Source organism: Neltuma alba, unplaced genomic scaffold (assembly GCF_004799145.2).
Source record: "Neltuma alba isolate B1F8T4 unplaced genomic scaffold, ASM479914v2 tig00013253_pilon, whole genome shotgun sequence".
NCBI lineage: Eukaryota > Viridiplantae > Streptophyta > Magnoliopsida > Fabales > Fabaceae > Neltuma > Neltuma alba.
The window spans coordinates 1-68,277 of NW_021637547.1; the positions used below are offsets into that span (position 1 = coordinate 1).

Sequence of the window (68,277 nt, forward strand, 5' to 3'; positions counted from 1 at the left end):
GAATGTTGAAACCAATCAGCCAGCTTCAATGGAGTGTTGGGATCCACGTAGGAAATCCCATTCACAGCATATCTCAATTTTCCATTTATAATGGCCTTAGAATTCTCTAACACGATTGTCCTCACTGCTGGTATAGTTCCGTAGTGGAATGACCCCTGAGGATTCGGCCTGGCTGCATTTGCTGTTAAATTCAACCTTTCCCCAAGCCAAAAAAAAAAAAAAACAGAGTCACTAATAAAAACATGATCGACTGTAGCGGAGTCCTCATCTTTTTTGTTTTTTTTTGTTTTTAATGTTAAAAAGAGAAGGGTTCTCCTACCTGATGGTCCTGGCTTGCTTGCTCAGGGACCAATGAAGTTGGTAAGTAGGGCCAGGGGGTAGAGATCCAGGGGCCTTTTTGTTAGATCCCACGTAACGAAGAGTGGCTATGGCGGTGAGCATTGTCTTAGTGAAACGACTTGATGCGACGATGTAGTAATCCTGAGGTGGCCCATCAAGTGTAACCAAGACTGCTAGTGACTGGCCCACATGAACATCCAGTGATTCGTAACTTCCTGCAGTGTGTGAGCTCCTTCAACTTCGATGAGCTTCATCTTATGCCCCTGAATCCTCAAGTTAATTGAGGTTGCTATTCCCACGTTGGACACTCTGATCTTGTAAGTTTTCCCTGATCGAATATATTTTATTCTCAACCTCGGATTTAATCTTGAACTTGTGGTTTCTTGAATGTAAGGAATAATGGGGATGGTTACCATTTTCACCGGTAAATACGGCTGAATTCTTTTGGCCATTTATGAGAAGAGCATCGGGAAAAGGAAGAGGTTTGTTAGCGTCCAGTTGTCGCCTCAGTGACTGCAATTCAGATGGTTTTACTTGGGTTAATTCCATCACAGCGGTTGCCTAATATTTTATTGATGGGAATGACAAGGAATACCTTGTGGTCGGTCTTGAACCAATCATGAACGAGCAAGGTGAAATCTGCTGCGGGTTCAGGATACGGCTTGGATATCACAGACCTTTGGTCAATATTGAAAGCACCAAAACCGCCAGCAACTCTGTGAAGTTTGGTAGATGGGAAATAATTGTAGGTTCCAATTTGATCCTTGAGTTGGAACTTGTATGTCCAATTTGAGTTTGGAGGGATTGGGCAGTTGGTTCCCATAGCTCCATCTTGCCATGAAGTTCTTCTCTGTTTGATGCCATTCCTGTTTTACACCACAGTCCACAGATAATACTTGTTACATAACGATATCACCCGAAATCCTAGTTTAATTTACGGTGAGAGAAACCTAAACTATACATATGGAAAAGAACCGCTGATCACCATGTGATAAGGAAGGTTCATCTAGCTTGTTAATGACATTTACAAGGATATTGTCATTAGTGACAGCATCTACGGTTGGACCTGGAAATTGGCCATTGATAAGAACACCCTGACAAGGCATATAAATAGAGATGATTTATCAGACCATTCTGCAGGTACGAAATAAAGACAAGGGTTAAAGATTTGACCAACCTGTTGAGGAAAACCAAGGGGTCTTATTGTTCCATATCTCACTTCCCACGTAAAATACCTATATGGATCTTCCGCATTCACCAACGCAGCACCCCAAGCAAGCCAAAATTCCAAGAATAATATGCATCAGTGTGGCTTGCTTCATCTTCTTTTGTGCTACTTCTGTCCGTCCGGTTGCCAAAGAACCAAGAGACTTTTCAACAATACATTCAGTAACCTTTGGAGGAAGATCTTTGATAGATATGCTCAATGACGTACATCGATAACGAAGAGACGTTTCAACAAGGTATTCGGAAAACTTGGGACGAATATCTTACATTCGTGCGTCTGTGTTAGTGAAGTTAGTGAAGTCAAAGTCAGACTGTGCTGGATGGGTAAAACTTATCATGTGATAAATTGGAGTTATCAATTTTAATAAACCGAGAAGAGCGCAGAAAGGAGAAAGAGATCAAGAATTCATGAAATCTTGTTCTTTCTTTAACCCAAAAAGCTACCTTAACTGAGACAGGAATGCATATTTTCAAAACCAATATGCGTAGCAAATTAAAGAAATGAAAGAAAAAGGAAAGAAATGCACGAACCAGAAACTCAAGGGGAGAGAGCTGACTAGGTCCCAGATTTACGAGGGCCTATATATATATATAGAGAGAGAGAGAGAGAGAGAGAGAGAGAGAGAGAGAGCAAAGTACGCGGACCGCGGGCTAGAACTCAGCTCAAGCTTAGCTCAATCGTTTGCTTTATAAAGTATAACTCTAATTAATTAGCACGTTCTGCTCGTCCCAAGAAACCTTATTCGTCAAGCCAGCAACCTGGTTATATATTCAGAGTTCCATTTAAATATGACTGCGTCGCAATTTAATAAGAGAATGATTACTCAGTAGTTTGTTCGTGAGAATGTGAACCCATATGAAGCTGCGGATAGGGAAGCTACGAATGCTTCTTCCCCATTTATGATCTCAATAATTCATTTAAAAAAATTCAAATTCTTATACCTTGAAATACTAAAAAAAGAAGCAAAACTGAATACTGCTACTTTGCCTTCAACGAAAGCACTCAAATCAGGAGCAACGAGTTTGGGGATTTGGACTCAGCTGAAATTCTTGGCAGGTGGCACGAGGTGGGGATCTAAGAGGGCGGTTGTGCCGGAGCTGAGAGCGGATCGATCTCGTTGTTATTATTTTTTGCTGTGAATTTGACGATCTAGTTTTATGTCCATTAACATCTTTTCAGACAGATCCGAAATTGTTTCTCAATCAAACTGATAGCTTTTCCCCATATATATGATCCAATGATCAGATTGATCTTGTAGGCATAACGATCGATTCCCTCCTTCATTACGTCTAATTTATATAGTACCGTGTATTAAAATTTTTAGTGCTTTTTAATGAAATAGAGAGATAGCATTGACCACTAATAGACTATTGCTTTCTTCTTCTTCTCCTCCCCACTGAATGTATAAATAATATCTGAGGGCGGCTTTTTCATTTTTCTTAAAGATTTTTGTTTTTTAAATGAAAATTTTGTAAAAATCAAGCTGATTAATTCTTATAATTTTTTTTATGTCGTCAACTTTTCGTTCTTTTTATAAATAAATTTAATTTACAAACAGACAGAGGCCTGGAAATAGTGAAGGCCAATAAAGGACGAGAAAGTAAAGAAATTTCGAACGGGTGCATGCAATGCCACACGGAGGTTGGGGGGGGGGGGGAATCCCAGATGGAGAACAATAAAGGAAAAAAACAATATTTTAAAGAATGATTGTTGCATAAGCCAACTGTGGATTCAGTGGATGGTAGCCTAGATAGACAGGATTCGGAAGTGAATGAGATAGATCCCAAGAACTCCATTCTGGAAATAGAAACAGATCAACAAGGGGGATCACACATGGTTGTGTTTCATTGGGAACTCCTAAAAGGTATTTGCATTAAATTTTGTCACGTGGCCCACTTCCTGCACTCCTTTCTTCCAAATAGAATCGCACATGCAATCACAAATCTTCGTCCACAATGGAGTGGAGCGACATTTGTTAGAGTTCTCATATGTGCGTGTGTATTCCCTTATTCGTACAAAACACGTCAAAGGTTCTCGTCCTATTTTTTGTTTTTTTTTTCCAAGTTCAATTGTTTCTAGCCCAACGAAATGACTGTAACCCAAATACCGACAGGATGCCTGTGGCCCAAAAGCAATAACGATCTTGACCCAATGCATAACAGATCATGGGAATCTTGGAAGCCATTGATAACAGAACCCAAGATTGTACCAAAAAAAAAAAACAAGATTCAGCAGGAGAAACAAAGATCGTTATATCATACTTGTATATAATTATAATCATATATCAAGAGAGATTTAATTGAAATTCCCTTTTGGATTTCCTAGTCAAACTGTCATGAGTAGAATTAAGGACGATGGCCAAGGGCTTTGCCGCAAAGCAGGACGTTGCTGGGGATATCATACTCACTGGTAAAACTGCGTTGAGCACTCCACACCCTCAAATACAACTGTGTCCCAGGTACTGTCTTCCCCACATCGCTGACCTCATGTTCCACATTCCTTGGTTGTCCAACGACACCAATATGCTTGTCCATGACTTCGGATACACCTACGTACATGTCCACCACCGCATTCTCTCTTACATCAACATTCGTATTCCACTCATCTAAACTTGTATATTAATTCTTTAGGACCTAATTGCGTACCTGTGCTGTGTGCCTGGTCAAGGCATCCACTAGATTATAGGTACTTCTCTTGGCTGGCGTCCACTGCCCCTTGCCGTACCTGCGTTTGTTGCATTCAACAATTTAATCATCTGTTCTCTTGAGGTCATATAATTCAAAGCAAATACAGACCCAACTGCCAAAGCTGACGTACCCGACGACCCAAAAGTCATATCCATCCAGATGCCAAGACTGCATGGCGTTTTCGTCGTTCTGGAAAACAACCTCGATGAAGTCATGCAGAGAAGATGGGATTACAGAGGTGGCTATGGTTGCTGCGCCGTTATTATTACTGGGGACGCTTTGGATTGAATCCACGCTGTAGATTCCTGGGATGTTGTAGAAATCAGCAAGCTTGAGAGGAGTATCAGGGTTAACATAGGACACCTTGTTCACAGCGTAACGCAGTTTCCCATTAATCAGAGCTTCAGAATTGACCAACACTAATGTCTTTGTCGGAGTTATCTTCCCATAATGGAATGATCCTGTGGGTTAGGCCTAGCGGCGTTCGCTGTCAAATTCCATCTGCGCATATACAGACACAAAAGTCAAAATCTATGGGAACTTTGAAAGCATACATATCTCCAAATCCAAGGCTATATATATTCTGAATAACAACCTGAAGGTTCTAGCTTGTTTCATAGACCAGTGATATTGGTAGGCAGGAGCAGCGGGCAAAGGTCCAGAAGCTGGGGAACGGGAGTTCGTGTAGTGTAAAACTGCTGTTGCTGCGAGAACTTTCCTGGTAAATCTGGTGGAGGCAACAATGTAGTAGTCTTTTGGAGGCTGATTTAAGGTTACTAAAACGGTGACGGATTGGCCCACATGCACATCAAGAGAGTCGTAAAGGTTTTGGATGGTATGTGATCCCTCGACCTCCACTAATTTGAGGTTATGACCCTGTATCCTGAAGTTAATCGAGGTTGACAAGCCCACATTTGAGATCCTGAACATGTATGTTTTTCCTGAAGCAAGAATAAACTTTATCGGTAAATGCAGCTTTGACGGGGAACAAAATAGAAATGGAAACAAAAAGCGAATTTCTTGAAAAATGGCAAAACACGATCTGACCTTGGTCACCGTTGAAGGTAGTATGGGCCTGACCATTGATAAGGAGGCCATCTGGAAAGGCAAGAGATCTTCCTGAATCCAAACTTTGCCTTAATTTCTACAGATTTGAGAAAGAGAGGAAGTAGGGGTTTAGCTGGATGAAGTGACAAGATTTCACAGGCATAAAAGCTTGTGAAATGTTTTTAAAAATATAATAACCTATCTTACCTTGTGGTCGGAGTTGTACCAGTCGCCGATGAGCAAAGTAAAATCGTCATCAGGGTTTGGATAAGGGATTGGGATGACGGATCTGTGATAGACATTGAGTCCACCGAAGCCTCCCGATGCTTTGTGGAGTTGAGTTGATGGGAAGTATGAGTAGGCTCCAATTTGATCCTTGACCTGAAACTTATATGTGTAATTTGAGTTTGGAGGAATGGGACAGTTCGTTCCCAGTACTCCGTCTTGCCATGAATTTTTCCTTTGTTTAATACCGTTCCTGTTTCATCAAAACGTCGTCAAAACATGTCCTCCATTCAAATGCCACACGATACATGGAAAACAGGGCAGAGAGATACAGAGAAACTCACCAAGTCAGAAGAAACGGTTCGTCCAGCTTGTTCACAAGGTTGAGAATTATATTGTCATTAGTCACTACATCAAGCCTAGGCCCAGGAAACTGACCGTTGATGAGGATTACCTTAAAACCAAAGCAGTTAAAGACCGAAATATCAGAAATGCATATAGATTAATCGCTTGCTAGGCAAATGAAAAGTTATGAGAAGCAAGAATGTAGATATATGACCCACTTGCTGGGGAATGCCAAGAGGAGAACGAGTCCCATAAGTGACAGTCCCATGTATAGTACTTATATGCGTCTTCTGCTTTCACCAGACACACACTCAGCAAGGCCAGAACAGAAGACACCAGAGGGAGCAAGCTTGTTCTTCCCATTGTATATATCGGAAAACCAGAGTCCACTCAAACCTCACTGAGAAGAGCAATTAGGAGTAAAGCATCCCAATCCACTTTCTAAATTGGAAACGAAATCAAAGTATTAGATTTCCCTTGTCTTGGAGAGTGACTGGCCGCAGGAGCTGGGAGCGGTATATAACAACCTCACAGGAAGGTGTGATTGGAGTGATAAGAAAAATAGTTTATTGAGGTTTGTTAGTTTTTAAGGTAGCAAAATTGATGGGATTGGGCAGGGGCCAGGGGGTGACGCGTTTTCAAATGGTTATTTGCTTCCAACTAAAGTGACGAACAATTCACTCATGAATTATCATTAAAGTGAAAGCTATGGCTTTAGCCCATCATTTTGACTATAACCCCCTGAAATCACGCCACTCATCTCCCCTTTCTCTCTTCTTCGTCAACTTTTCTGATTCCGCTGGTTGTTAATATTAATCCATACCATTCACCAGTTTCGTTTCAGTGTTCTTTCCTCTAATACTCCTCCGGTCATTATATAAGACCCCGTTTAACTTTTTATTTGGTCCTAATTAAGACCTCATCCATTTTGTCTCTTATATTTATGCATTTTTCCAAGATATCCTTCTAATATAGTTTTAGCCAATATACTTATTAGCAAAGATATTTTAGGAATGACACACTTATTATTATAATAACCAAATTAACTTACTTCCTTAATCTCCTCATAAATCATTGGGTCTATATTAGGACCGAGGAGTAATATATATATATATTCATCAGTAAATATTCAGATTGGAGGAGAACTAGGATGGTAAATATGAGAGACCCCATTTTCATTTCTGGGTTATGTAGTCCTCTCATTCTGTCATCAAGATCAACATATAAGCAAATAACGTTCCCAGAAAAGGGAATCGCGGATTTTCTTGGCATCGTCTAGTGCATTTGATCGTTAAGGGCTAGGTCAAGCACAACATAAATGAGGAAAAAGAAATATTGGTACAGTGTTCAAGTCAACTAGCGGCTGTAGAAATCTTTAAGGAATAAAGATTTTTTTTTTGAAATAAAAGATTAAACAACATCAAATAAAGTTATTCATCGATATGTTGGAATGCTTAAGAAATTATCTATTAACAAAATGGAAATCATGAATCCAAGGCATTACCTTCAATACAGATGCAGCGGAGGTATCTGATTGTTTTAAAGCCTATACTGGGAAGTGTGAATGCTGTGTCTGTATGTTGTTTGCGCGCGAGGAAGGTAAAATGATTGACATTAATTAACTGCTATTAAGAAAAAGGAAAGAGACGGATGTGGGGCGCCAAATTATGGGCACTCATGGGAGTTGCAGATGATGGCCACGACAAACTTTATTTAAACTTGACCAGTGAAACGGAAAGAAAGAAATGAAAAAAAAAAAAAGAAAAAAAGAAGGAAGGCCCACAAACAAAGACGGTTCCGGTGATCTGTACATCAGGCCGAAAAAATAAAGATGAAGTTTGGTGAGTGAAAAATCTGCCTTGCATGCATCTTTACATAATTGGCGTCAATTTCGGTCAAAGCATGTGAAATCACTGTGTTGTGTGTACAAAGTCCCACTTCCATCTGTACGTGCAAGGATAATACCATTGTCTGTGAATTGCAATGTTTTTCTTTTGCCACACATTATTATGGAAGAATGGAAAGAGCATACTAGGGAAAAGGAGAAGAGCATTCAGTTGGTATCCGCGAATTGAAGCAAGATGTTTAAATTCAACTTGATATGCTCCTGCTGTTTTATGCTTTGGCTCAACTAAGTCATAGATTTTCACCCCTCTGTTCTTAATATAGAACTTAATTAGAGAGTTGATGTTGATTTTATATATAAGACTTAGTTTACATGTTTATTAATTTTTTTCCCCAAAATTTACCTTATTGATATTCTCCCAATAATAATAAAGTAGGGGAAGAAGGGAAGTAACTAAGAAAATGCTTAAGGTGTTTTAGAAAGAATATACCATATCATATTAACTAATTTAACTAACATATTTAATTTACTCAAACTAGTTAATTAGGTCTTACATTAAGAACTGAAGGAATATTAATTATCTATGATGATTATCTTTTTGCCAAGCTTTTGCATCCAAATTTAACTACTTTTAGTTGTCCTCTGAATCATAATTAAATATGACGTTGATTGCTTCTGTATCTGAGAATTGAGATGAAATTAATGCCATATTTTTTTTACTGTTTTTAATTTCCTCAGGATTTATCAATTTTATCATGATTATAATGTACTCCTCTAGTCCTTAATATAATATCTATTTAACTAATTTGATTAGATAAAAGAAATTAGGTAAGTTAGTTAATTACAAGAAATATGACTTTTTTTTTTCTAAAACACATAATCATCCTTCTTAATATTTTTCCCAGCTCACTTACTTGATTATGATTGAGGGAGTATCCACAAGGATAATTTAGAAGAAATTGATAAATATGAAAAATAGGTATGATATTTATTACGAAAATTAACTTAATGATTAGGTTATATATTAAGGATTGGATGAGTAATTATATTTGGATTTGATATGACATCATTAACATTGACAAGTACTTGGCGTGTTTGGAGGATGAAGAGGCCCAGGAGCGTCTGAGTATTCTGAGACTCAACTTTGGGCAACTGTGCCATCTGCAATTTTATGTTGATGTGAATGATGTTCCCATAATTCAAAGCTGATTACTCCAAAGCCATCAAAAAATGAGAAAAATCAGAAGAAAAAACGAATGTCTGATTAATGAAGCGAAATCAATTGGCTTACTCGAATTCCTACTCCAAGACTTTCTGCTGCAAAGCCTACAACAAGAAAAATTTTATTGATGCATCATCCAGCTGCAGTCTTAAATTTCTATTTTGACCATGAACTGTTTAATGTGTTATCTTTTGAACAAACTGCAAATTTGCCCCTTTATCATATACGGTAATAGGAGGAAAGTTGAAACTCAAAATGTTACAAACTCTTCAGTATCTTCATCGAACTTATTCCATCCAAGCTGGAGAGAATTACATCATTGTCCACCATGAAATTTCACAAGAAAAGTCCATGTTGTGTTTGGATTCATTCTGAAAACACTCAACCTTTTACCTCATTCGACCCCTCGAAAGCCTAAGCTCGTGTTTTTTTTCCTTAACCGCCTTTAGCTTTAAGTAAATGATCAATCCAAGTAGAATGATTAGAAATCTTTTTGCAACAAAAAATTCAAATAAATAGGAGTGTGGCGAGTTGTCATGGGGGGCCGCCATTTAAACTTGTGGAGCTGGGCTGTCAAAGTTTTAAACAGAGAGAAACGTTAAGTGAGATATCAAGTCTTATTGGGAGCCCAATTGAAGAACCAGCGCAGTTCGCTACTTTGGATCCAATAGGTGAATCCCATGCCCGAAAACTGGTCATTAAATTCAATTCCTTTTATGACCTTTTGAAATCATGAGATGGAACAAACTTTACGTGCAAATGCCACGACTCCTGCAAGGTTTCACACGTCACCTTGGATCGCTGCACGTGTCGGCTCTAAACTCAACGACCGTCTTGGTGACCACCTCCGCCGAATGACCCATATTTGAAACTATATAATACTAGTATACAGGATGAAACCGAACAAGGCAAGCATCTCCACCTCGACAGCAACATCATCGATTCACCTCGTCTTCTTCATCATGTCGGCCCAAACACACTCTCTAGCTCCTTCTCCTTCATCTTCTCCTTCCTCGGGTAGTTCGACTCTGCTCTTTTAGACATACCAAAAGCATTCTTTATTTGTTTATAATTTCACCCAGATGATGTGTTTTCACATTGAACTTGGCTTTGTGTGGCCTGTAGTGAAGGACGTAGCTCTGTGGAGAAGAAAGTCGCTAACTGCAACAATTCTCATCGGGGCAACAGCAACGTGGACGTTGTTGCAAGTGTATCAATTCCATTTCGTCGCTGTTTTCTCGTGGCTGGTCATGCTTCTTCTTCTTGCTTCTGCCTTCCTCTGGGCCAATATGATTAGGCTTTTTGGCAAGTAAGTGCCTCCCTTTTCCTGTACAAATTTCTACATACTGAGGACAATGACTTCTTTGTTTTTTCCCCCCAATTGGGTCAATCAATTATGTTGAATACAGGGCCCCCCGAACGTGTCGGATTTGGAGTTGACTGAAGAATCAGCTCTGCAAATGGCGTACGTGGTTCGAGCATGGATCGAAGAAGGAATAAGGTTTCTTTTCGGGTGAGCGCACAAGAAGACTGGTCCCTGTTTTTTAGGAGCCGTTGCGGGATTGTTGTTACTTTCTTACGTTGGGAGCAAAATGGATCTGTTAACATTGCTTTATATAGGTACGTCATCATCATTTCTAGAATATTTATGTTACTGATCTTTCTCTTGGATAACGATTTTCAATGTCCGATTTGACTGTTAATTAAATAGGTACACTGACGAGCACGACAGTTCCTGTAATTTATAACAAGAACCAGAATAGGATTAAGAGTTCGTTGGAGTGGTCGAGAGTGAAATGCAAGAGGGCGTATGAGACATTTGATGAGAGGGCCATTCAGAAGATCAAAAGCAGAGTAATCAACGAGAATGAGATGAAGAGAGCGAATGAAAAGAAAGTGGAGTAACTTGCCTTTGCTGCAATGTTGCAATATTGCATATAATCCACGAGTTGAAAATGTAATGTAAATATCACCCTATGTGTCAAACAGATAGTGACGGGTGAATCTTTGACGAGTTCCATTTGGGAATGGTGATAGCTTTGACTCTTCTCTCTTCTCTCTCTATCTCTCTCCTTTTCCTTTCTCCGAATGATGGGTTTAGCTTACGATTAAGGATTCTTCCCCCGCTGACATTGACTTAGACGTATAGTACTAACGTTGTGTTAAGCTAACGACATAACAGTGTGTCTAAAATCGTGGAACGTTTTAGAGCCTTTTTGGGGTAGCTTTTACTAACACCTAAAAGCAAGGTACAAAACTCTTATCAGGCAAATTACTATTGAAAAACTAGCTTTCAATCTATACGATTAAACGACATCAACTTCATCATAGAGATTTTTTTAGGCTACATCTATGAGAAAATTGCAAGAGAAGCAATAATTTAAGGATTATTTATTTGGACTCAAGTAAAAGTCGAAATTAGATTGAGGTTGGCTGCAGTCAATTGGAAGAATCTTTAACAACACTTGGCTGCATTCTAAAATATTACGCAATGGGATTATTCTTCCCTATACTTTAGAATGTATTCTAAGAAAATTAGTGTGCACCCAAGTTGGGGCCGGCGCGATCAATGTTTACTCGTGTTTTTGTGCTTGTCATTGTGAAGACGACTTCCAATGGAGAAATGTCGGCTCGAGCAATCAACTCCTCTATCCTAAGGTGCCAAGAAGGATCATAGAAGCTACCGCCAATCAGTTAACTTATATATAATCCCATGCAAAATTGGCAATTCTAGGATTAAAATCTCAATCCCAAGCGGAGCTCTATTCTAGATTATTGCGTGTCAGTTTGGTTTGGGTTTTTTGTTTGAATTGAGCTTCACGTAATCTATCGTTTTCTTTTGCCCGCGCACTGAGCTCCGCTTTCTGTCGGGAATTTCTCTATAATATTTCCTAGGCAAAGAGAAGATTTTACACCGGCTGTGATTTTGCGAATCGGGTGAACTCATGGCAGAAACGGTCATAGAATTTCTACTCGACGAACTGCTGAGCAAGGTTTTGGAGGCGAAGGACAGGGCAATTCAGTTCAGACCCACCCTTGAACGCATGGCCACCACCCTCAGGTCAATAAAACCAGTGATCGAAGAGACAAAACAATACAACAGGCAACTAGATCGGTCAGAGGATGAAACAAAGAAGTTAATTGAAGATGTGAAGAATGGGGAAAAGCTTGTTCTCAAGTGCTCAAAAATCCAGTGGTGGGAGTGCTGCTATAGGCCCCAATACCAGGAGCAACTTGAAGATTTGGATCAGTCACTTGTCAGGTTCTTTCAAGTTGATATGCCAGTTCAGACGGCGAGGGATGTGAAGGAGACGCTGGTAGAGGTGAGAGGCATTCATATGGAGATTAAGAAACTGAATGCGGTTGCGAGAAATGAAAGGGGCCTGTGCTCGGCTCCCGAGCCCCCAACATTCACAGTTGGATTGGATGTTCATGTTGGGGAATTGAAGGTGCGGCTACTCCAGGATGACGTGTCAGCGATCGTGGTCACCGGCTCGCCCGGTTCTGGGAAGACCACATTGGCCAAAAAGTTCTGTTGGGATGCTAATGTCAGAGGTATGAATGGAGTCCCATTTCCATTCCTTCTTTCTCTTTCTGCATTTCCATTCGCTTCTCGTCCTTCACTTATGCAGGGACTTCTAAACAGACTAATGAAAACGTTCATTTTAAATTAACGGTAGTGGTGGACACTTAAAAGAAACAACTTTTTAAACGAAAAAAAAAAAAATCTATGGCACTACTTCACATGCTATGATTCAGAAATTAGAGTCTATTAAGTTTGGATTCTAAATGTGGAAGGCTTGGCCAGGTAAATTCAAGGACAATATCTTCTTTGTCAAATTCTCGGAGACGCCAAATTTGAACGCTATCGTACAGAAACTTTATCAACACAATGGTCGCTCAGTGTCCGAGCCTCAAAATGATGAAGAAGCGATTGACCTATTGAAACTTTTGCTAAAGCAAATTGGGGAAAATCCTACACTGTTGGTTCTGGACGATGTTTGGGATAGATCGGAATCTCTTGTTGATAATTTTCGCATGCAGCTGCCGGAATATAAGATTTTAGTGACTTCCAGATTCGCAATTCGAAGATTCGGCACCCCCTATTGCTTGAGACCCCTTGGTAATGAGGATGCTGTGAAGCTTTTCCGCCACTCCGCAGAACTGAAGGAGAGCCGTTTTGATGTTCCTGATCATATTGTGAGAGAGGTACTTTATGTTGCTTTCTGCCACTAGTACTTCTCATGCCGAGTTCAAATAAAAAAGAAGTGCCACTTGCAGCTTTATTTTGCTCTTTCTTAAATTGCAGATAGTCCAAGGCTGCAGTGGTTCTCCAATGGTGCTAAATGCGATTGGCAGGTCACTCTGTGGGCAGGATGCTGTGGTATGGCAAAGCAGGGCAACAGAATTGTCGAAGGGTCGCCCGATTTTTGAATCTAATGAAAATCTGCTCGCTTTTCTCCAAAAAAGCTTCGATGTCTTGGACACTAAGTCAGTAATTAAGGAGCGTTTCATGGACCTAGCTTTATTTCCTGAAGGCCAGAAGATTCCTGCAGCTTCTCTTGTTGATATGTGGGTGGAATTGTATGGAGAAGATGGCGTAAATGCAATGGAGAAAATTTATGAACTGGCCACCCGTAACATGGTTGAAATTGTCGTAAGGTACGCTTGCTGGCTCTTTTTATCTGGGCTGAAATGCCTGGAGTCTCTTAAATATTCTGTTATCCTCTAGAACATGCTAGTAATGCCATTGAGTGCGCCCTTAACTTTAAGCTGAAAAGAGTTGTTTTGTAAATCCTTTGGGAAGAGAGGGCAATTCACAGGTCCGCCACAATCCAGGATCAAGTTTTGTCAATAACAGCAAGATTCTTTTCATAAAAATGTATAGATGATGATGATGATGCAACCAGAACATTAGAAGACCTTACGATATAGGAGTAAAATTTAGAGGGAGGCCATTCACCTAAACAAAAGCTAGTAGTAGTGAGGGAGACTAATCATCACAGTGAATGTCACTTTATATAGCTTTTTGAAACTTTTATTTATGATTGAGCAATAAGTCCTTATTGTCGAGCAGGAAATTTCCAAGTGGCACAGGTAACTTCAGTAGCCACTTTGTCAATCGGCATGATCTTTTTCAGGAGCTAGCTATCCATCAAAGGCAAATTAGCCAGGAGCCACTGGAAAAGAGGAAAACACTGATTATTGACATAACTGCAAACGAACTTCCCCAGTGGTGGACTGACCAAAAAGAGTATCATATAGCTGCCCGCGTATTATCTATATCAACTGGTTTGTTCCTCCTTCGCTGACTCTCTTGATGCACTAGCATGTCCTGGGAACTGCACTAAATTACCTATCGCTGATGCTTATCCCTCACTTGACTTATTGAATCTTTTTTGCAGATGAATTATTCTCTTCTGATTGGTGTAACTTGATACCAACTGAAGTTGAGGTTCTAGTTTTGAACTTTCGAGGGAAGAAGTACACCATACCAAGGTTCATAGAGAAAATGAATAAACTAAAAGTTCTGTTAATCACAAATTATGGTTTCCACCCTGCTGCTGAGTTAGAGAATTTAGAACTGCTTAATTTGTTGCCCAATGTTAAAAGAATTAGACTGGAGCGTGTATTGATCCCCTCCCTCGTTGAGAAAAGAGTGCACTTGAAGAATCTTCAGAAACTGTCTCTGTTTATGTGCAATGTGAATGAAGCTTTCGAAAATTGTTCCATCCCAGTTTCAGATATGATGCCAAACTTGGTGGAACTGAACATTGACTACTGTAATATGATGGAATTGCCAGTTGGGTTGTGTGGTTTTGTGTTCTTAAAGAAGCTTAGTATTACCAGTTGCCACAAGCTTTCCGCACTTCCTGAAGAAATTGGAAAGTTGGTCAATTTGGAATTGCTAAGGGTTAGTTCTTGTTCTGATTTAACAGAGTTTCCGGACTCAGTTTCCAGCCTTCAAAAGCTAAAATTTCTTGATATGTCTTACTGCATAAGCCTCAGTAGATTACCAGATCATATGGGTAAGTTACTTAATTTGAAAGAGCTCTACATCACGCGTTGCTCGAGATTATGTGAGCTGCCACCCACAATCATTAACCTTACGGGGCTAAGAGTTGTGGTGTGCGATGAAGATGTGGCTGCTTTATGGGAACCTTGCAAAACCATCTTTACTGATCTGCATGTAGAGGTGAACCAAGCTGATTTAGCCTGGAATGGCTTTGAAATTTCATTGCCAATAAATGCGCTTTCTGGCCAGGGGCAACATATTGGAGCGGGAATGAAGATATGGAATGAAAATGAGAAGATATGTGCAACGTAACTTATGCTTCTGTGGTTTAACTATCAGGGGACATAAAGAAATAGATGCTGCCTACTTGTATGGCTATTGTGCAATTGAAAATGGACATGAAGAGAAAGTCATAAAATTTTGGGCTTGATGATAAATTTGTATTGAGATAGTGTTTGTGAAGAAAGATGGCGTGGTTGAAAGTTGTTACAATTAAGTTTGGAGAGATTGATTTCTTTTGTAATTTGAAGGTAAATGGTTTCTATCTTCATCCGTTCTAATCTCCTTTATTCTTCGTTGAAAGTTGTTACAATTAAGTTTGGAGAGATTGATTTCTTTTGTGTAATTTGACGGTAAATGGTTTCTATCTTCATCGGTTCTCATCTCCTTTATTCTTCGTGTCGTCCACGACAAGGTGGACAAGTTCCGTTCCCTAATATAAGCGAAATTCCCGTGCATTTCTTATGACTTTTATTAACACTCGGAATTTTTCCATGGACTATCGCCAGGGTCTTCGATGGGAAGCAAGATGAAAAGAAGAAGCTTTATCCGGATTCGTCTGTCGTGAATCATGACTTTGATATCCTGAATTTTTCCATTGATCTTATGTTTTTAATTATGTAATTTACTCGGTTATATTTTTTGGTGGTCAGAGCAGAACTCAGACTTTCCGTAACACTCTGAAGCATTTTCATATTATAATCTCAGTAGCCGCTGTTTTTCATTTGTTTGTTTATTTTTGGAGTCAAGACTCGAGAATTGAGATATCTGTGGCTTGTGAAACCAGGTCCTTGGACTCTCTCAGCCATTTTGTTGTTAGTATTTTGGAAAACCGTAAATGTATATGCACGCAGGCGCGCAGCATTTGCGACGTTGACATGTTGCCATTTTCCTTTGATCGTCTCCGACGGGGAGATGGAAATAGAAAACGCGATATTTCCGGGGTTCTTTCCTCGATCTCTCTATTTAATCCGATCCAACGTCTGGACAGAGGCAGATTCTTCTTTGCCAATCAGAGCAAGGTTAAAGGCCCGTATTTTGATTCTTCTGCCTAACTACACGGAAATTTCCAGGACTTTACCAGCCCGCTGTATGTCAAATCAACGTTAAAAAGTCAGTCAAGGCCCTTAAAAAAAAAGAGTCTGTGTTACAGGCAGAATTTCCCGGAAATAAATAAATAACTTGAAAAAGATATAAAGAAAGTAAATGCGCGTCCACTATATGGTTAAAATATATAAGGGAAGTAGGAAAGTAATTCTGGCCTTTAGCTGGTTGTCGCATGGGAAGCAGCGAGGCAAGCGCAAGGCCGAGGAAATAGCGAGCTTCTTTTCGTCCTGACTGCGGGTTCCGCGAAGGAGTCCGTCTTCATGTATATATGTGCGTGCGTGTGGCACTAACAACGGAAAAATCCTGTTCGGCTGAAGTTTGATTCCTCACAGAATTGAAAAGGGAAAATATTTCAAAGATCTGATTTGCTCTTGTTGTTAGCCATGGCAGAGGGCAAACCTAATTGGAGGAGATGATGTGGCAGCGGTGTTTCGAGAGTTATTGAAGAAGGTAAAGGACTTGATCGAGAAGGCTCACCACAGTAGATCCAACGCCAAATATTGAGGTCAACTCTGAAGGATTCCACGTCGTTGGTGGAGGAGATCAAAAAATTGAACATCACTTGGATTCCCCAAGACAAGAAATAGAAGAGCTGATCCAGGAAAAGGAAGCAGGAGATGAGCTCGCTGGCAAGTCCCCGAGAATCTCTTTTTGGAATTTGCTCTTTTCAAAATCCTACCAGGACAAGCTCGGACAAAGGCACGGTTCAATCGTCAAGTGCCTGTCTTTTAATTCGAGAAGTGAAAACAAGATGGCAAGGGATGTGAAGGAAACTCTGAAGCAGGTGAGAGAAATTCTCGAAACGATGAGCAAAGAGAACTCCGAGCACGGAATTATGTGCTTGCCTACTCAGAACCCCGAATTCGTCATCGGCATGGAGGAGCCCTTGGTGAGGTTGAAGATGGAGCTCCTCAAGGACGGTGCCTCCATTCTTGGGTTGACGGGTCTACCAGGATCCGGCAAGACCACGTTGGCCAGGAAGCTCTGCAGGGATGACCAAGTCAAAGGTAACACTGCTCTCTCTGTTTTTTTTTTAATAGGCCCTGCTATTTTAGGCTCAAATGAGGTCCAATATTTGTTACTGGTCCTCATTTCTGTATTCGGCCCAACTGACGCCCAATACTAGTTAACGGAAGTCCGGAGGAATTTTACTTTTCTCATTTCTATTTTTACCGAGAGGAACTTTTGCAAAAATGTGTTTGGTCAAAGTTTTTACCTTTTTTAAAGAGGACTCCTCACCTTATAGATTTTTTTTTTTTTTTTGGAGGGAAGAGCGGCATATCAAGTTTGATTGGGTAAATTACCCTTACAAAAATTTTAGCTACTCAAAATTTCTCTTGTCAAAAAATATGTTCATAAAAAAATTATAATAAATAAAATTTGTAAAATGAGAGTTTTAATATTTTTAAGGTGAAACTTTTAACATTTCAAACACAAAATTTAATAAATTAAATTGTAATATACTACCTTCAGATCCTAATATGAGAGTCTTATATTTATAATTTTCATCCCAATTATCCTTATTAATTGCATATGTTATGAGAGTTTAATTTCAATGCAAATGATTTAAAATTATATCTTAGGTCAATACATATTTTTAACAAATAATTAATTAATTAATTTTCTTAATTAAAAGCATGAAGCAGCTTTAACTTAGTAAAAATATAATATAATATTCAATTACCCCCCCCCCCCCAAAAAAAACCCCAAAAATCCCAAACAAAGAATCGTTTAAATTTCATTCCCTGCACTGAACCGGACATGCTAGTGATGCCTTTTGCCCATCAATTATTTGTTATAAACTCACGGCAAACCAACGGAGTAAAGAAAAAATGAAGAGGTGTAGAAAAGTGCCTTGCAAGATCATTTCCTGGCTAAATAAGCACCAGTCTGTATCCAAGTATGGGAAAGTTTAATCAACAAATCAAAAGAATATGGGATATATGAAATTTCTGGATTAAATTAAGAAGCATGTTATTTTACCTATATTCAGCTGCTACGAGGCTTCAAATGTTCCTTGATTCATTAGATCGATCTCTTTGGTTTTATTAGGTAAGTTCAGGGACCATATCTTGTTTGTGACCTTCTCAAAAACACCCAACTTCAAGGTCATTGTGGAGGCTCTATTTCAACGCTGTGGCAAGGTTCCTGAGTTTCATAGTGACGAAGAAGCAGCTAAAGAATTGGCACTTCTGTTGAGTAAAATTTCGGGAAGTCCGATATTGTTGGTGCTGGATGACGTTTGGCCCGGCTCAGAATCACTTGTTCAGAACTTCAAGCTCCAGATTCCCGATTATAAGATTTTGATCACTTCAAGAGTCACATTTCCAACAGCTAACCCTCGTATCCACTTAGAACCACTTCCTTATGAAGAAGCACTAACACTTTTCCGTCACTTTGCTCTCGTAAAAGACAATTGCTCGTACATTCCCGATGAATTTCTTGTCCAAGAGGTGCTTTTTCTTACTGTTTGATGCGTGGAAATTATCCCTTTTTCTCTTTCTACGCTCGATACATAGTTCATAATGACTTTTAAGTCATTATTTTCACTAACTATTTGTTTGCAATGAGATGCAGGCTGTGAGAAGTTGTAAGGGCCTACCTATCGCCATTAAAGTAATCGCTAGATCACTGTGTCAGCAGCCTCGTGAAACGTGGCAAAAGATGATAAAGGAATGGTCGCAAGGCCATTCTATTCTTGATTCCAATTCAAATTTGCTTAATTTCCTCCAAAGAAGCTTGTGTGTTTTGGAAGATGAGCCCATCATCAAGGAGTGCTTCATGGACTTAGGGTTATTTCCCGAAGACCAAAGAATTCCTGCTACGGCTCTCATTGATATGTGGGCGGAACTTTATAAACTAGATGATAACGGCAAAGAAGCCATGGCCATAATCAATAAATTAGTCTCCCTGAATTTGGCAAATCTCCTTGTTACAAGGTACATTGACTTCTCTTTCTTTTTTCCACGGTCTCTTAATGCTTAGTTGCTATATATATTATCGAAGATAGCTGATACAGCTTTGTATGATCACGTGAGTACTGTTCTATTGAACATCAAATAGAGAACATAAGTTGAAGACTTACGTAATGTCAGACGGAGGGCACATGCTTTTTTCTTGTCTGGAATTTTCTCTTAGCTGGGACGCTAAACTCTGCTCGTTTACCAGGAAAGTCGAAAGTGATCCAGACAGTTACTACAACAACCACTTCATCATGCAGCATGACCTTCTAAGAGATCTTGCAATTCATCAAAGCAACCAAGAACCTGTTGAACGGAGAAGAAGATTGATGGTTGACATAAACGAAAATAATCGACAATGGTGTGTACAGGAGCACCAGCGAGGCATTATTGCCCGCATGTTGTCGATATTCCTTAAATGGTGCGTTAGACAAAAGCAGCAACCTGCCATTGCACGGACATTGTCTATATCAACTGGTTAGTTTTATCACTTTCTTAAAAACATGTGTTTGCAAATTACAAAAAAAAAAAAAAAAAAAAGTTCAATTAGAAAGCTGCTCAGCACTCTAAATTGACGCCAATCGGACTGTTTCTGCAGATGAAGCATTCACTTCAGATTGGGGCAATGCGCAGTTAACCGAAACTGAGGTTCTAATATTGAACGTTCGTACTAAGCATTATTCCTTCCAAAAGTTCATTGAGAAAATGAGAAATCTAAAGGTTCTAATATGCACTAATTTTGGTTTTCATGCTTCCGGATTGGAAAACTTTGAGCTACTTGATTCTTTACCTGCCCTGAAAAGAATGAGACTGGAGAAGGTTTCCATTCCTCCCCTCGGCAAATTGGAGAACCTGCAAAAATTATCCCTTTATATGTGTGATACAAGTCAAGCTTTTGGAAGCTGTAAGATACCAATTTCACGTGCATTGCCTAATCTAATAGAATTGAACATTGACTATTCCAAAGATATGGTGGAATTGCCTCCGGATATCTGTGATATTAAAACCCTCAGAAAGCTTAGTATTTCTAACTGCCACAAGTTTTCTAATTTGCCCCAAGAAATAGGCAGGCTGGAGAATTTGGAACTACTGAGGCTTAATTCCTGTACTGATTTAGGAGGTATACCAGAATCAATTGGTTGGCTTTCAAGGTTACGTTTCCTTGACATATCAAACTGCATAAGCCTAAGAAATTTACCTGAAAGCATTGGTGAGTTACAAAAGATAGAGAAGTTGTACATGACAGGTTGCTCAAGGTGTGAACTGCCAGATTCGGTAAAGAATCTTGGACATTTAAAAAGTGTAACATGTGATGAGGAGACGGCTGCTTCCTGGGAGGTTTTCAAACTAATGCTTACCGATCTAAGGATTGAGGTGCCGCATGTAGATGTCAACTTAAATTGGCTTATTGGGACTGGCTTATAAGCAAGGTCGCCAAGAAGCTGGATCTGGGGATGGGGTGCTGTATGGAGGAGCAGGGGGATGAAGACCGAATGTGAAGATCCGAGACGGTCTAGAGATTTAACATCTTCATCTTTGGATCAATTCAATGGTTGGCATTCCAACCGCAGCACCGTGTTTCAGCTTTTATTCTGATGCAGATGTACCGAATGCTTTCCCCCTCTGTTACTTTTCTGCCAATTTGAGAGGAGAGAGACTTTCTTTTAAGGGAGGAGGAAATGGAAAGGTTCTGCTTTCACAATAACGCATGAATAATTAGAACAAGAAGCCATGGTCAATGCATGTCAGACACTTGAAAGTCAAATATATGTAGGCACCAGGAATTCAAATTAATCATGTCCTGTGTATGTTGATGTACTTTATGGATCCTAAGACAGCTTTTGTGATTGTAGTTTAGAATTTGAAATATTACTGAGTTCATGCTTGTGTGTGTAATTTGATTTTCTCGTTTCTTCACTCGTGTACAGGATGGGTATGGAGTCATAAAAGGGATTTTTTTTTTTGGTACAATAAAAAGGAATTGAGAGAAAAACATTCGTCCCCTGAAAATTCCGTGCCTTACAGATATCATTAAGGGCATTAATCTTAATCACACCTCCTGCTTCCTATATTTCGTTGTTTAGAGTCATTATATTGTATTGATTAAAAAAAAAAATCATTACTCCTCTATTGTTATTTTATTTAATATTTTTATTTATTTGATTATCTCGCTGACAAATAACATTTTTGCATATAAAGAATTCGAAGAGGATCCGAAGCTATTTGCGACAATCAACCTTGAATTGCAAAATTAAACGGACAATTTCGAACAACGCCAAGCACGAGCAGGTAACATTTGGGAATATTGACACCAGCACAAATCCATACTTTCATATCCATACGCGATTTTGAATAACTGAAGAGGAAGAGACTTTGAGTCCCCTCCTCTCCCTCAGACACCAAACTAAACGAAACGTTCTATGGAGATGGAATATGAATATGACGAAGATTTGATTACTTAACAAGTGAAGCAATAGATCCTCAATAGGTTTAACAATAAAATTCCAAACTATGGGAAGTCATGAGATGAAGATCTAATATAATGTTAATCGCCCTTCTCCCATGTAGAGACATCCTCCTAACAGACAGACACAATCAATAACCTTCTATGAATTTAATTTCTCTAAGAAAAACAGTTAAGAGCAGGGAGTGGCCTGCCTGAAAAAGCCATTTGAGAGTTTGGGTAAAAGCGGAGACAGGCTAACAGTTGCCACGCACTCCTTCCACTAAGTTCTAAACAACAAACCAGATGAGGATTTTCCATCAAATATTTATTTCTTAAAAAGTGAAAACTTCACTTAAGCTGTCCTCTTCGAGGTCGAGCTAGCTGTTTCCACAAATATCAAGCTTTTATGTGTGCAAAGCTAGACTATGGGCTTTAATGGTTCAGGAATAATGAAACTTTCATTGATCGATTTTCCACAATAAGTAAATATCTCCCGGTAAATTACTTTAGAAGGTCACCCCTCAAGCAATCATGGATCCACTTTAAGTGAAATAATTAAAACAAAAAACAAAATATCTCATTTTAAACGGTGAATTAAGATGTAAAATGCGATGTAGGAAGATCAATTTATGGACTGTCATGATAAAATTCTCTATGATCTAATAACTTCAAAAGCCCGTGTCCGTTTTTCAAAAAAGAAAAACATTTATGTGTAACATTGACTTGAAAAGTTGTCGAGCTCTCCTCTTCTGCAGGGAAAAGTAGCTCTCGCCTCTGGGAGTATGGTGTGGTGGTGATTTAGTTAATGCAAATGACATGAAGAGTACAAGAAAGTGGTGGGTGAAGGCAAATGATGTGAAGAGTGAAAGAAAGCGGTGTGGAGTAGGAAAATTTGGGCAAATTTCCATCACCTTTCAGAACAACATAAAATGCAAGTGACAAAATTTCATTTGTTTGTGACTGTGATACTTAACATTCTAAAATACGCCCATATAACATTGATGTTTTGAGCAATTATATATCTCCATTGAGCAAACATTTTTAGCCAAGTGCCAAACAACCCTCCCCTTGAGACGAGGAGCGATTGTTGCAGAATGATATTTGAATATTTGTAACGAAATCAATAAGTGCTTTAAACTAGCTAACAAAGAAATAGTAACGAAAATAAAGCCAATATTTCACCTTTATATAGAACAAAAGCAGCAAAATTCTAAATTTCATACCTAGAAATAAAATCAGATCATTGTTATTTTAAAAGGTTCTTTGTCTTCTATCTTCTTTTACGTATACATACATATATATAATCACTTATATATATCCTTATATGCAAAGAAAAGACAATTAATTTAGAAATTATATTAATACAATTAAATATCTAAAAAAATGACAATTAATATTACATATAAGGAAACAGTTATTCTTTTCTTTTTTTTAAGTGATGCTGGCAGGCTAGCCCTGTTTTTTTTTTAATCAAACAGGTCTTTAATTATAAAAAAATTCAACTTATAAATGAATAGCATAAAGTTATCATTATTTATTATACTAAAACTTATCATTACATGCTCCCTAATTGTTATCAGATTTTTGAGTGATTAAATTCCTTTATTATATCATAGTAATTTCACTGTGTAAATATATTTATTATATATACTATTTTTTTGCCAACTATTACCTATAGTGTTGTATTTATAATATTATTATAAATAGATAAATTGGTTTTACATTTTTACATTAAATAAAATAAATAAGTATCTCTTTTTTGGTATGAGTATCTCTTTTATAGTTTTATTAATTACCTCTTTTTAAATAAGTATCTCTTAAATATACTTTAAGATTACAAATAATAATATAAATCAAAATTGTAAAATGCAGGTTGCATGTGTGTGTAGAAAAGTCAAAGAGTGAGTGGTTAAGAAAGTTATAAAACGCGTCCTTTCGTTAAGCTTCTCTTATTTCCGGCCTTTTCACTTGAATTCCACACCATTCACCAGGGACTTGGATTCTCTCCACTTCCTTCCCATCCTCTTCCCCTCCACTACCCTTCTTTTCTCTTCACAACCATTGGATTAAAATTCCAATGGTCCAGATTTAACATCTTATAAAAATAATATTATTAAAAAAATAAATAAATAAATTTAAACTGTTAAAATCTGGTCTGAACAGTTTACAATTGTAATAAAAAAATTAAAAAAATTTGCTCTATAATAACAGTATGTAGTTATGAACTGTTCAGATTAGATTTTAACAGTTTAAATTTATTTATCTATTTTTTATCATAATATTTATCTTTATAAAATGTTATAAAATATTAAATTTGGACTATTGGAGTTTTGATCCAATGGTTGTGAAGAGAAAAAGATGGTAGTGGAGGGGAAGAGGATGGGAAGGGTAGTGGAGAGAATCTGATTCCATTCACCAGAGGGTAGTGAGGTGTAGCAGATCAATTATCTTCCCCCTGCTAAGCTTGAAATTGAGGGAGTCAAATTCTCTCGGCATGGAACTATCCGCGCAGCAACTATACCTTGCGAGCCATTTGTACTGTTGAATAATAAAACGACGAAGTTTACCAAAAATAAATAAATAAATAAATAAAACGACGAAAGTTCCTTGCATCTTCCAGGCGGCTTCGCCAAACTCGGAAGAACATAAATAAATTGAACTCTGGCTGGAGTTTGGGAGCCCATTCTTCTCTCAGAAACATCTACCCTTGCTCAGAGAGAAAGAGCTGTTGAAGGAGGAAAGCCAACAACAGAGCGAAATTGTGATCAGAGAGAATTCTAAGAAATTTGTTGTTTGCGATGGCAGGTGGGGTGATAGGAGAAGCTGCTTTGGGAGCTCTACTTGAGGAAGGGCTGAGAAGCGGGTTAGATTTGGTGGACAAGGCTATCAAGTTCCCAACCAAACGTGAGGACCTCCGAGACACCGTTCAGCGGTTGACTCCACTGATCCGGCAGATGAAGGCATATGACGAGACATGGGATCGCCCTCTGGATCAAATGGAACGAGTGTTGAGGGAATTGGAAGAGGCAGATAAGCTTGTTCATAAGTACTCCAAGTTCCATTGGTGGAGATCTCTGTCTCTTCCTTTTTATCATGATAGGCTTGAGGAAAGGAACAAAAAGCTTGAGAGGGCCATCACTGTTGATATGCAAGTTTACATGGCGAGAGACGTGAAGGAGATTTTGTCGACCCTGAAAGAAATTATGTCGAATCTTGTCAATAAGCCTCTTTTTGGGCTAACAAGTAGCGGCACTGTCGTTAAGGGCCTGTGCGGGGCTCCTGAGAGACCAAAGTATACAGTGGGATTGGAAGGGGCCTTGAAGAGGTCCAAGAATGAGCTGCTGAACGGTGATGAACCTGTTCTTGTATTGACTGGCTTGCCGGGATCGGGCAAGACAACCATGGCTAAAGAACTTTGCTGGGACCCCGACGTTAAAGGTAAGCAGCCCCTGAAACATCTACTTCGACTTCTCTTCTTGTTTATGACTTCTATCTTTCATTAATGGGCTAATTCACCACGAGATGACCCAAATTTTACAACATCTGAATCCATTGCCTTTCAGTTTCAATATTTCCACTCTACTGAGCAGCTTGTAGTAGAGCTAATGCTTGCTGACACATTTAAAGAATTTCCCTCTATATAGTCGTTTGAGAGTTCGTTAACGTATGACTAGTAGCTTCCCTGGTTATTTGACCTTATGCAGTGAAGGAGTACTATGGGCGCCTCAGCCTTTGATGAGTAGAAATCAAACCTTTTATTATCATTTACTCTCGTGTAAATGCAAATTAGTGAAATGACTAACTTATATATGAGCATTCTGCAATGTAAAAAAACATCACATGCTTATTACTTACATCTCCTTTTGATTTGAACAGACAAGTTCGGGGAAAACATCTTCTTTGTGATCTTTTCAAAAACGCCCAACTTGAAGAATATTGTGCAGACAATATTTGGACACTGTGGGCTCCCAGCGCCTGAGTTTTCGAGCGATGAAGACGCAATTAATCGACTTGGTGTTTTGCTAAGGCAATTCGGGGGAAGGCCGATATTGTTGGTCCTGGATGATGTTTGGCAGGGCTCAGAAGCTATTGTTGAGAAATTTAAATTCGACATTTCTAAAGTTTTGGTCACTTCAAGATTTGTATTCCCTAGATTTGCCACTTCATGCCACTTGGAACCACTTGGTCATGATGATGCGATACGGCTTTTTCATCACTTTTCTCCATTAGATGACAGGTGCCCATACAAACCCGATGAGAAACTTGTGCGCGAGGTGCTTTCTCTTACCTTATGAGGGAATTATTTATATTGTTTGAGTCACATTTCTTGAAAATCATTGGCAGCAACAATCTTAGGACCTGACCAGTAGAATATTTTATTTTACTATCTGTTTTTCGTGTTTGTTCTTTTACATTGGGATATTTATTGTCAATGAATAAATACCGCATGCTTGATATAGCCACGATAACCTTGAAAACTATGACTAGAATGCGTGCAGCCAGGCTTCTTATTACTGATTTTCTTTGCTTTCACTGGAACTCAGGTAGTAAGAGGTTGCAAGGGTTCACCATTGGCAATTGAAGTTATTGGCGGATTGCTCTGTAAGCAGCCCTTTGAGGTGTGGCAAAAGATGAAGGAGCTTTTGCTAAGCCAGTCTATATTTAATGCTAATACTGACTTGCTCCATCGCCTCCAAACTAGCTTAGAAGTAATGGGAGATAAGTTCCCCATCAAGAAGGAGTGCTTTATGGACCTAGGCTTATTTCCTGAAGACAAAATGATCCCTGTTGATGCCCTCATTGACATGTGGGCGGAACAGTATAACCTAGATGAGGGTGGCATAGAAGCAATGGCCACGATCCATGAATTAACTAACAGTAATTTGGCCAAGACTGTCATTAGAAGGTACACAGATTATTTTTTCTTGTTGACCATTTAATGCTTCATCGTAATATTAGATAGCTGAAATATTTTATACGATGACTTTAGTCTTTCAAGGCAAAACAAAGTTGAAAATTAATTTACACTTGCCTCAATCATTTGTCATATTAGGTTCTGGTTTCTCCTTGGGTAATTAATCTCTGCTTAATTATCAGGAAAGTAGCAAGGGACACAGACAAGTACTACAATAATCACTTTGTCATGCTGCATGATCTTCTCAGAGAACTAGCCATTCATCAAAGCAGCCTAGAACCCTTTGAAGAGAGGAAAAGGTTAATTATTGACTTGGGTGAAAATAATCATCCCAAATGGTGGCCAGAACAGAAGCAGCAAGGGGTCATTGCCCGCATCTCCTCATTATTATTTGGATGGTGGATGGAACAGAAGCAGCAGCAAGTTACTGCCCACTCATTATCTATATATGCAGGTCTGTCTCTCCCTCCCTCCCTCTGTGTGTATGTAAATAATATTGAGTGCACATACAGAAAACGAAAATTTCTGATGAGATGTTGCTCCCGCGCCAATGCTTGCCATTCATCCTCTTCCGTAGCTGATGCTGCATATGCTTTTGCAGATGACACGTCTACTGCAGAATGGTGCAACATAGAATCTGATGAAACCAAGGTTTTGATTTTAAATCTTCAAAGTAGCAATTATGCGATACCAAATTTCGTGAAGCAAATGAGAAAACTTAAGGTTCTGGTAGTCACGAATTACGGTTTCCATATTTCCAAATTGAACAAATTTGAGTTGCTTGGTTCTCTATCTGCCCTGAAAAGAATTAGATTGGAGAAGATTACAGTACCTTCCCTGTGCAAATTGATGAATCTGCAAAAATTATCGCTTCATATGTGTACTACATGGCCAGCTTTTGAAAGTTGTTCCATGGACATTTCAGAGGCGCTGCCAAATCTAGTGGAGTTGAATATTGATTACTGTAAAGATCTGGTGAAATTGCCTGTTGATATTTGCAAAATTAACCCCTTGAAGAAGCTTAGTATCACTAATTGTCACAAGTTTTCTGAACTGCCAAAAGAAATAGGAAGCCTGGAGAATCTGGAAGTGCTGAGGCTCAGTTCCTGTTCTAATTTGGAAGAGATGCCAGTCTCCATCAAAAGGCTTCAGAAGCTAAGCCATCTTGACATCTCAGACTGCATAAGCCTTAAGCAACTACCAGAGGAGTTTGGGTGCTTAGGCAATCTAGAAAAGCTCTACATGAGGGGTTGCTCAAGATGTGAATTGCCAGTCTCAGTCATGAATCTCCTGCGTTTAACGCTTGTGATATGTGATGAAGACACAGCTGCATCCTGGGAAGATCATCTTCCTCATCTTACTATAGAGCAGCCCAAAGCAGATATTAACTTGGATTGGCTTCAAGGAGCTTAAAAATGCAGCTCTCTTTTGATGACATCGCAGTACACCAGACGACATCACTTTGTCTAGTGGTCAGGTCATTCCTGCGATAAACGTGTGGTGGTTCAAGGAACAGAAGGGAAATTCCGTCTTGAAAGCGGGGGGAAAATTCATGTATCAGGATTTAAATCTGAGATTTGTACAAAAATAAATGTTCAATATTTCTTTAACCGTTGAGATGTATGTTTATAATACGCCAATTCGATCATGGCGCAACAGTTCTGATCATGGACTCCTAGAGAGTTTGTGATACATCATGCTTGGTCCGGTCTTTAATATAAGATTTTATTTGATTTTTATTTTGATTTTAAATATAAGACCTCAATCTATTTTATTTTTCATATTTATATATTTTTTTAAGATAATTTTTCTAATAATAATAGTTATAACAAATACACCTGATTATTAAAGATATTTTTAAAAAAAAATCATTTATTTATCGTAAATAACTAACTTAATTTATTTTTTTAATTTTATCAAATTAATCAAGTTTAAAATTTAGAATTGGAGGTAGAACAAGCCGGGAATGAAATGAGAGTATGCGCGAAATATATTAAAATTTTCTGACGTAACCGAGGCATCATAAATATATAGAGATTAAAAAAAAAAAAACGAAATCTCTTTCTTGGGGAAAAACCGGTATGTCTTCGTAACTAGGCCATCATAACATTTCGCCAAGTCTGTCTAGTAATATAATGACGCGTGTCCCTTTCCTTACGCTCAAAGTTACCTTTTCCCTCCCTGTTTTCCCCAAAAAACCTCCCTATAAGGGGACCCTTTGTTTGACTTTTTGACTTTTGAGGCGGCTCCGAATTCTGTTTGCGACTGATAGTATCGAAACAAAATGGGGCTAGGGGTGTTTGAGAATGCCAAAATGTTTTTAATTGAGACAGTATTTTCACATGTTTATTTTTAAAATTATAATTTAGTTTTTATCTAAACATTCTCCCAGATAAACAAAGCTACCTGGTCTTTTAAATTCAATTTATTTTTAAATATAAAACTTCAATATCTTTTATTTTTTATATTTATTTATTTTTTAAGTAATTTTTGTAGATATTACCTATGTTAAACATTTATCAAATAATAGTGCTAATAAATATATATTATTAGTAAAAATATTTTTAAAAAATAGTACTATTTATTACAAATAACTAATTTAATAAATTTTTTTAATCTAATCAAATTAGTAAACCAATTTTTATATTAAGAATTGGAGGAAGTACTTCTAACTTTGGAATCACATGTTTTGCCTACAAATTATTTGCCGCATCAAAGAAAATTATTAAAACACTTAAATTATTATTTTTTTTTGGTGATACAAAGAGCGGGTTCGAACCCGCACGCACACACCCAAACACACACACACACACACCACTAGGCCAAGAGGCCGGTGGTAAATTATACTCCTCCGATCCTTATTATAAGACTCAATTTGACTTTTATTGGTCCTAATTATAAGACCCAATCCATTTTGTCTCTTATATTTATGCATTTTTTTCCAAGATAATCCTTCTAATAATGATAGTTTTAGCCAATATACGTAATTAGCAAAGATATTTTAGGAATGACAACACTTATTTATTATAAATAACCAACTTAACTTACTTCCTTAATCTCCTCAAATAAGTCAATTGGGTCTTATAATTAGGACCGGAGGAGTATGTATTTTTTGTCAGAAAACAATTAATCAACGAGAAAATTTGTGCACTAGCTAGATTAAAAAAAATTGTGAGATAAAGCAATAATGGAACGCAGGCCAATTATATTAATCCTTTTTATTATAATAATCATTCCAATTGCGCTCCTGAAGCGCCAAACTTTTGGTGTTGGGTATACACTGAAGCCCGAAAGTGTCAGGCAAGGAAGGCATTAGATGATTGATTGTTTGGGGCGGAAGAATCATTCATCCCGCTGCTTTGTTTTTTTTTTATTTTAATTAGATTAATCTGTATTTAGTATTTTAAAATATTTTTTGAGTACATTTAGCGTCCTAAATTATTCTATAATGCATTTAGTATTTTAAAATATTTTTTTAATATTTTCAGTCTTTAAAATATTTTTTAGTGTATCCAGTATTTTAAAGTATTTTTTTATGCACTCTATTTTTTGTGTGCATCCATAGCAAGGCAAAAAAAATATTGCGGGAAGTGTTAGATATTTTGAAAAAATACTTCAGAATATTACATACATTATAAAATATTTTAGGATATTGGGTACACCTTAACCTTTTAAATTATTATTATTAATCTGTCATTTTGTTTATCCAATGAACAAAAAAAAAATCTGTTATGACTTCTTAACTATTTAGACATAGATTCTTGCTACAATAATTAACTGCTACTATATTTTAGTTTTTAATATAAAAACTAGTTTAACATTCAATTTAGTTTTAAAAATACGACTCCAATCTATTTTTGTTTTTTATATGTATTCATTTTTATTAAGGTAATCTTTATAATAATTGAACATGTTAAAAATTTTGATAGTTATAACTAATACATATAATTAATAAAAATATTTTAAAAAATATAGTACTTATTTATTATAAATAATTAATTTAATTAATTTTTTTAATCTATTTAAATTAGTTCATCAATTTTCATATCAAGCAGTGAAAGCAATGATTGTTTCCAAGGATAACACGCCGGTAAGTATCGGAATGCAGTCCTGCCTTTTGGCGGGTTTTTTCCCCCCATTTCAAACATGGACACTAGAAGAGCGTATATTAAGCGATCATCCACTTGAGCAACCCTTTTTTCTATTAATTAACCACTGTATGTATTAGTAATCTATTCTATTATTGTAGTAAACTAGTAATTGTAACGTAATTGTTTTCAGTTTCGTGATTAGATTAACATGATAATATACTCAAATGGAAAACGATCGCATATGCAGCGGGAAGTCAAAGTCACTGGAGCCAGAACTGGGCGAAGCCATCCATGGCAGCAGAGGAAGAACCAAGAGGCAAAGCCAAGGAAGTTTCAATGTTCACGGTCTGAACTTGAAGCGAAATTCAAAAGGAAGCTTCAATGTTCACCCTCTGAACTTGAAGCGAAATTCAAAAGGAGGCTTCAATGTTCACACTCTGAACTTGAAGCGAAATTCGACAGGAAGCTTCGATGGCGTTATAAAAGAGTCCAAGCACAAATCACTCACTAAGAAAAGAGAAAGCGAAATAGCTAAACCAGACATTCCCTTTGCCGCCGCACCTGCTCTGCTCTTGAAATTGAAACCTGTGATTGTGGGGAGTGGACTGTGGACTTCGGAGTTATGGCAGGTGGGGCGGGAGAATCGGCCCTTGGAGCTGCATTTCAAGAGGTGCTTAGAGGGATTTTCAACATTATCAACATGGGGCGAAATTACACCAGCACCCTCCAAACCAACACATCAACGTTGGAGGCTATGCGTCCTCTGGTAAATGACTTAGTACGACATAACCAAGAATTGGATCGCCCAAGAGCAGAGGTGGAGAGGCTGGCTAGAGAAATGCGAGCTGGGGAAGAGCTTGTTCGCAGGTACTCCAATAAATCTCTTTGGAACTTTCTGTGTTTTCCTTATTACCAGAAGAAGCTTCAAGAAAGGGATGAATCATTGAGGCGGACATTAAGCGTTGACGTGCAAGCTCAGATGGCAAGGGATGTGAAGGAGATCTTAAAGAAGATGACAGACCTTCCTATGAGCCCCTCTGAGCAATCTGGGCTCCTGTATGGTACTCCTGAAAATCCAGATTTCACTGTCGGATTGGATAAGCTTTTGAACCAATTGAAGTTCGACCTGCTCAAGGGTAGTGATCCCTTCTTAAACTTGACTGGCTTTGGAGGATCTGGAAAAACCACTCTGGCTAAAAAGCTCTGTTGGGATCCTGTGGTTTTAGGTACGTAAGCTTCCTTATTTCCTCTCATCTCTTTTAAATGTTATTGGATTTACAAATCCCCTTATGTTGGTATTCTGATTAGGTAAATTCAAGAAAAACATCTTTGCAACCTTCTCAAAAACGCCCAACTTGAAGATCATTGTAGAGAAACTATTCGAACACTTTGGGCAACCCAAGCCTGAATTTCAAAGCAATGAAGATCCAGGTTACAAATTGAGAAATCTGCTTAAACAAGTTGGTGGGAGTCCAATAATATTGGTCTTGGATGACGTCTGGCCTGGATCAGAATGCCTTGTCGAGAAGTTTAATGTTCCACTTTCAGACCTCAAAATTTTGGTGACATCAAGGGTCAACCTTCAGTTGGGGGGCTGCATTTCACACCCCTTAGGAACACTTTCTCACGAGGATTCAATGACCCTTTTCCGTCGTTATGCTAAGCTAAACGACGCATGCCCTCGGAATGATCTTGCTGACCAGGTTTTTTCTCTTTTTCGTCTCTAAAATCATAACCAAAAAAAACCAGTCCATTCGCTTCAGAGTCGCTGATCTTGTACTGTCTGCTTTCACTGAGATGCAGGCTGTCAGATGTTGTGGGGGTCTGCCGTTGTTCCTTCGAATTATTGGAAGCAAACTTCGTGGGAAGCCAATTGAGTTCTGGCAAATCATGGTAGAGGAATTGTCGCAACGTCGCGGTTCTCTTCTTGATTCAGATGATGAGGTGCTTGCTTTCCTCGAGAAATGCTTGGATGTTTTGGAGGATAAGCCCATTGTCAAGGAATGCTTCATGGACTTAGGCCTGTTTCCTGAAGATCAGATGATCCCCGTTTCCGCCCTCTTTGATATATGGACAGAACTGCATAACCTAGATGAAGAGTTCTGTGCAATGCCATATATCTACGATTTAATCCAGGAATCTTTCCAATGTCGTAGTTACCAGGTACCATGGCTTTTTCTTATCTCTTGAATACGCCATCCACATATGTTACATAGCCAGCCAACGTATCTTCTACTTGAATTTTAAACCTGCTTATGTTTAAGCATTGATAGGTTTGGACAAATTACACAAGTTCTTGCATTTAATTTCTCTTATTTATTTATTTATTTTTAATTAGGACGGTAGTGATTTGGTTCTCTTCTGGTAAATCAAATTAATACGTGATGCTTTGACCAGGAAAGTGGCGAATGAAGCAGACAACTACTACAATAACTACTTCCTGATGCAGCATGATCTTCTCAGAGATCTAGCTGTTCATCTGAGCAGCGAGAAGCCATTGGAACAGAGGGAAAACCTGATTATTGACTTGAATAAAAATAACAATCCTGAATTGTGGTCAGAACCAAAGAAGGGAGGTGTCATTTCTGGCATATCTCAACAATTGTCTATTATGCTGAAGCAAAAACAAGTCGCTGCCCGCTCAGTCTCTATATCATCCGGTTTGATCTCCCTCTATACAAGCAGAGTCACTTGTTTTTTGTGAGAAATTCTTAGATACACTTCACATAACGCAAATAGTCATTTAAAACTCACTAAAGTGGGTGTTGTAAATGTTGAGGTCCACTAACAGTCTAGCACCCACTTTGATGAGTTGTTATTGGCACCCCGAGCCATGTGACTATCTAAGAAGTATACCTGAGGAAAACTAACAGTACTTGAGATTTTTATTCTTTACATAACAAAAATGCTTTAGATGAAAGTTCCATTTCGCTAATGGCCTTGCCGTCTTGCGCAGGTGAAGCCTTCACTTCAAAATGGTGGAGCATGAAACCGTATAGAGCGGAGGCTCTAGTGCTAAATATTGGGGGTAACGATTACACCTTACCAGGTTTCATCAGGTATATGAGGAAACTCAAAGTTCTAATTCTCATAAACTATAGCTTCCATCCTTCTCAACTACACGGTTTTGAGCTACTTGGTTCTCTATCCAACCTGAAGAGAATACGGCTGCAGAGAGTTTCCGTCCCTTCCCTTTGCAAATTTAAGAACCTTAGAAAATTATCCCTTTACATGTGTAGTACGAGTCAGGCTTTTAGAAGCGATGCCAGTATTAGGGATGCACTGCCAAATCTAGTGGATATGAGCATTGACTATTGCAAAGATTTTAAGACACTGCCTGTTGGATTCTGTGACATTACTTGCTTAGAAAAGCTAAGCATCACAAACTGTCATAGTTTCTGCGGGCTGCCCCACGATATAGGAAAGCTAGGGAAATTGCAAGTGCTGAGGCTTAATAACTGTACTGATTTGGTAGACATTCCCGATTCAATCAAAATGCTTCAAGAGCTTAGCCTTCTTGACATGTCGTACTGCATAAGCCTGCGAAGATTACCGGCGGACATTGGTGGTTTGAGTAATCTATCAAAGCTCTACATGATGGGTTGTTCAAGGTTGTCTGAGTTGCCTGCCTCTGTCACCTTACTTAAGAAGCTGCGGAAGGTTATATGCGATGAAGAAATAGCCATCTCATGGGGAGAACATTTCGATCCCTCAGCTCTCGCACCGAGCATAGAGACGACCAGAAATGATAATCATTTTAACTTAAATTGGCTTTTTGGTCAATTAAGAAACTTGAATTAGCTTTCATGGAGCTCCCTCCCTCCTAACGATCCTTTAAGGGTTTGTTTGGTTGGAGGGGAGGGGAGGGGAAATGATCCCTTCCCCTCATTTGGTTAAAAATTTTGGAGAGGAGGGAGTTAAAATGTCCCCTCCCCTCCCCCCCTTTTTGACTCCTCTCCAAATTGAGGGTTTTTGGAGGAGAGCTAAAATTTTGAATTATTATACCCTTATAGTTTTTTTAATATTCCACTTCTATTCATAAAATTTATTATTATAATATTTATTTCAAATAAAAAATATATTATCCTAAGTAAAAAAAATAAAAATATATATACATTATTATAATTAAAAATGTATTATAAAAATTATTTAAAAATAAAAAATTATTTAAATAAAAAATTATAATATTATAAAATTAATTGTTTTTTATAATATATTATTTATTAAATATATTTTAAAGCTGAAAAAAAAGATAGCCTAAAGAGAATAAAATTTCATTTTTCTTAGAGCATATAAAATTTGTTAATTTGATTATTTTAAATATATTATTATATTAATTAGAATAAAAAATACTGTACTAATTTTTTAATACACATATTAACATGATAAGACTGAATTTTTATTAAATTATATGATTTAAATTAAGATGTAAATTAATTTATATAATATATCAATAAAAAACATAAACTAATATGTAAGGGTAAAATAGTAAATTGATTATTACTATTTCTCCTTTTCCCTCTTTGAACCAAACAAAGGATCATTAAATACCTTTCCCTCCCCTCTTTTTTAATCAAACCAAATAAGGTGAGGATGAAACCTCCCCTCCCCTCCTTCCCTTACATGCAGGGCATATAAGCATCGACAGTGCTTAGAAATGTTTTATAGAGACTGTTTACATGGGAGTATAGATACATAAATAGTAGCATATGAGGCAAGTATCGAAGAGAAACGGGAGATACAAGGTTGATAACATTTCTTCCCCTGACCACCAACTCTTATCACCCCTAGGAAACAAGTTACTCTTCCAAGTTCCAAGTGACATTGATAGATATTATACACATCGCCAACAGCGAGGTGCACACAAACATTCAATATTCCTATGCGTATTAACCATTCTACTCTATGGGAAAATGCTTTCATCACATAGTTCTTTCCAGACATTGCCGAGCCCATGAGCACAACATGCCATGCCATCATCATCTCGATGCTCTCACCTATTTAGCGGGTGAATTAAAATCACATGGCATACACTATCTCCCCACTACTCTCAATATCAAGCTCAGAGTCCGACTCTAATTCATCCATGCCATCATCTCCCTCAAAGTCTGCCATAAACTGATCCAAAGAACGGGTCCCAGCTGGTGGTATAGTAGCTTCTGAAATTATCTGCATGATCACGTCAATGCTCTGCATTGGTTGGTCTGACTCTTCAAATTGGTTTCCCAGTATCTTCTCATCCATTAGGTCTGCGGGGAGATTCCTCAAAAACCATTCGTGGTTCAAGATTTCAGGAATGGTGATTCTCTGTCATATACCAAAAGCATAAGGTGCAAATCAATAATTAAACTAACAAGGCAATCGCACAAGTTATATTTCTATCTGCTACAATCAAGAGGTCAAACTCATGATAAGCATTCAACTTTCTTGGGTGATTATTTATAATCACATTTTACTACCTCCCTCAAATAACAAATGAGGCTAACCCACCAAAAGTCCTAGTAAAAATATAACATCAAGAAATTCTCATTAACAAAGGCACGTGGTAAAACAATAGATCATAACAGTAGCTAGCGTTTACAAAATGAGCATTTAAGAGCAACAAGAAATGGGGGCATATTGTGTCCAATGAAACATTTTTCCAAGAGGATTGACAAGGGGGGAAAAAGAAAGAAAAACAGAGAACGAGAGACAGAAAACCCACTCGTCATTCTAAAAGTTCATACATCATGCTAAACATGAGCAACAGCGCAAATATAGTGTAGCAGAGCCCAATATGATAGCAGATACGAAGCATCTAAATAGCAAGATTTCTCATGGAGAAAGGACACAAAAACGTCGCTTGAGCACCAACAAGCTCAAATAGATTGCTAGAAGAAAAGACCTACAGCTAAAAAGAAGTTCAAGTCCATATAAAAAGAATCTACATGACAAATTCCTCAGAGAATGCGAAGAGGCCATCAACTTGCTTAGATGTAGAACTAGATCACTTCTTGGAAAATAAACACTAACCTCTGCAGGATCAAAAACAAATATCCTAGAGATAAGGTCGCGGCACTCAGGTGATATTTGGACAAAGTCTGGAATGAAGTACTGGATACTCAAAATTCTCTGCAATGATACAAACATAACAAGTTGTAACTCAAGCAACCTACCACTACTCACAAAGAAACATGCAATCATCTAAATGTCCAGTCTACCTGTATAGTCCTTCGAAAATCCTTTGGTTCATTAGGATCTTCAAAAGGATATGATCCTACCAGCATCACATATAAGGTCACTCCACAAGACCAGACATCTGCAATCTGATATCAAATGCACGGCAACACAATAGCAACCCATTAATTATCCAAAACAAACACTACTGACGTTACAAAGAAAATTAAATGTCTGATCAAAGTCACATCCAATTCACACTTTGGCTTATCTGTACATGATACAGACCAAATCACACAAGTAAGAAAGAATAGACCTTAACAAGAAAGGCTTGACCTTTGTTTCATCATGGCCCACACAAAAATGACCACTGGATATAGTACGAATAGTTATAACTAATAACGGAAGTTGGTCTAAAATCACCACAAGTCAATAACTAGCCAGACCAAAATAGTGACAGGAGTACTTCGATGTAGATAGAACAAGAAAATCATCCTAGAGTTTAGCCTACCTTGCCATCATACTCTTGCCTCAGCAATACTTCTGGAGCAATATATGCAGGAGTTCCCACAGTTGACCTCGGTTGTGAATGAAGCACTGATGACTGTCAATAACAACATCTAATAGGCTAGTAAGTTATAGATAGATCCAAAAACCTCAACTCAACAGTAGAATAGTGTTCATTATCTACACTAGTAGAAACCCAAAGTAGATAAAGTGCATATTTTCGGTGCCTCCGAAACATAAGGATGTTGAAATTATAAACAAAGAGGACCCAAACAAAAAAAAATTCAAGGACCTCAAGGTGCTAATGCATGTGCATTGCAAGCTCCATCTCAATTCCAATGGACCTCAGAACACAAGACAACAAAACTTTGGGGGTGTTTGGATGGAAACCAAACCATGGTTTCAGAAGTGCTTTTACGGTTTACGAAATAAATATGTGGAGGAGTTTGTCTCGTTTTGCGGAAAAGTGCTTCTAAGAAGCACTTCTAAGGGTTGCCAAACACCCCGCAACCTATGTGACACCAGAAGTATTTTGGAGGCATCAATTCGAAAAATGCTAGTACAGGTAGAAGGAAAATGCACTAACATTGATAATGAGCACAGACAAATGTATTCTTAAACGAACTGAGAAAAATGCAATACTTGAAAGCGAAATATTCAACCGAAAATTACCCAGTAAAATATAAATGGACATAAATATAGTCTTACCTTGGAGTAACCAAAATCACATATCTTCAAACGAGGTGCTACACTTCCATCTAATAATGTGTTTTCCAGCTTCAGGTCCCGATGACATACTTGCTTCATGCAGAGACATAAAACAATGAAGACCAATCCATTAAAGTTATGTATATATCATTCTTGTGGGGGTCAAATACAATTTTAAGCTGAAATGAATGAATGGAGATGAGGAATTTAATTACCATCGCATGGCAATAACTGACCCCACAAATGAGTTGTTGAAAGAAGAAACGAGCCTAGTTCATAAACATGGGTCAACAAGGTAGAAACATAGCATATCAAAAGAAGGAATTTGTTCGACAATGAATGAAAGAAGTAGGGGGAAAGAAATTGAATAAAAACCTCATCCTCAGAAAAGCGCCCTGCCTTGCAGATTCGCTCAAAGAGTTCACCTCCAGATGCATATTCCATAACAATGGCCAAATGAGTAGACGTTAAAATGATCTGGGTGAAATTTTGCAGAACGTTTAGTCGATTGAAACTAACTCTACTCTGAACAGATGTTGGCATAGAGTTGTACTAACCTCCTTGAACCTAACAATATTAGGGTGTCTCAAAGACCTGTGATTGATAATTTCCCTCTTTACATTTTCATCTATCTGTGATTCACATAAATGATTTTAAAAAGATCAGCTGACCACTCTATCGGTCAGAAGTAGAAGTTCAACTCAAAAAGAAAAGAAAGAAAGAAAGGCTGACAACCAATTTTGCATGACAAAGGTCAACTTTCAAAGCATTAAAGTTGAACAACAAAAACATTCTTTGTTTCACATTTCCATGTTGAATGTTTGAAGCTTAAGTCCACCACAATCACAAGCTTCATAATTGCCAGTCCGGCGATTTTTGGCAAATGACATATTTTTCATCAACAGCATTCCACCATCTGTTAAACCTCTTACATCAAATCAAAGATTTTTCTCATCCAAGTAAGTTCTTTATCAGAAAGGTGATATACTATAACAGGCCAATTTGCCCTTCATACCCACAGGTTCGTCTGATAAAAAGGGTAAAAGGTGAATTTGAGTGTCACGACAATGGCAATTTTATTTCTTCAGTGAATTAAATAAAACGGAACAGTGAATTTAACTCCCTCGTCTTTTTCTTAATTCCTCAAACGGAAACAATTATTCAATACCACGATATGCAATAATTAACCTGCATCAGGTTCTAGTTAATCTTAGGAGAAAAAAAAAATCTTTCCATATCCAACTATTTTCTCCTCGACAGAAGTCATCAGTACTATGGAAATAAATAGTGAAAAGGGCAGAAGGAAAAGGCGAGGAAAAAAAAAGTAACCAGTCATTAATATCGTAACTACTCCAGAACTGAAACAAAAACGAAAATCCGAACACACCTTATAAGTAGGAAGCAGTAACGCACGACACCATAAAAGCACTAGCCAACAACTCGCTAATGACTAAACAATCACTTGACAGAAAGAAGCGAGAACGCTTTCATCTTCACAGTTAATTCTTTCGTTCAAAAAAAGAAAAGACGAGAACACGGTGTAACGTTTCCGGGTCGAACCTTATCCCCGCGCTCGATATACTTCACGGCGACAAGCTCTTTGGTTTGCTTGTCTCTCATCAGCCTGGCCACCCCGAAATTCCCGGACCCAATCTCTTGGACGAAATCGTACCGGTCGCTATCGTGCATGATTGGCATGTCCATGGTTGGTCCCAAGGTTATCGGCGACGGATCCATTGAGAAGAACCGTTACCGTGCAACAAAAAGAAAAGCCAAGTCACATTAGAAGCACGATGTCGGTACAGTAGTTTCTGGTTCCAGTGTAGAGAAGATAAACAACAGGACGACGATCGACGATTAATCGGTTGGACAAAATGGTTCAGGAATCGGACTTGTGGAACTTGACCAGGTGCTGAGAAAGGCTTTAAGTTGATGGGAGCGGCTTTCCTCCTTTGCCTTTATGAGTTGATAAGAAGGACAGAAGTGGAGACTTTGTGAAGTGGGAATCGTGGAAATTGGCAGGCGAATGCCGGAGGGAAGTAATAGCGCAAAAGAAAAACAAAAAAAGTGGGTGGGTGATCGCCTGCTCCTGACAGAAACCGGAGGAAAGAGGGGCAAACGGCACCGTTTCAGCGTGTTTAGGTTCAAGATGACGCCGGCTGTGCTTGTTGCCCGGCGAGCGACATTGCAACCTTTCTCTTTGCCTCTATTTTTCGTCCCTTCTTTTTTTTTTCTTTTCCCTAAATTTTTACTAAAAACGTTTGCTTGTTGAATGGCTTCTGCGTCACTGTCAACGGTCAGTGTCATCCACTTGAGCTTGGGCTTCTTTGGGCTTTGGCAAAGTCGTCCGGACGACGCCTCTTGATTGGATAGATTTTGGCGCGGCTCCTCGCTGTGTTCCCGTGCGGCGCATCAGAATCATTTCCCTGCGCCTCTCCCCGTGCTGCTCGTTAAATCTGACGATTCAGGCGACGAGAATACGAATCCAGTCCAAATTGGATGTATTTTTGGGCTGCCACTTTGGAGACCTGTTGATCAGGTGGGCATAGATTCTCCACGATTTTCCTTCAAAACAAAGTAGAGACTTTAATCAGAGTGGAACATTGGAGGAAATAAAATATATAACTATTATCACTTATTTGAGATTAATATCATTTTTAGTCCTTAAAATTTGATTTCATTTTAATTTTATTTTTGAAATTTGAAATCAATAATTTTGGTCCTTCAAATTTGATTTCATTTTAGTTTTGTTCTTTGAAATTAATCTTATTTACAGTGATCAAAAGTCTTAAACCAGACCAAAATGAAATTAAATTTTAGACACCAAAATCAATGATTTAAAATTTTATAGACCAAAACCAAAGCAAGGTCATATTTCATAAAGTAAAAATGGTATTAACCTTTATTCTTATTATATTTTTAGCAAATATACAAAAAATTTATTTGCATGTTTATTTTGTATATTTAATTTATACTGTTTTATGAAACGGAACTAGTTTTATATATTTTGTTATGTATAAATATATATACATGGATATTCTTCATGATAAATTGTTATTATGAGTATTATTCCCTTTTCAAATGATTCTCCAGTTGCTTGCTCTTTTCTGAAGGGTGATAGAGGTTCCAAGCATGCCACAGTGGTTACACCTTAAAGAGAAGAGTGAAGGGAGGGAACATTTATTAACAAGAGTTACAACCCACAATAACACATACGGCCATTACAAAACAGGAGAGCTGGGATAGTCGCATGATGCCTGAATCGCTAGAATGCTAAAAAATTTGCATGGAACACGTGGATATGAGCACTTGTGTTGCTTTCGAGCCATTCATTATTTTTAGCCTTAAGAATTTCTGAATTAGGAATCTTTCGGATGAATATTACAGGTGAAAGGATCACAAAAAATGTCACCAAGGTTACAAACGAAAATAAAATGAAAGTTTTTAACAAAAAAAAATTCCCTAACCTATTATTCATTGGACTTAAGATCCCATCAAAACAAAAGTTAAGCTTGAAATTAAAAAAATAAAACTCTTTGAAAAACTCACAGCTAGTTATCCCGGTAACAATGTTACTCCATCACGCTCGAATGAGATCTCGGATCTAAATCTGACGCTAACACATTTGTTTGTGTGCGAGCATTTCATTGTACTACGTAAATAAAAAAAAAGTATAGGAGCTGAGTGAGGATTTTTATATTTTGCAAAAAGGGAAATCTCTAGCGGTTTTTTTTTTTTGAAATGTTCCTTTTGAAAAGCTGTTGCTGACATGGCTGCGTTCAAGCACATATGTGTAATGTATGAGAGTTAAGTTGGTGGAGCTACAGATATTAGAAGAAAGGTATAATTTGCAGTTTCAAGGAAAACCAAGGAGTGACTGCGTGTACAGATCTGTGAAGAAGAAAGAGAAGTCAGGCAAGCGAGAACTGCCTGGTTTTTTAGCCATAACAAAGCAAGGAACAAGACAATGCCTCTCATATCTTTCTCTAAGAATGATGTACTCGTGAAATATATACCATCAATATGGAGATTAAAAAAAAAACAATAGGCTAAATCCAAGTTAAAGCAATCAAGAAGAAAGACAGAACTTTAAAGTCATGTTTGATACGAAATATCAAAAATATAACGTAAGAATTAGAATTCGAATTCGAATTAAAAAAAATATACTAAAAACTGTTCAGCATAAAAAATTATATATTAATGGGATTAAACAAACCTACTTATGTGAGATTGGAGAATACCATGAGAATATATAATATTCTCTAATCCAACCTTCATGAGTTTACCTAATTTTATATAACAAGTAATTACTATACTAAATATTTTTTTAATTGTAATCCCAGTTCGTATTCTTTATTTTTAATTATTCATGCCAAGCGAACCTAAAAATGCAGAGAGACGTGAACACCAGACCGACAGCAATAAAACACGTAACAAAATAATAGCGTAAATCTGGGCTCTGAATAAATTCATCCTCGTGATCCACTAACTCGGCCCACCCGCGCCCAATCACAGATGAATTGCTTATTGTGTTTATATTATACCCCCAAAAGAAACATTTGAACTACCCATCGTCTGTGGGTTCAATTGGTGAAGGGGTGAGACATATGATCAATTGGTATGTGTTCGATCTCTGGGGAGTACCACTTTATTGTGATTCCAGTCGCGGTGCTTGGGGAGGCATCCTAACTCCTAGCTCCTGAGTGTCTAGGTAAACGCCTGAGGGTAATTGACGGCTTACCCTGCCCAACATTGTATGACCTAGGAGGAAGGGAGATTTCGCCCTGCTCTTGGATCGTGGGTGAGCCCAACCCCTTTCCAAAATTTCTTTACCAAAAAAAAAAAAGAAACATTTGAACTAAACTCATGTCTGTAACTAATAATTTATCAAATACCAGAGGATTATTCAGTTGTTCCACATGCATTATCTTATCTATAGATTGAGAACCAGAGTTTAACATATAGCGGAAGATTTGAAACCCCACCCCCCCAGGCCCCACCGAAATATATATACTCTTCTTATCCTTAATATATAATCTAATGTTGAGTTAATTTTGATTCTAAATATAAGATTTATTTCTCATATTTATCAATTTTCTCTAAATTATCAAATACAAAAAGGAGAAGGAATATTAAGAAAGATGATTATGATGTTTTAGGAAAAATGTGTCACAGTTCTTATAATTAACTAACTTACCTAACTTTCGTAATCTAATCAAATTAGTTAAATAGATCTTATATAAAAAACCGGAGGAGTATATATACATATAAAAAGAGCGAACTAGTTAAAAAAATCTGCGATATGCAAGATTTGAAATTATCAATATGAAATAAGATCCCAATATATCGAAGATTACAAGAGGTATTAATGAAGACGTGAAAAAATTGCGACATAAACAACTGAAAATAAAGTCAGAATGAATCACGAATCTGAAATTCGACATTTTTCTTTAAAAAAAAAAAAAGAAGAAGAAGAAAGGAAAAAGGGCAAGAACCCGTAAACTGGAAACCGCAGGCGAGGCAGATACGCAATTAGAGAAAAGCGACGGGGCAAATGTGCGGTTAAATTGTCTTTCGTTGGAAAGCTCTATTAAAGAGGCACGTGAGAGGAAGGCAGGCCCGCGCAGTGGCATCGTTAACGAGTAACGAGAAAGAGGGCAGAGGCGCAGATAGAGAGAGAGAGGATTTTCATTTATTTCCTTTCGTGTCGCCCCCCTTCGCCCTCCCAATCTTCATATACATTTCTGTTCGTCTCCGAAATCGTCTCTGGTCCCTTTCCCTTTGTCCACTAACTTCAACCTCAGTCGCACCCTCCCCTAGCTGAAGGCTTTTCCCCCTCCCAATGGTATCCGAATCGGAGCTCATCGGTCGGCTCCGGGAGTTTCTTCGCTGCTCCGACCTCAACACTACCACCACTGCTACGGTCCGCCGCCAGTTGGAGAAGGATTTTGGAATCGATTTATCGGATAGGAAGGCGTTTATTAGGGAGCAGGTCGACTTGTTCCTTCAAAGCGAGCGCGAGCAACCCGAGGAACCTGAAGAACCGGAAGATGAAGAAGATCAAAAAGACGGGCCTCAACCGGAGCATGAATCAGAAGAAAGCGAAGATTCGAATGATGAAATGCAAGACGATGAAGAAGGAGATGAACATAAAGTAAAGCGTTCCAGGAATGGAAAGGACAGAGGACGACGGTTAGTTTTTTTTTTATTTTTTATTGATTGATTATGCTTTCCCTAGATTTTAAATTTGCTTTTTTTTGGTCCTTTAACTCTTATGAATCTGCAGATGAAGCTACTTCATAGTATGTTATGCGAGTATTAGTGTTTTCCCCATTAAAATTAGAAGTGTTTGGGGCCCAACATGCTGGCACAAGCTCGCTGCCAATTTGTAGTCTGCTGCATTATAATCCGCATGTATTGTGTTGCACATGATGCGCCTACAAGTTGGCTCTGAGAAGCTATTTTCATATTTTAAATACCCATTTTAGTTGAAATTCACAAGTATTGTGGCGATGACTTGCGTACATGGTTTCGTGAGTTATTCTTAATAACTGGGGTCCACTTGATGCTAAACTATTTCTTCTTATTCTGAAATTTGTGTGCATTCGAAGTTTACTAACGAGGTTGCTTGCATTACAGGTTTACTCGAAGAAAAAGCGTTAAATTTTAGTCTTTGTGTGCAAACTAATCTTATTCTTTTGCACCATCAAACAGGAAAATCTAGTTATGCTTTTCTTATACGGTAATGCCAGTGATTTAACAAAATGAATATTATGGTTTCTCTGCACTGGCAAAGGTTGAGATATAGTTCTTTCTTCTTCACTATTCTGGTGCCTCTTCCAGCCATTTGTTGTTCCTGTTCTACAAAGTGCCTCATCATTGTTAAATTAGGGGTTGGTTTGGGCTTTACGTGCACACAAACAGACGCAAAGCGAGAAGACCTTTCTTCGGGCTCTCTGCATTTCCCACTGAATAAATTTTTACCTCGCTTCCCCTCTTCAGCTTGCTCAATCAAAATGCTTTTCTATTGCAGTAATTTGTTTCACCAAAATATTCCTGAGAAAATTTACGAACACGAAATAAGGTTTTTATGCCTCTCCGTAGCTATGTATATAACCATTTTTGCTAATTAATGCTATGGTTAGATCCGTGTGGTGAAAATGGTTATACTTATACACTTGCATGATTGCTGCAGGAGAATTGCTCCGGAAGGTGCCTTTTTAAGTTATGGAATCTCCAAGTTAAACTCCTTCCCTGCCCCAAACTATAAAAAGAAAAGAACATGTAAAATATTTTGTCTATATCTTGCATTGTAGTTTTTACATTCCTGATCCCCCATAGTTTTACTAAGAAAACATATTCAAAAGCAGATGCATCTCTATCCAGTCCATTGGCTTTCAGTGGCTTTAGTCGAGAGATGGCTAATACATTACCAAAGGTGCAGGCGGTCATAGCTTTCTTATTCAGACTTAAACATGCGTCTGGTTTAGAAGAAAATTCTTCTAATATTCTTGGTGTTATGCATATCAGCTTGCTACAAACATAATTTGAGGAAAATCATCTCCTCACTCATGAAGAGTTTTTCACATGGCCAATTTTTAAGCCTTTCCTATGGTTTCTCTGTTGCAGTTGGTGTTTCAGTGAACCATTTGTTGGATCTTTTTTCTCATGCAGATTATGTGCTTGTAGTTTTCTCTTCTTCTTCATTTATCTTCTGGCACAAACATATTTATGTTGGGGATCATAAAGAGAACAAAACCCTATAGATGGTTAGAGAGAGAGAGAGAGAGATAAACAATTTACAGGTGTTTTAGAATCTCGTGATTTGGCTTCTCTTGCTAGTCAGAATCATACAGAGTTTTGATTTTTTTTCACAAGAAATAATTCAGTGACTGACCTTTTGCCTCTGATTTATTCATGATAATTCATAAATTCATAAATACAGTGATGCTTAGTATCTTTGTGCTTATGAGAAGAATGCATGATATATATATATATGCTATTATGTAAAAATAGAGCAGATTATGCGCTAGTACAAGATCCCAACTGTAGTAATTTTCAATAGTGAGTGCTATGTTTAACTGTGGCTGTTTAATCTTGTGATTCAGATCTAAAAGTTCAGGAAGTGAGGTGCGTAGAAAAGGTGGTGGTTTTTGCAAATTATGTAGCCTTTCCCCACAACTTCAGGAATTCGTCGGTGCCCCAGAAATGGCAAGGACTGAGGTAATTCCTAGAATTTTTTAATAATTAATTTCACGTAGTTCTGATATGACCTTATCACATCTATGTACAATGTTGGCCTTAGGTTGTTAAGCAATTATGGGCCTATATAAGGGAGAAGAATTTGCAAGACGCAAATAACCGGCGGAATATAATTTGTGATGAACCATTACGTGCCCTTTTTGGTGTTGATTCCATCAACATGTTTCAAATGAATAAAGCATTGTCAAAGCATATCTGGCCATTGGATTCCGATGATGGTATGCTCTTGCTACGTACTTCTGTTACATATCACCATATCTGATGTACAATATTTGTATCCAGCCCTGTGTTTGTTACATTCCACACTATTGAAGGCTCAAGCTTCACTGTTTATTCCTCTTGTCAATTTTATATGGACAACTAAAAATTTTGATTAAACGGCATCTATTAATATAGTCATCCAGGTGAAGTCTGCACCAAAGGAAAAGCAGAAGAAGCAAGAGAGAGAAGAAGGTATGGGGGATGAATTTAGTAACATTCCATCTATTTATGGCCCAGCCATCAATGTTATGTGTATACTGATGATCAATTTGTGGTCATAGTGTTTATATATACATACTCGTCTAACAGAGTGTACTAATCAATTAACATTGGCTTATTTATGGCATTCTTTATATACCTTACTACAGATCCAGATGAACCAAAAAGAAAGGAAAAACGACAGAAGGGAGGAAAATCAGGGTTTCTTGCTCCTCTTCAACTATCTGATGCCCTTATAAACTTCCTTGGTACTGGAGAAAATGCATTATCACGTTCTGATGTCATAAAAAGAATGTGGGATTACATAAAAGGAAACAACCTTCAGGTTTGTCATACCTCTAAATTGTCACTCAGCAGTATTTTTAACAGTCTTTCCAACATATTTAAATCTGTCACGTGAGGAAGTTGAAAATTTTTAATTCAATCATCATAGCCCATTGGCTGAACAAAATAATATTAAGGAGTTGAGCATATGATCCTTGGTCAGGTCCACGGAAATAAGGTTTGCCCAACGGGAAGGCCTGTGTTTGTTCTGGCTCTGTAGATTTGTCCACTTAAATCGTGTTAAACTTAAGTTAAAAATATCTCTGTTACTAAAATATTAGTTAAGTTTGATTAAAATTATATTGTCTATTCCTATATCTATCCTGTAATTAGTTTTGATTTGGTGATCTGTTCCTTGCTGCCGTGATAGTTATTAGGGGTAGAATTATTGGTTGATAGGGGGGGAAAACTTGATTCATTTAGATAATAAGGGGGAATTTCATATGAGTGATTTCTTCTAGATAAGAAAGCTGGAATTTTCATGTGAAGGGGGACTTCACAAAAGATGCTGACAAAGTATCTTTCATTCAAGATGCTTTATGGGAAAGGATTTCAACTTCCCATAAATCGTTTAACCAATATTTTTTATTCTGCATCAATGTTCGGTGTATATCTTGTAAAATAGAAGGGAACTAGAAATATTTGGAATTATTGGGAAAAAGAAAGATTCAAGCTTGTAAATTTTCCTCCACTCTTTCTATAGCCACTCCTGCTCGATGTAGTTCTGACTTTTGTTTGGTTGGAAATACAAGAGATTGAACTTCTCCGAATTTGTGACCGTTTATGCAGGAACTATAAGAGATTGAGGGGTTTCAATGTTTCTTTGATTAATTAACATTTATGAAAATTTTCTTGAGCACACATTATCCATGAAACCGCTGGGCCTGAAATGTACTCTGCCGACCATTGATAATTGAGATTACACTTGCTGAGAACCATGCTTGATCCTTCTTTTTCGTATTTTAATAATTGACAGAAAACTCCATCTGCATATGAAAGGCCAGCTAGAACTTGACTTTCTTAATTCGTTGAACGTTCTCTTATTCCCTTCCTCTCTTTAATCTACACACCTTAGTAGTAAAATTACTCTTTGCTCTTGTGAAGGATCCTTCTGACAAGAGGATTATAATCTGTGATGAGAAGCTGAAAGAACTCTTCGATGTTGACTCCTTCAACGGTTTCACAGTTTCGAAGTTACTGGCTCCTCATTTCATAAAGGCAGAGCAGTGAGTTGTTTGTACATTGTTCTGCAAGCCTGAGAAAAATGGGGAATTTTGTTGATCCGATTTACTTTGGTACCTCTTTTTTCTTTCCCACTGGAAATATGGAAGTTAGTAAAATGACAGATTTTCATTTACCTTGTCTCAAAGCTTATTTCACATTGCATTCTTTTATATATCTTGTTTTACCACTTCCAGGCAGTGGAAGGTTTCTTATATCTCATAGTCAAGGACTACATTCGCATCGCTTTTGTTTTTTGTTTTTAAAACTGAAGGGGCCTCGTATGATTCTTTTGGACGTTAAATGTGACTGACTGATGGGGCAAAATGAGTATGCATCGGCGGCCTTTTCGGGAAAACCCTGCCCATTCTCTTTAATCAGATGTTGAATCTGAATTCTAGGGTTGGTGGCGATGGTGCCGGTCCAGTATGAGTATAGTGAAAGGAGATAAGGATTGCTAGGATATGAAGGAACGTTTGTGATTCAGAAATTTTGGAATTTTAAACTCGCATGCGTGCTGTGTCGGCATCACATGATTTCATAAATCTCAATCCGTCTGCATCTCAAATTATAACACCACTGAAGGGAAACCCCTTCCCAAGCTAGATAGGGATTGTGAGGCCGGGCTGTTCTAGTACTCGGTAATGTTAGGGTAGGGGTGTTGGGTTTATTGAAAGAGACTTCCCATTCCCTTGTCATTTTTATACGCCGTCGCCCGTTGGTATCGGAGCGAAAATATATAATAACACTCGTTGAAGAATATGTTCTTCTATTCCTTAATATAATATCTATTTAATTAATTTGATTAGATTAAGAAAGTTAGTTAAGTTAGTTAGTTATAAAAATAACACATTTTTTTTAAAACATCATAATCATCTTTCTTAATATCTTTTTTTTTTTTTACTTGATTGTGGTTAAGGGAGATCTATAGATGTAATTTAGGAAAAAAAACTAATAAATATAAAAAAATAGGTATTATATTTAGGAGTAAAATTAACTCAATAATTAGGTCATATAATAAGTACCGGAGGAGTACTATTTTTCTTTTCTTTTTTGAAAAATGAACAGTTTGTGAAATAATGCCTTGACTTGTACTGGCATGTCATATTCACCCATTTTTCCTTCAACCCCCGCGTTAATGGTTTTTTTTTTTTTTTTGTTGCCAAAGCCATGATTTTACGGGATTCCTGTTGAGTTGTGCATCCAACAAATCTTTGTTACCTAGGCTTGGCAAAATTTACCAGGGACCAATTACATGGTCAGAGACCCTTGTACCGATCAGTGGGCTTGTCTGGCGATAGCGATATGAACAGAAGCATTTAATTACAGGTTAATCATTTGTTTATAAAGTTATTTATGACAAGTGGGAAAGTCGAAAAGATGAGTCAAGTGCGGTTAATCACAAATCAAGAGGTTGCCACGTTAATCGGAAAGCGGCGCGAATGCGAAGAGAACCAACGACAAAAAAAGGGTTTATTTGGGGGGGGGGTTGTGGGGAGAAGCCAGGATCTAGAGGGTTTCCTCCTGCTCTAATGAGAGAGAAACATATGAAAAGCTTTATTTATAGGGTTAATTAATCTGTAAGTCCTTATAGTTTCAACCAATTTTGAATTAAGTCTCTATAGTTTTTTTTTTTTATAAAATCCTTATACTTTCAGCTGTTTTTAATTAGGTCTTTGTATTTATTTTTCTTTTTATTAAATCCTTATAATTTCACTAAATTTAATCAGGTCCATGTAGTTTTAATTTTCATTTATTAATTAAATATAAACTTAATTAAATAGATTAATACTGAAATATAAAATATTGATAATGAAATTAAATTACTAATTATATAATAAAAATAAGTAATATAATTAATTAATTCAGGAAATTTTTTTAGAACAATTAATATTTTTTTGTTGGCAAAAAATAAAATTATTATAATAATTCATTGTTTTTAGAATATTATAGTTTATAAACTAATATTAAATAATATATACTATTTTATGGTAATAGAATAGTAATATTAGAATTTATAAAATAAAGAATAAAAAATTCAGGGACTTAATTAAAAATAAGGTAAACTTATAAGGACTTGATAAAAAGAAAAATAAATATAAGGACTTAATTAAAAAAAGGTGAAGGTATAAGGACTTGATAAAAAAAAACTATAAGGATCTACTTCAAAATTAGTTAAAACTATAAGGACTTACAGATTAATTATCCCTCATTTATATAATTTAATTAATATTTTTCTAGTCAAATTTGATCATAAAAAAATTTGTAGTTGTTCAATCAATAAATTGCATAATTAGTTGGAAAAAATTTCATGATTAATGTAAACAAACCTTCATCCTTAATTACTTGGAGGAAAGTTGACACTAATTTGATTTTGTTCATAAAAAATTTCAATAATTATTTTATTCATTCAAATTAAAAAAAGGCATGACAAAAAAAATAACAGTGGGTGTACGTTGATTGATTTTCTTTTCTTTTCTTTTTTACCTTAACTAAAATTTAAACATCTTTGACAGATTCCAAATTTATCTATTTAGCGAGTTTTTAATTTATTATTATTCAAACAAAATTTTAAAAAATATTTACAGGTGATGGGGAAAAGAAGCCATGTGATGAAATTTATCAACTTATAATATAGGTTTGCTCACGCGATTATCAGGCCGTCTTAGCTCAGTGGTAGAGCGCGTGGCTTTTAACCACGTGGTCGTGGGTTCGATCCCCACAGACGGCGGGCGTGATTTTTGTTTTTCTGTTGAGCCAAAGATATTGTTACACTCACCCCTCCAGCCTGCGCACGGGCCAACTGTTCCCCGGTTCCACCAATGATAGCGGAAAACGTGGCGTTGGCAAGTGGCTGAATTTAGGGTGTGTTTGGATGAAGCCAAACCATGATTTGGAGAATAGATTCCGGAGAGAATAGATTTTGAAAAAATAGATTTTCTGAAAAAGTGATTCTGATAAAGTGAGAGTGTTTGGATAGTTGTTGTTAGAAATGCTTTTTTATATGTAGAAATTACTAAAAATGATATAAATTTAAATGATAATTACATATAAAATATATTTCATAATATGTGTTTACTTGAAGTGATAAATTTGTTAATAATATATATTTTGGCAACATAATAAATAAGACATAAATAATATAAATAAAAAAATTAAAACGTATATATATATTAATAAAATAAGTAAATATATTTTTTTGTAAAATAATTTATTTTGCCAACAAAAAATATAATTATTTCTTAAATATTTTAAAGATGAAGAAACCCCATAATTTTTTTTCACAAAATTAAAGAACCACACCATGGCCCCATCACCAATGTTCAATTATTTCAAGCAGAAGCAACTCCTCCGTGGCTTTATCCGAAACCAAAGTTTTGGGGGGCAAAACTATAGTTTGAGATTTTTGAGGGGTGTTTGGCAAATTTTTTTCCAAATCATGATTTGAGGAGATAGCCAAACACCCTCTTAGATGCTCTCAGAAAAAAGAAAATATACTTCTGGATTTATTCTGTTTGTTCGATCTGTCTTCGTCCCATTGGCTCCTAAAACAAATTTATCAATGCCTACTGCACTTAAATGAATTATTTTCTACATTTTTGTAATTTTTATGCATACAATAAGCATTCTCCAAGACCCCAGCTGATTACTTTTTCTAAGACGTAAAGAAGAAGAACAATATTTTGCAAAATCAAAATGTTGGATATACTTGTTTTTATATAATAGAGTGAAATTTCAGGATTTAAAGACGTGTGTTGTTTCAAAAATACTCATATGGTTTTTAATATAAAACCTAATAAATTAATTTGAGTAAATTAAGAATATTAGTTAAATTAGTTAATATGATTTTTTTAAGCATCCTAACCATCTTCCTTAATTTCCTTTATTCCTTTCATACATAATTATTGTTGGAAGAATATCAATAGGTTTAATTTATTTAAAAAATTGATAAGCACAATAAAATATGTCTTAGTGTCTTACATACAGAATTAACATCAACTCTCTAATGAATATTGACATTAAGCATTTTTGAATAGTTCAGATTAGATAGAGGATGACATTGGCTGAACAACACCCGTACATTACACTATACAAGTTGAAAGCTAAAACCAAGACGTAGAGCGTGTTTGGCATTAGATTGGGATCAAAAAGCTTGGGCAAAAAAAAAAAAGAGTTTGACGTCAAAAGCTTTTCTCGCGTTATTTTGTCCAAAATAATGTCAAACGCAGACTCACGAGTTAGCTTACTGATGCCGCTCACGCCATGTTGTCCAGGATGCAGTTTTTATAATTAAAAAAAAACTATGGATTTTTTTTTTTTAAAAAAAAGACATTCATAAAGGAGAAGCAAGAGAATTTGTTGACCCAGACCTTTTGCTTTAATTATTATTTGTTGAGTGCATCAAAAGTCTCGATTATGGTTGAAGGAGTATCTATAGAGGTAATCTAGAGAAAATTGATAAATATGAAAAATAGGTCTTATATTTAAGATCAAAATCAACTTAAGAATTGAGTCCTATATTAAGGACCGGAGGAGTATTTGTTGAGTGCATCAAAAGTCTCGAAAGAATCTCTGCCTTTTATATTTGGTTTCTTCCAGCTGTGTGTTTCGTCGATGGACGATGCGAATACGAGGGAGGAACCAATTGACACTAATTAAGTGAATGGATATGAAAAAGAAAACAAGCATTATCTGCGACACAGATTCAAATTCGATGTATTATTTTAAAGTAATCTCGATATAAAATGATTCATTCACAGCAGTTGCGTGTTTTGTGGCCTTCATCACGCACATTCATCGACCTGAGTCGCCATAAATCAGCTGTACGTCTTTTCAAGAGAATAATAATCAGACAGTTTTGAAGCAAGCAGGGACAGAGATGCCGAGCTGTGCAGCCGTGGATAACAAATTGATGGTACTGTATGATGAGAGGAAAGATAAACAAATTAATTATATATTTTAAAAAAATTTAGGATATATTTCCAAGGGTATATATGTACAGAATGGATGCTCAGTGAATGTATATCCCAATTCCTTTGCCTTTTTCATCATCCAATATCTGATTTAGAAGATCTCATCCTATTTGCCACCATGCATCAAGAATCTGTCCCTTCCAACTGCTACTGTTAATTAATTTGCTGTCTGAATAACAAAAGAGACTTTGGTTGGAAAAAAACATACTCTTTTTATTCCTTAATATAAAAGCTGACTAATTAATTTAAATAGATTAAAGAAATTAGTTAATTAATTACTATTTGATGAAACATTTAACATGTGCAACAATTATAGGGACTATTTTAAAAAATAAAGAAATATGAGAGATAAATTAGATTGAGATCTTGTATTTAAGACTAAATTAAATATCAAACTAATTTTTATATTAAGAATGAATATAATATTTTTTAAGGAAAAAAAAAAAGTAGATGCGGTTCAAGATATTGGAGGGATGAGGACTTTGGTTTGAACTCAGAGTCCGCAACCGGCAAGGTTAAAAATGAAAAAGGTGAAGACAGAACCGATGGTGGCGAAAGAGAAGGCATCTTGTTCATGGTCATGTGTCTTTCCGCAAGGCAAGCCCATCACGGGGAATCCTTATCCCAAACACGCCCTCAGGGGCCCAACGCATTATAATACTCTCACATGTCACAAACCGCGTGATGCTCCGCCACGTGTCGACATTCTGGCTGGCCCGCCCATCCATCGAAGTTGTGGAATCCCAGGTACAGTATGTTTCAGTGCTTGCTGGGTCTGCGCTTCGTCACCTTCTGAAATTCTGGAACCCCCGATTCCCTCGCAGCGGACCAGGACGACCCAGAATCTCGCCTCTTGGGTTCCCCCAACGTGTCCCCTTTCTATTCGTTCAATCAGCCTTCCTTTTTTGTATTTTCTAAGAAAGTGGCAAGGCGCCACAGCCATCCCTTCGTCATGTTGCTGTTTAATTTATTGAATAAAAATAGTAAATCATATATAAATAAACAAAGATGCTATTCCCACGAGAATCTCGCACATGACCAACATTCATCAATGCCTTCTATTTTCTTCCTTTTTATTCTGTGTTTGTTTCCCCGCTAGAGCCGGGAAAACGGGCCGAGCCCGTCGGGCCGGCCCTTTTAGGCCCTGAAATTATGAGGGCCGGGCTTGATATTTTTCTTTTAAAATGATAAATAAGCCCTGGAGGGCTGGCCCTGGAGGGCCGAGGGCTTAAAAGGGCCGGCCCTGGAGGGCCGCGGGCCGGCCCTTTTAAGCCCTTTTATAATTTTTTTATTTTTTAAATTTTTTATATAATATTAATGTTATTAATTTTTTACATTGTTAATAATATTTCAAATATTTAGTTATTATTATCATTTTAAAATTAAATTTAGTTTTAGACAATAATTTATCCAATTAAATTTTTAAAAAATGGGTTAATTTGGACTTTAATAATAATTTGATTTATATTATATGCGTTGATATTTTTAAACTATATATATATATTTGATAATAGAATATTTTTATACTTATATAACTTGTGATTCTATAATTTGAATTAGAAATTCATGAGTTTCAACAACAATGTTTCTCACATTAAAGTAAAATAATAGTTAGATTGCAAAATTTAAAAATAAAATTCTTATAAAGAAGAAAAACTTGATATTTTTGTTACGAAAGAAAAGCATACTTATGAAGAAAAATAATTAATTATAGTGATGATGAAGTTTCAAAAGATTAATGATAGTGTTTATTTATTGCATAATTGCATTATAGATAAAACTTTTAGATGTTGTTATTTTGTTAATGAATGTTTTAGATGTTCTTAGATGTTGATGAATATTTATATATGATAATAGTTTTATATTTGTGACTTAATTTTATTCATATTTATGTCTTTTATTAATAATTTCATTGGTTTATTTTTATATTTTTATAAAAAAATATGATAAATATAAGAAATAGTATTTTTTCTTAAACGGGCCAAAAGCCCGCGGGCCGGCCCTGGCCCTGTAGCTTAAGGGCCGGGCTTAGCAAATTGGGGTATTTTTAAAATTTCAGCCCTGGAGGGCCGGCCCTTTTAAGCCCGCCAGCCCTGAAGGGCCAGCCCTGGAGGGCCGGGCGGGCCCTGATTCCCGGCTCTATTCCCCGCAATGCTTGTATGCTTCTGGCCAAAAAAGAAAAATAATGCTGATAGAGTAACCCTCTATCGTAAACTTGTCCTTGTTTTGAATCGATCCCACTGGTGCAAGCAAATACATACAATAATAAATTTATCTTTGCTTTTAAGGGTGTGCAATTTAATTATTTGAAAGATTGTGCTTTTTTAAAAAAAAAAACACATAGGTATTTTTTTATTGGAGACAATACGGTTTCAAGTAATGTCAGATATTAAATACAAGCAATTCTCTGAATAGGAATTTGAACGTTGATTAATCATATTATGAGAGATTTTTTTTTTTGGGTTAGACTGGATCCTCATTAACAAAACGGAGTGAATAAACTATGGAGTATTTGCATTTTGCAAATGCCGTAATTGGGCGCTGTTTATACTCTATGTTCTTCCCTAGTGCTGATGAATGAATGTTAGTTAATTTAAACCCCAAGAGTTTGAGCACGGGTCAGGCTTAAAGAAATCAGACATGGGGAAGACAGGAGGAAATGTATGATCTAGTGTGTGCATGTGTGTGTGTGATTATTTTTAAATATGCGTCACTTTCTGCATACTGTCTGCATAGTGAATGTATATCTTTATAAAGTCCGCACTTAGATTATTCAGATTATTAAATTAAAATAGCTAAGCCTGGCTGTTATTAAATATTTTTTATTTTGAAAACCCTTTAAGTGGATATATATTGTGAATAAAAAGTGAGCTTTCTAGATATATCGATCTGAAACATCAGAGCTCTGATCTACCCTAACAATCACGACAAGGCACCTTGAAAATTAAAACAAGAGGACACTACACGGAAAATACCCCAGCAAAAATAACAAGGACAGAGGAAGAAAGTATGAAGAATTTCCATCAAAAAAATACAGAGATTATTAAAAAATAATATACATCTTTTCACGCATTATATAGAATTTGAAAATAAGTCATGTTATTCCTGGTGTACGCATGATATGATATATTGTAAATTTTATCGTGTGTGTATATATAGAATTTGATGCGTTGAGATTGATTTAAGGAAGTGCCATATAGCAAAGAGCAATTTTTCGTCTATTCAGTGCTTATTTTAGATTTAATGTTTGCAGAACTGAAAGTTCCCACGAACTATGTAGCTTGCAAAATAAAGTTGGAATGAAACCCGGTCACTGTATAATGGTGTAATTGATATTTAGATAATTTTCCTTGAAAAAAGTCAATTTATATAATTGAAAAGTATATTTAGCTGTATGATTATTATTGAAAAGGACACAAGTTTTATCGAAGATGAATAGGAATAAGGGATGCAACAGAGGGGAAATTTTAAATGGCATTAAATATGCTAAATAACGGCATAATGCCATGTGACTTAGCTCGCAAACTAATAAATTGCTGCTTTGGGCCTGACCCAACTTTTAGAAGATATATCTGTCTCCAACTTTTATCTAAGGATGATATTATCTTCTGTTTTAAATATAAAATCTTGTTTGTTCGTTTATAGACTATAAATAATATTTTATAATTAGGATTAGAGTTAGTATAATATTTAGGTTCCAACAAGTCTTTTAGGACTAAAATCATGTGTCTGGATTCCTAAAAACTAAACCGCATATGCAAAAGTGCATGTCTCTTATTCAATCTGGATTTGTCCGGGACAAAAAAGATTAAATCAATTATCAATAGAAGAGAAATATTACTTGAGAATGGAAACCAAAAAAAAAAAGCGCCTAGCAAGTGAGAAGGTGATGTCAGAATGTTTTGTTTAACAATCAATATAACTGTTAATTAAATAAATACTCCTCCGGTCCGTGGGATGATTCAATAAAAGCCAAAATCCCTCACAATTTGATTACTATATACGACCCCTTATTCTGTTGCAAACATTTCCTTTTTTTGGGGGGAGGGGGGATATTGCAAACCCTTCGATCTTTTTTTTTTTTTTTTGGGGTAAGGAACTCTTCGAATTTAATTACAAGGGTTTTGGATTTCCACCAAAGTGCGGGACGGTGGGTGAAGATTAAAATAAACAATCATAAGTCCAAGTCAAAATGGTGCATGATACTTTCTCCAAACATTTTAATATTTTATGTTTTTGACCGCCAAACTTGATGAAAACATGCCAAACCCCATGCGTCACAAAATCCTCGAGTTCCACTGTCTATCCTCAACCTTCCTCTCCTGATTTACCAAACTGCCCCTTCTCTAATGGGTTGCAGGTCAACTTTTTTTTTTTTTTTTAAAAAAAGATGTACTACTTTCTGTCCCAATTATTACAAGGCATCGTTTATAATCTACTTTATTATAAATAAGATCTTATAATTATGACTGCAAATAATATTTTTTAACGCTAATATTGGGATTTCACCTGATGAACACGTAAAGTTCACAGGCGCACTGATCGAGAGAACAAGCCTTATTTAATTCGTAGCAAGAATGATTAATTCACAATTCGCCGCGTTAAGTACGAACTTTGAATATCTTACTGACCATATATTTTTTTTTTTTGACCGGACTTACTGACCATATAATTAAACTTTATAACTTTGTCGAAGTTTTTTTTTCCTGAGAAAAACAGTAACATGCTGCCAATTTATCGATAGGGGTAATTTTTCATTATTTCAGGTTGGGTGTAATATAAATAGAGGCCGGTGATTTAAATATTTCCATTACATTTTTAGAAACATTACATTTCTTAAGTGTTATGAGTAATGTTATAACTCTACAACAAGTATAGTACCCAAAGCTTTCATTATTTTAGGTATATTTTGAATCATTATCTTAACTATTAGTTTGATTAATATAAATAGATTATATATTCTGAAAATGGGATGTTAAAATGCCTTTTAAATATTGGATATTTTTATTTTTATTTTTAATCTCTGTTATAATTTACGAAATAGTATTTTTTTTTTGTCTTGAATATGCCATTTATTTTATAAATTATATAATATGGACGAGACATCACGGAAAAAACAAAGTATCAAATTATAGGTTTATGTGCTAGAATGACCTTATTTTGCAATCCTTAATTTTTTTAATCAACTTTACATCTTTTACCCAACTCATATTATGGTAACAGTGAAAAGCTAAGAATTTCAAGGATTTCAGACAGGCCCGCCCTCGGCAATAGAGACGCGACGCCCCGAGTACGAGCATCGAATCTTTTTGTCCTGAATCTGAATTTCCCTTGTATATAAATGAATCTCTATCCTCTTCTTCCTCCTTCGTTATCATCTCTATCTCGGTCATGCTAGCGAAACACTGAAGCCGACACCCAGTTGTGACAGAATAATACCCCTAAGATGGACTTGAGCTTGGATTTGAGTTTGTCTTTTGTTCCCAAAACTATTTCTGAGTTTCTTCGTGAGGTTGCTAAGACCGGAGATAGGCACGAGAAATTAGCGATGCTTGATGACTTTGTCAAGAGATTGGAGGATGAAATGAGGAAGATCGAAGCCTTCAAACGGGAGCTTCCACTCTGCATGCTGCTCGTGAACGATGGTAGGTTCTATCCTTGGATTTTTTTTTTTTTTTTTGGGGGGGGGAATTTGTTTATGATGTTTTTTTGTGAAATTTTTGCTGATACTTTTTCTTGGCCGGGCAGCTATAACGAGGTTGAAGGAGGAGAAAGTACGGTTGGTGGAAGTGCTAGACCGACCCGAGATTGAAGAATTCATACCGTTGAAAGCAAATTCTGGAGAGAACCGACAATTAACTATGGAAAAAGATAGCTGTGACAAGAAGAACTGGATGAACTCCGCTCAACTGTGGAGTGCTGAAACCAAATTGGTAATTCCGACGTCTTCCTTCAAATTCCAATTTCAGCAGATGATTTTCAGAAAATATTGTAATCTGCAAGTAAATTTGGCGAGCTAAGGTAACAATAAACAACTTCTTTTGGTACTTTCAGGGAAGTGAAAATGATCGGTCTGTGCCGGAGAACCCAATTCATTCACGAAATCTGAAAAACAGAGGTGGGGCATTTATCCCCTTTAATGGAAATTTGGTTATGTCAAAGCCAGTGACGAAGGAAGACAAGGAAATCTCACAAGTTCCTAGTCTTAGCTTGATGACTCCGGCGTCCGAACTCAATCTCAAGAATTCAAAAACTTGTAGCAGAAATTGTTCGGGTGCGTCTTTCCTTACAGGCCAGCTTGACGGACAAGTCCAACCACAAACACAACACTTGCAGCAAAATCCTAGAAAACAAAGGCGATGCTGGTCTCCGGAGCTTCACCGGCGATTTGTTGACGCGCTTCAACAACTGGGGGGAGCTCAAGGTAAAATTTAACAAACAAAGAGTCTTTAATTTCTCTGGATTAGGAAAATTCTAGAATTGAACCGATTCTTAAAATTAGGTAAGCTCTCATAGGGATTTATTATTGCCTAACATCGTGCGATTCATGCTTATTTGAAGTGGATTTGGGTCTAACAGATCTGTTCTATTTTTCCTTTTCAGTGGCCACTCCTAAACAGATTAGAGAATTAATGCAGGTGGAAGGCCTAACAAACGATGAAGTGAAAAGCCATTTGCAAGTAAGTAATTCCCTGATTACGTCTCTGCACATTTGTAGCTTTTTGTTTTCCGCCACTTGACGTATTTCTGGGGTTTATACAGAAGTACAGACTTCATGTGAGAAGACTTCCGGCTTCAACAATTAACCAAGGAAATGGCTTATGGATGGTAGAAGATCAATGCGGAGAGAAGTCAAAAATAAACTTATCACAGTCTGGTTCTCCCCAAGGACCTCTCCTCCTCGGAGGTTCTGCTAAGGGTCTATCGAGCTCTGGAGATGGCGAAGAAGATGAGAAATCAGACTGCCATAGTTGGAAGGGTGGTCTGCAACAGCAAGCGGAAGCTGATGTGCTGTCTTAAATTGACGCCTTTTTTTTGTTTCACAGGTAAATAATGGAACCAGACCCAGGATTTGACGGCAGTAAAATAAGCGGCCTAACATATAGAAGGGATCGAATTAATGTTTTTGAGACTCTACTCTGGAGATAGTAGTTGAAGTATCACAGAGTTGACGAAGTCTTCTTCCTCTGGTTTTGGAGAGGTTTTTGTTATAACCACTTTAGCCAGTATAAATTTTAGGTAGCAACATGACTCGTAATTCCCGTGATTCTATTGTATGAAATTCAGATGTTACTTCTGTTTCTGCAGCGTGTTCCTTAAAATATGACTTTGAGATTGAGGTTTGGCTTTTCAGTCTTGGACATTGTGCAAATGTTGACACTAAATCCACCTGCAAAAGAACCTTTTCAGTTATGGTCAACAGGGGCCTCTTTAAATTAATCCATCCCCAAAGCTAACAAACCGGTTATGAATATATATGATTGGCCCTTCTTTTCATTGAAAATTAGTTCAGCTTTTCAGAGTTCCATCTCAATATTAATTCCAGTCAGACTCCAAAAACCCAACAGATGATACAAACAATATTATCTGCTTCGTAGATCACAGTGCAAATTTGGCTTCGCCATCCACGACTGCCTGGGAATATTGACGAACTCAATCTCATGTAGGCCTGCTTTTCTGCACTCTGGCCGGATCTCAGGTTGGTTTGTTTCATACTGCTCCCAGATTACTACTAAGGCGTGATCATAGGGAGACCATGCTTCGTAATTGTTTTAATCTAATGGGCAAATGAAAATGAGCTGTCTAATGGATAAACCAGAGGAGATCGGGCGCTGACAAATGGAACTTTACTTGATTGCTTCTCTTCGTTCCTTGTCATTTCTACTGCATCTTAAATAATAGTCGGGGCACATTTTCTAAATTATCCATTGTACGTAACTAAACACCCTTCAAATCCTCATGACCAGAGGAAAAAAAAAAAAAACACCCTTCAAATTCCTTATCAACAGCTAAGCATCTTGCAAAAAATTAAAAAGAAAAAAGAATAGTCAACAACAAGCATTTGGTTTATAAGATCGGCTATAGGTCATGGATATCTGTTGAGAAGATTGTATGGACCACATAAGATTGGTTACAATAAACAAAAACAACGTTTCCACGTGATAACATATACTATCTCTGGTCTTAAATATAAGAATTAGTTGACTAATTTGAATAAATTAAAAAAATAAATTAAGTTAGTTATTTGTCATAAGCATGTGTTGTATTTTTTAAGATATCCTTACTAATCAAGTGTGTTGTCTAGAACTACCATTATTAGAATGACTACTTTAAAAACTAATAAATAAATATAAAATATAAAATAAATTAAAATATTATATTTAAGACTAAAATAAAAATCAAGATATTATATTGAGGAGGAGGTACACTCAAGTTTATTATTTTTTGTCGTCAAACATTACGAGCGTTAGCTTTACATTTGCATGGCAGAGTCCCTCCCGTGTAAATATCTGACCAAAATTAATATCTGTACTGTGAGTATCATTGACGCCATTATCCGTGTACTGACGGCCAAAAAAAAAAAAGTGCCACCGCGCGAAAAAAAAAAAAACACTGGGGAAAATATTTCTCAATTCCGGCCATACTTCTCAGCCTGAAAAAATGCCAGTGCGACAAAAAAGGGATCACAATAACTTTTAGATTTTTCTGACAAAAAGATGATAAATCGTTGAATAATTTATGCTACTTTTATAGTAGAAGTGTTTAAAGTACACCAACTTCTGAAATTTTGGAAAATATAAAATTTTCTCTATTATGACCAAAAGATCAATTAGAGCAATACTTATTTAAACAAATTGACTTTATATTCATTACCCGTATAATATAACAATTTTCATATGTGTTACCAATACAGATAAATTAGTTTTATAAATTTCATTTATTATAAATGATGTGGCAAAAAAAATATTCTTTTTTTTCCGGAAAAAATATACTCTTACAATAGTCCTGAAAATCAACTGATTTATGTTTAATCTGAAAATTAATATTAAAATATAATTTTGAAAATATTTTTCGATGTTTTATATTGTAATAAAACAAATTAATGTTATAATCAAGTGCAGCGTGATCATGTATTGATTTCAAGGGTAAGTATAGATTTAGTAGTGAACATGTGAGCACAGGAAAAAGTGCACTCAATCTAGCCAATTTTATAATTTGGGGTTATATGCTGCTTTATTTCTTATAGGGACACTCATTATTGAAATATTTTTTCCGGCTACTGACCAGGGTACTTGAGGTGATGAAGGTTTCTACCCAGATCCTTAAACATGATTTCCCCATTTTTAAGTCTGATCCTAATTATAAAACCTTATTTATACAAACAATATTCTTATAGGATTAGAGGTAGTAATTACTACATCTGATTCTTAATATAAGAGCTTGTTTGATTTTTATCTTGGTTCTAAATATAAGACCCCAATCTATTTCGTCTCTTATATTTATCTATTTTTTTCAAAGTAATCTTGTAATAATGGTAGTTCTAGCCAATACACTTGATTAGCAAAGATATTTTAAGAAATACAATATCTATTTATTACAAATAACTAATTTAACTAGTTTTCTTAATCTATTTAAATCGGTCACTAGTTTTTATATTAAGGACATGAGGTAATATTAAAGTATTATCATGTGATGTAACTACTTGATTCAAAATCATTAAGCTATCCAGCCCTAACAAAAGTCCCCCAAAGCAGCCCAACCCAGTCTGTAAAGAACAGAAGCTGGGCTAGACCGGCCCACGGTTTTCTCTGTTCTTCATTTTCAAGAGGTCGCCGGTGAAGTTGGCTTATTGCTGCCATCCTGAGCAAGTCTGCATCTTTTCTTTGCCGCCAAAAACCGTGAAGTACGCGGTAACTGTTAATCACTGCTCTGCTCAATCCAGGTAATGTGAAGAACACTTATTGTCTTATTTCCTGCTGATTCTGAGTTCTGAAATCCATGCCCTTTTACTTGCAAGTAAATAACTGGTCATCCCTTTCCGTCAGAAAATATGAAAGAAATTGTGACTATTCAAGTTGGTGACTACGCGAATTTCATTGGTTCTCACTTCTGGAACTTCCAGGTTTGAATATGTATATTAATGCTTATTTATTTACTTATCTTGTTTCTCCTCAGTAAGGCTCTCTGCTCCTGTTTCTCCTCATCCTTTATCCCCTTCGGAACAAGTCTTAGTGAGTAATACTTGAAAGCTCTATGTTTGTGTTAGTTACCTAAAGCGAGGAAGCAGAACTTACGATTTGTATTTGGATCAACGAAGTACTTATTATGATGCTATCAGCCACGATATTCCGCAGCTGCCGATCTTCTGCTCTCTTCCTTCCTTTCAAAACTTCAGTTCAAATTTGATTTCTTGAAAAATTTGGCTCGCGTCTGCTTTCATATCTGTTTATGAAACTGATTGCATATTTCTGTTTTTCAGAGATCATATATACTCAGACGAATATTTCATCGCAACCTGCCTTTAACCTCTTTTGTGTTTGGAAATTGTTCTTTAATTTATGGCTCTTCTGCTGAATTTGATCTGTTTTTTCTTTTTTGGTTCACATGATGTTAATTTTCTTTTCTTCAAGTTGAATGACTGCAATATATAACCAGCATTTTTTACTTAAATCCTGTTTGCTTTTCTCGCAATTGATATTAGCGCTTCACTCGTTAAGAGTATTTTGAGCATGTTTATTGCTCAATAATTCAATCTTCTGATATATTGTACAGGATGAGTTGCTGGGGCTTGCGGGGGATCCCCATGGCGATCCAGTCTTCAACGATCACGATCTTAACATGGATGTGCTTTACCGAACTGGTGAGACACAACAGGTGCAACTTTTTTGTATTTAAATTGGCATTTTATGATTTTTTTTTCCTCTGAATTTTTCTGTTTAGAAGTGTATCAAACTTGGTGGAAAATAAGATCTGTACAAAAATACTAAAAGAGTTGGGACTGAAAATTCAATGAAATGTCATATTTGGACTTTTGTAACTATTCTTGAGGTATCCCATATCTTTGTAGATTAGATGGTTCAACAACTTCAAACACTAGCTATATTCCTTAAAGTGCTGTTTTTGTGCTTACACCATTATTGCTTGAATATTTGCAGGGCATCCATACATGTACTCCTCGCTTAGTTTCAATAAACATGAAAGGTATTTACGTATTTTAAATTATAGAAGAAATATATCGGTGAAATATTTCCCAATCCTGCTATTGGATTTATTTGTTGTCATTATTCCTTATTAAGTTGATAGTGTATGCTGATAATCTTGGTTGCTAAGGATTAGTAATTACTTATTTGTCATAAATCGGACTATAAACTCTGAAAGAGAACCTGGATTAATAATTTGAAACTATATATGGCGGAACAATTGTATTTGAAGTTAAGGCTCATTAGTTACAGTCTTGATGTTGTGATGCTGATATCTGATCAGCTGAGAATGTTAAGTTGGTAGGAAAACAGTAATAAAAATGCAAACCACGATAATTGATTGAGTAATATGGTTACGCCATAATTATTAAATATGTTTCAAGGGGGCTTGAAAGCATTGTCAATCAGCAGGAGGAATCTTATTAAAACTTGTTAATGCTGGTTTGTGGCTAAAAACACTAAGAAACTTATTTTCCTGTATTTACCAGGGGGCTTGGAAAATTTTAAATAAAGAACCTGAATTTTTAAGTTGTATGTGTGAGTATTGATGGTGGCATAGTTTCGTGAGATTGTTGATTTTCATTAAGCAAATTTTTAGCTGTCCACTTTTGATGGGATTGAAACATATTTGAAGGCCTTATTTGCTGGATCTGTTTATTATTTCAGGATCCCTTGGATCTATGAGTTCACGTGGGACATTATATAATGATGACGCAACCATAGCATCAGATGTCGTCTCCTGGTGAGACCTTTCTCACTGTTATTCTATGCAGTGTCATGTCATATTTCTAATTACAGTTGATTTGGAAATTTCAGATATTTTCCCCGACATTGTAATATATCATAATATTCTGAAGTAACAAATTTGTACTGATATTTTGCTTCCATTCACTCTTTGATCAAGTGAAATCCTGATATATCAAATATCCAACTGTTGAACATTATCCTGAATACCTAAATGTTTTGCTTACAAAATTGAATTCTCATGATAGTAAGAAACATTGTTACCTGCAAATAAGCTAAATGCCAGTAGACCAACCTGCAGGACCGGTAAGATTTCTACCCATGCTACTGAACACCATAAAAGAAATTTGTTCTTGCAAAGTCTTTATGAAGAAGATCAAAATTTGAATGTGGCAAATGAGACAAATGGTGGAAGTACTGGTTCACAAAGAGCGTATCAGGATAAGGACATAGTTGATTCTCTAGAAAATGGTGTACAATTTTGGACAGACTACTCAAAAGTACATTATCACCCCCAAAGTCTATATGAATTAAGTGGAGCTTGGATGGATGTGGAAGAGTTTGACAATTATGGAATCGGAAGGGATTCCTTTGCTTGGACTTCGCAGGGTGAAGAAATCAGTGACAGGCTTCGATTTTTTGTTGAAGAGTGCGACCATATGCAGGTATATGGATTACTTGAAGCTTATCCTGTATTTGATCGTGTTTTTGTCTGGGTGGGATGCTCCTCATTAATCTTTAATCCTTGTAGCGAAGTAATGAATAGAAGTTGTATTATTGACCCTGTAAAAATTCAGAATTTAATTTCCCCTGAACTTACTCTATTAGATGGAAGCAATGTTTCATTTATAGAAGATAAAAAAAAAAGAATAGAATTCTGCTGCAAAGAAAAGATTTAACTCCTCAAAGCTGGGTCCTAATCTAAACAGAACAATGAAACCTATCTTATGTTTCACTTAAGCTGACCTTAAAACACATAAATTGATACCCAAAGGATGACTAAAAATTTAAGCTTTAATTCCAACAAAATAGAAAACAAAAACAACTTAATTGTCCTCATTCAATTTCTATTTTGATTTTTCCCTGTATGGTCCTTTTCATGCGTAAACTTTAACTTCCCTTTCTATTTATGTTTTTTGGTCTGATTAACCTTCTCAAGGCATATTTTTATGAATTCTATATTCTATTACCTCAGGAGTATCCCTTGTCAACATAAGAAAGGTATTCCTGAAAATTCAAAATCTATTCTGGCCTTTCAATATCATAGCCCCATATAGATTTTATGCATGATTGGCCATCTAGAACTTTCGAGGATTATTTGCTTTTCTTGTTCAGACTTTATCGTGAGATTTTACAGCTTGATAATATGATAATATATTAATATTTGGAAGCTGCTCCATATTTGTATGTTTTTATTGTAGCCAATAATAGGCCCTGAGAAGCGAAGTCGTTTTGGTTTGATGTTCTGAAAACCATCTCTGAATGTTGGCTACTTTGGCAGGGGATTCAGTTCATTGTTGATGATTCAGGAGGTTTCTCTGCTGTTGCTGTGGAGTTTCTAGAGAACCTTGTAGATGACTATACTAACACTCCTGTAATGCTATATGCTGCCCGAGGTCCAGGTTCAAACTCAAGGCTTCAGAGCAGGAAGCATACAATCTCTGGGGATCTTCATGATGCTGTATCATTTTCAAGATTGTCATCCTACTCTAAACTTATTGTGCCAATTGGTCTGCCCATCTTAAGCTCCAGTAAGAACCTCCATAATCCGAAATTACTCTGATGTGGATGATTCATCACTTTGTTTTATGATACTGGAAGACTTCATGTATAACATATATATTTAGGGTTTTCTTGAGTGAATTAGGAGGTTGAAGATTGGCGATCACAGTTCTAATATACATGTGTTATGGAGGATTAGACCTACAGGCAATAGGAGAGGCGTCAACCCTTGAATCAGTTGCTTTTTTGGGCTATGAATTGTGAACGCACCTGCTAAATTAAAATATAGAGTTTGATGGGTTGTTGCAAGTAAAACCCATATGTGGACATAATAAATTAGCTAACTTCTAGATCCGGAGAGACAAGTATTGAAACCTGTTATGTAAATAATAATAAACATACGAGTTAGTTATGTTCAGTGATGGACCCCACGTTATGTTTTTTTTTCTTTTTTGTTGGGGGGGGGGGGTGGGGTGTTTAGCTTTCTTTGTTTCTCCGAACGGGTATGGGGATATAGAGCAACTTCAGCAGCTGGACCCATCTACAAAACCATTGGGTAGCTGTCTAGGTCATGGTGGGTAGATGTTGTGTTTCAAATTCTGTTAGGTTCTGTAATGGAAGATCTCTCTTGGGCCTATTCCTTCGTCTTGTGCTCATCACCAAAGCCATTGGCCCATTGTTTCATAGTTTAAATTAAGAAGATCACAAGGCTTTGCTTCAAAACCTCGTTCAAAAACAGAAAATGAAAAGAAAAGAAGACCTCGAGATAAATATCTGTTTCTCTCTACTTCTCCTGCCTCCTTCACCCTCCTCCTTATAATATATTCTGATGTTTAACGTACTGATAATTTATCAATCAAGATTGTGTGGAGTTATTCACCTCAAATCGTGTTGTATTTTGTTCTAATATGAAGGTCTTTATTCAGATAAATTTCTGTTTAACGTCATTTAACAGGTAAAGCTTCCAAATTCCTCCGTATTAATGATGAGAAGCCTTATCACTCAAGCGCTGTATATGCTGCTGCTCTGCACTCTATTAGTCTTCCTTTCCGAATGGCACCAGTCGGGCCTACTTCAAATGCGTGTTCTTTTTCTGGGGCTGTTGATGTTAATGGAGTCATACAAATGTTATCAGGGCAGGGAAGGCAGAATATGGTTTCAATTTTGGATGTTGCCATGCCAGCACCTGCTTTGACTGGTAGATATTGAATTATGTCAATCCTGAT

At 36.7% G+C, this 68,277-nt stretch overlaps 10 protein-coding genes, 1 non-coding gene and 2 pseudogenes across 16 annotated transcripts in view; 10 read left to right on the forward strand and 3 right to left on the reverse strand.

Annotated features, from left to right (window-relative positions):
• Positions 1–12: 12 nt before the first annotated feature.
• On the reverse strand, positions 13–1,661 carry LOC114735790 (L-ascorbate oxidase homolog; annotated as a pseudogene).
• A 2,164-nt stretch (positions 1,662–3,825) lies between these two features.
• Positions 3,826–6,234, reverse strand: LOC114735798 (L-ascorbate oxidase homolog; annotated as a pseudogene).
• Positions 5,069–21,195, forward strand: LOC114735797 (probable disease resistance protein At5g66900). The gene is made up of 7 exons (XM_028923552.1): positions 5,069–5,073; positions 5,424–5,428; positions 17,024–17,348; positions 18,394–18,794; positions 18,919–19,280; positions 19,510–19,778; positions 19,900–21,195. The coding sequence occupies exons 3-7, from the start codon at positions 17,093–17,095 to the stop codon at positions 20,724–20,726; spliced, it is 2,115 nt and encodes a 704-aa protein (XP_028779385.1). The 5' UTR covers positions 5,069–5,073; positions 5,424–5,428; positions 17,024–17,092; the 3' UTR covers positions 20,727–21,195.
• Positions 11,885–15,267, forward strand: LOC114735791 (probable disease resistance protein At5g66900). The gene is made up of 5 exons (XM_028923546.1): positions 11,885–12,494; positions 12,748–13,148; positions 13,249–13,601; positions 14,017–14,231; positions 14,345–15,267. Exons 1-5 carry the CDS (start codon positions 11,885–11,887, stop codon positions 15,265–15,267), a joined length of 2,502 nt encoding a protein of 833 aa, XP_028779379.1.
• A 3,350-nt stretch (positions 21,196–24,545) lies between the features above and the next one.
• On the forward strand, positions 24,546–28,302 carry LOC114735793 (probable disease resistance protein At5g66900). Its single transcript, XM_028923547.1, has 5 exons — positions 24,546–25,185; positions 25,624–26,021; positions 26,292–26,653; positions 26,845–27,116; positions 27,264–28,302. Exons 1-5 carry the CDS (start codon positions 24,546–24,548, stop codon positions 28,073–28,075), a joined length of 2,484 nt encoding a protein of 827 aa, XP_028779380.1. The 3' UTR covers positions 28,076–28,302.
• Positions 28,303–31,591: 3,289 nt separating this feature from the next.
• LOC114735794 (uncharacterized) lies at positions 31,592–32,098 on the forward strand. The gene is made up of 2 exons (XM_028923548.1): positions 31,592–31,983; positions 32,062–32,098. The coding sequence occupies exons 1-2, from the start codon at positions 31,592–31,594 to the stop codon at positions 32,063–32,065; spliced, it is 396 nt and encodes a 131-aa protein (XP_028779381.1). The 3' UTR covers positions 32,066–32,098.
• LOC114735795 (probable disease resistance protein At4g33300) lies at positions 32,086–32,943 on the forward strand. Its single transcript, XM_028923549.1, has 2 exons — positions 32,086–32,456; positions 32,557–32,943. The coding sequence occupies exons 1-2, from the start codon at positions 32,391–32,393 to the stop codon at positions 32,941–32,943; spliced, it is 453 nt and encodes a 150-aa protein (XP_028779382.1). The 5' UTR covers positions 32,086–32,390.
• Positions 32,887–34,572, forward strand: LOC114735800 (probable disease resistance protein At5g66900). 2 transcript variants are annotated; one of them, XM_028923554.1, is made up of 3 exons: positions 32,887–32,916; positions 33,092–33,413; positions 33,710–34,572. In XM_028923554.1, exons 2-3 carry the CDS (start codon positions 33,197–33,199, stop codon positions 34,552–34,554), a joined length of 1,062 nt encoding a protein of 353 aa, XP_028779387.1. In that variant the 5' UTR covers positions 32,887–32,916; positions 33,092–33,196; the 3' UTR covers positions 34,555–34,572. The 2 variants fall into 2 exon arrangements, with proteins under 2 accessions (XP_028779387.1, XP_028779388.1); XM_028923555.1 differs by lacking the exon at positions 32,887–32,916 and having other exon boundaries at positions 32,956–33,413.
• An 805-nt stretch (positions 34,573–35,377) lies between these two features.
• Positions 35,378–39,925, reverse strand: LOC114735799 (serine/threonine-protein kinase SRK2I-like). The gene is made up of 9 exons (XM_028923553.1): positions 39,685–39,925; positions 38,682–38,756; positions 38,500–38,601; positions 38,340–38,393; positions 38,125–38,217; positions 37,421–37,513; positions 36,954–37,058; positions 36,766–36,864; positions 35,378–36,060 (listed from the first exon to the last, which is right to left on the reverse strand). Exons 1-9 carry the CDS (start codon positions 39,859–39,861, stop codon positions 35,773–35,775), a joined length of 1,086 nt encoding a protein of 361 aa, XP_028779386.1. The 5' UTR covers positions 39,862–39,925; the 3' UTR covers positions 35,378–35,772.
• Positions 39,926–43,746: 3,821 nt separating this feature from the next.
• Positions 43,747–48,646, forward strand: LOC114735801 (upstream activation factor subunit spp27). 2 transcript variants are annotated; one of them, XM_028923556.1, is made up of 6 exons: positions 43,747–44,316; positions 46,233–46,347; positions 46,430–46,604; positions 46,783–46,839; positions 47,016–47,191; positions 48,295–48,646. In XM_028923556.1, the coding sequence occupies exons 1-6, from the start codon at positions 43,967–43,969 to the stop codon at positions 48,418–48,420; spliced, it is 999 nt and encodes a 332-aa protein (XP_028779389.1). In that variant the 5' UTR covers positions 43,747–43,966; the 3' UTR covers positions 48,421–48,646. The 2 variants fall into 2 exon arrangements, with proteins under 2 accessions (XP_028779389.1, XP_028779390.1); XM_028923557.1 differs by having other exon boundaries at positions 46,783–46,834; positions 47,014–47,191.
• A 2,424-nt stretch (positions 48,647–51,070) lies between these two features.
• Positions 51,071–51,142, forward strand: TRNAK-UUU (transfer RNA lysine (anticodon UUU)). The gene has a single exon. It is a non-coding gene; the product is annotated as a tRNA-Lys (tRNA).
• Positions 51,143–58,699: 7,557 nt separating this feature from the next.
• LOC114735803 (transcription factor HHO5-like) lies at positions 58,700–60,728 on the forward strand. Its single transcript, XM_028923558.1, has 5 exons — positions 58,700–59,029; positions 59,133–59,317; positions 59,439–59,808; positions 59,988–60,064; positions 60,147–60,728. Exons 1-5 carry the CDS (start codon positions 58,831–58,833, stop codon positions 60,402–60,404), a joined length of 1,089 nt encoding a protein of 362 aa, XP_028779391.1. The 5' UTR covers positions 58,700–58,830; the 3' UTR covers positions 60,405–60,728.
• A 2,513-nt stretch (positions 60,729–63,241) lies between these two features.
• LOC114735789 (protein misato homolog 1-like) overlaps positions 63,242–68,277 on the forward strand; it is a 6,480-nt gene continuing 1,444 nt past the window's right edge. Inside the window, exons 1-8 of one of the 4 annotated variants that reach the window (XM_028923542.1) lie at positions 63,242–63,327; positions 63,431–63,507; positions 64,158–64,259; positions 64,541–64,586; positions 65,252–65,327; positions 65,631–65,994; positions 66,831–67,080; positions 68,007–68,249. In XM_028923542.1, coding sequence (XP_028779375.1) covers positions 63,436–63,507; positions 64,158–64,259; positions 64,541–64,586; positions 65,252–65,327; positions 65,631–65,994; positions 66,831–67,080; positions 68,007–68,249 — 1,153 coding nt within the window. In that variant the 5' untranslated portion in view covers positions 63,242–63,327; positions 63,431–63,435. Of the gene's footprint in view, positions 63,328–63,368; positions 63,508–64,157; positions 64,260–64,540; positions 64,587–65,251; positions 65,328–65,630; positions 65,995–66,830; positions 67,081–68,006; positions 68,250–68,277 lie in introns of those variants that run through there. The other 3 variants (XM_028923544.1, XM_028923543.1, XM_028923545.1) reach the window with 3 other exon arrangements.

Bases quoted from the DNA above. Each gene is read 5' to 3' on its own strand.
- LOC114735791 (XM_028923546.1), top strand. From the start codon at position 11,885: ATGGCAGAAACGGTCATAGAATTTCTACTCGACGAACTGCTGAGCAAG. The intron at 13,602-14,016 runs GTACGCTTGCTG...ATTGTCGAGCAG, and splicing joins ATGGTTGAAATTGTCGTAAG to GAAATTTCCAAGTGGCACAG. The intron at 14,232-14,344 runs GTTTGTTCCTCC...TCTTTTTTGCAG, and splicing joins CGTATTATCTATATCAACTG to ATGAATTATTCTCTTCTGAT.
- LOC114735797 (XM_028923552.1), top strand. From the start codon at position 17,093: ATGGCAAGGGATGTGAAGGAAACTCTGAAGCAGGTGAGAGAAATTCTC. The intron at 18,795-18,918 runs GTGCTTTTTCTT...AATGAGATGCAG, and splicing joins ATGAATTTCTTGTCCAAGAG to GCTGTGAGAAGTTGTAAGGG. The intron at 19,779-19,899 runs GTTAGTTTTATC...CTGTTTCTGCAG, and splicing joins GACATTGTCTATATCAACTG to ATGAAGCATTCACTTCAGAT.
- LOC114735793 (XM_028923547.1), top strand. From the start codon at position 24,546: ATGGCAGGTGGGGTGATAGGAGAAGCTGCTTTGGGAGCTCTACTTGAG. The intron at 26,654-26,844 runs GTACACAGATTA...CTTAATTATCAG, and splicing joins GCCAAGACTGTCATTAGAAG to GAAAGTAGCAAGGGACACAG. The intron at 27,117-27,263 runs GTCTGTCTCTCC...ATGCTTTTGCAG, and splicing joins CTCATTATCTATATATGCAG to ATGACACGTCTACTGCAGAA.
- LOC114735794 (XM_028923548.1), top strand. From the start codon at position 31,592: ATGCGAGCTGGGGAAGAGCTTGTTCGCAGGTACTCCAATAAATCTCTT.
- LOC114735795 (XM_028923549.1), top strand. From the start codon at position 32,391: ATGACCCTTTTCCGTCGTTATGCTAAGCTAAACGACGCATGCCCTCGG. The intron at 32,457-32,556 runs GTTTTTTCTCTT...ACTGAGATGCAG, and splicing joins GGAATGATCTTGCTGACCAG to GCTGTCAGATGTTGTGGGGG.
- LOC114735800 (XM_028923554.1), top strand. From the start codon at position 33,197: ATGCAGCATGATCTTCTCAGAGATCTAGCTGTTCATCTGAGCAGCGAG. The intron at 33,414-33,709 runs GTTTGATCTCCC...CGTCTTGCGCAG, and splicing joins CTCAGTCTCTATATCATCCG to GTGAAGCCTTCACTTCAAAA.
- LOC114735799 (XM_028923553.1), bottom strand. From the start codon at position 39,861: ATGGATCCGTCGCCGATAACCTTGGGACCAACCATGGACATGCCAATC. The intron at 37,059-37,420 runs GTAGGCTAAACT...ATTTGATATCAG, and splicing joins GGCAAGAGTATGATGGCAAG to ATTGCAGATGTCTGGTCTTG. The intron at 36,061-36,765 runs GTTAGTGTTTAT...GGTATATGACAG, and splicing joins TTGTTTTTGATCCTGCAGAG to AGAATCACCATTCCTGAAAT.
- LOC114735801 (XM_028923556.1), top strand. From the start codon at position 43,967: ATGGTATCCGAATCGGAGCTCATCGGTCGGCTCCGGGAGTTTCTTCGC. The intron at 46,348-46,429 runs GTAATTCCTAGA...TGTTGGCCTTAG, and splicing joins CAGAAATGGCAAGGACTGAG to GTTGTTAAGCAATTATGGGC. The intron at 46,605-46,782 runs GTATGCTCTTGC...CTATTAATATAG, and splicing joins GCCATTGGATTCCGATGATG to TCATCCAGGTGAAGTCTGCA.
- LOC114735803 (XM_028923558.1), top strand. From the start codon at position 58,831: ATGGACTTGAGCTTGGATTTGAGTTTGTCTTTTGTTCCCAAAACTATT. The intron at 59,030-59,132 runs GTAGGTTCTATC...TTGGCCGGGCAG, and splicing joins CATGCTGCTCGTGAACGATG to CTATAACGAGGTTGAAGGAG. The intron at 59,318-59,438 runs GTAATTCCGACG...TGGTACTTTCAG, and splicing joins GGAGTGCTGAAACCAAATTG to GGAAGTGAAAATGATCGGTC.